Source organism: Bombina bombina, chromosome 4, assembly GCF_027579735.1.
Source record: "Bombina bombina isolate aBomBom1 chromosome 4, aBomBom1.pri, whole genome shotgun sequence".
NCBI lineage: Eukaryota > Metazoa > Chordata > Amphibia > Anura > Bombinatoridae > Bombina > Bombina bombina.
The window spans coordinates 831,586,042-831,658,130 of NC_069502.1; the positions used below are offsets into that span (position 1 = coordinate 831,586,042).

General features: G+C 39.8%; 1 protein-coding gene across 1 annotated transcript; it reads left to right on the top strand.

Annotated features, from left to right (window-relative positions):
- The first annotated feature begins 4,116 nt into the window (after positions 1 to 4,116).
- LOC128657939 (gastrula zinc finger protein XlCGF26.1-like) lies at positions 4,117 to 20,596 on the top strand. Its single transcript, XM_053712364.1, has 3 exons — positions 4,117 to 5,224; positions 17,453 to 17,535; positions 20,588 to 20,596. The coding sequence occupies exons 1-3, from the start codon at positions 4,117 to 4,119 to the stop codon at positions 20,594 to 20,596; spliced, it is 1,200 nt and encodes a 399-aa protein (XP_053568339.1).
- The last annotated feature ends 51,493 nt before the right edge of the window (positions 20,597 to 72,089 follow it).

Here is a 72,089-nt window from a genome sequence, read left to right on the forward strand (position 1 = left end):
AAAAAGAGAACTTTGCCTTTTTGTTTGTTGCAAACCTAATTAAAGGGACAATTTCTTTTACAAACTGCTAAAAAGAACTTTATCTTTGTTTGTTGCAAATCTGCTTAAAAGACATTTACTTTTACAAACTGCTATAAAGATCTTTTGTTTGTTGCAAGCCTGTTTAAAGGGACATTTACTTTTACAAGCTACAAAAAGAGAACTTTGCCTTTTTGTTTGTTGCAAACCTAATTAAAGGGACATTTACTTTTACAAGCTGCTTAAAGAGAACATTATCTTTTATATATTGCAAAACTTGCTTAAAGGGACGTTTACTTCTACAAATTGGTAAGTGAACTTTTATCATTTGTTTGATTCATCTTCTAAAAGGAACGCTAACTCTTTTGTGGCTATTCTGCTTAAAGGAACCATTAATCTGGTTATTATGGTATTTGTTTCCTGAGTGGGTCACGTCCTGGTTATTTCTCAGTGTGCTAGCGTGTGTTTACTTTTCACGCTAGCAGTTGGGTTAAACCCCGGACTGATTCCTAAACGGCTGACAAAGGGTTTGTCTGCAAGTTCCTTGAAAGGACAAATCTCTGCTCTTTCTGTTCTTTTTCACAGAAAGATTGCTAAACTTCCTGATATTCATTGTTTTGTACAAGCTTTGGTTTGTATTAAGCCTGTCATTAAGTCAATCTCTCCTCCTTGGAGTCTTAATTTGGTTCTGAGGGCTTTACAGGGTCCTCCGTTTGAACCTATGCATTCTCTGGATATTAAATTACTTTCTTGGAAAGTTTTGTTCCTTTTGGCCATCTCTTCTGCTAGAAGAGTTTCTGAGTTATCTGCTCTTTCTTGTGAATCTCCTTTTCTGATTTTTCATCAGGATAAGGCGGTGTTGCGGACTTCATTTCAATTTTTACCTAAAGTTGTGAATTCTAACAACATTAGTAGAGAAATTGTTGTCCCTTCATTATGTCCTAAACCTAAGAATTCTCTGGAAAGATCTTTACATTCTTTGGATGTGGTTAGAGCTTTGAAATATTATGTTAAAGCTACTAAAGGTTTCAGAAAGACTTCTAGTCTATTTGTTATCTTTTCTGGTTCCAGGAAAGGTCAGAAGGCTTCTGCCATTTCTTTTGCATCTTGGTTAAAGTCTTTAATTCATCATGCTTATGTGGAGTCGGGTAAGTCCCCTCCTCAAAGGATTAGGGCTCATTCTACTAGGTCAGTTTCTACTTCCTGGGCTTTTAGGAATGAAGCTTCTGTTGATCAGATTTGCAAAGCAGCAACTTGGTCTTCTTTGCATACTTTTACTAAATTCTACCATTTTGATGTTTTTTCTTCTTCAGAAGCAGTTTTTGGTAGAAAAGTACTTCAGGCAGCTGTTTCAGTTTGATTCTTCTGCTTATTATTTCATTTTTTTATTTGGGTTGTGGATCTTTTTCAACGGAATTGGCTGTCTTTATTTTATCCCTCCCTCTCTAGTGACTCTTGCGTGGAAGTTCCACATCTTGGGTATCTGCTATCCCATACATCACTAGATCATGGACTCTTGCTAATTACATGAAAGAAAACATAATTTATGTAAGAACTTACCTGATAAATTAATTTCTTTCATATTAGCAAGAGTCCATGAGGCCCACCCTTTTTTGTGGTGGTTATGATTTTTTTGTATAAAGCACAATTATTCCAATTCCTTATTTTTGATGCTTTTGCTCCTTTCTTATCACCCCACTTCTTGGCTATTCGTTAAACTGAATTGTGGGTGTGGTGAGGGGTGTATTTGTAGGCATTTTGAGGTTTGGGAAACTTTGCCCCTCCTGGTAGGAATGTATATCCCATACGTCACTAGCTCATGGACTCTTGCTAATATGAAAGAAATGAATTTATCAGGTAAGTTCTTACATAAATTATGTTATTTTCATTAACAGACTGACGTTGCGATCACATGATGGCCTCCATCCAAAGAGGGCCAATTCTGCTGATAGGTTGGATTAGTGGGTGTGTAACCACACTCCACTCTGATTGGCCCATAATTTATTTAAAGGCTTGGAGACAAACCCTGATCGGGTTAGCCTTTGAGAAAGCTGGTGAATGGCAAAATGCGCATCAGGCATGTTTAGGAAACCTTAGCCATTATTGCTGTTATTATTGCCTCCTGTTTTAGCCGTTACTAGGCTTATCAGTTTCTACACAGACCGACACTTACTCTCGCTCCTTGCTGCATTACTCAGTGTAATTTGTTTATGAGATCAATCCCTTTTATAGGTAACAATTTTCTGCAGATTTGTGCATTCAGGAGTTTGTGTTGGAACTGTGTGGAGCATTACTATTGAGATTGATAATTTTCTATGGTGGATATTCGTTCCCTATTTTCTATTTTAATCTAAGTTTTAACACATTCATTCACTTGTATATATCTACACTATATGTATATATTAATTCAATTAGAATAAAAGTTAAGTTTTATTTACAACCTGTATCAAGGTGACCCTCCTTACTACTATACATATGCTTTATTGAGAATCACAAGAGTGTTAACATACTGTCACCTTTTTTTCTTGCTACAATTCCTTTGGTCAGAATTAAGCCTGTATTTAAGCCTGTTGCTCCGCCTTGGAGCCTAAACTTAGTCCTTAAAGTTCTTCAAGGGGTTCCGTTTGAACCTATGCATTCCATAGATATTAAGCTTCTATCTTGGAAAGTTTTGTTTTTAGTAGCTATCCCTTCGGCTCGAAGAGTTTCTGAGCTATCTGCTTTACAATGTGATTCCCCTTACCTTGTTTTCCATGCAGATAAGGTGGTTTTGCGTACCAAACCTGGGTTTCTTCCTAAGGTTGTTTCTAATAAGAATATCAATCAAGAGATTGTTGTTCCTTCTTTGTGTCCTAATTCTTCATCAAAGAAGGAATGTCTGTTACACAATCTTGATGTGGTTCGTGCTTTAAAGTTTTATTTACAAGCAACTAAAGATTTCCCTCAAACATCTTCATTGTTTGTTGTTTATTCTGGTAAACGGAGAGGTCAAAGGGCTACGGCTACCTCTCTTTCCTTTTGGCTGAAAAGCATCATCCGTTTGACCTATGAGACTGCTGGACAGCAGCCTCCTGAAAGAATTACTGCTCATTCTAGTAGAGCTGTGGCTTCCACATGGGCTTTTAAAAATGAGGCTTCTGTTGAACAGATTTGTAAGGCGGCGACTTGGTCTTCGCTTCATACTTTTTCCAAATTTTACAAATTCGATACATTTTCTTCTTCGGAGGCTATTTTTGGGAGAAAGGTTCTACAAGCAGTGGTGCCTTCCATTTAAGGTCCCTGTCTTGTCCCTCCCTTCATCCGTGTCCTAAAGCTTTGGTATTGGTATCCCACAAGTAAGAATGAATCCGTGGACTCGATACATCTTACAAGAGAAAACATAATTTATGCTTACTTGATAAATTTATTTCTCTTGTGATGTATCGAGTCCACGGCCCGCCCTGTTTTTTAAGACAGGCATATATATTTTTATTTTAAAACTTTCAGTCACCACTGCACCCTATAGTTTCTCCTTTTTCTTCCTAGCCTTCGGTCGAATGACTGGGGGGTGGAGCTAAGGGAGGAGCTATATAGACAGCTCTGCTGTGGGTGCTCTCTTTGCCACTTCCTGTAGGGATGGAGAATATCCCACAAGTAAGGATGAATCCGTGGACTTGATACATCACAAGAGAAATAAATTTATCAGGTAAGCATAAATTATGTTTTTATTTCTTAATTGCTATATAGCGTTTAGTGTTTTGTTACATCTGTGCAATATCTAAGATCTTCTGAAAATATAATATTTGTTACATGATTTATATTATGTTTGCTATAAAATAAATAAAAAATATTCTTAAATGTCTATTAAACTACCCTTAAGTAATAAGCATGAAGCTAGGGAAAGGTGTAGGGGGTCATAGCCTGTTCCTTAATCTTGTGATAGACACTCATTCATAACAGTTTAAATGTCCTCAAAATATAATTGTCATAAACAGCTAACTAACATCAATTCCATTGTATTTCTTTTCAACAGATGAATTTACTAACTGCAGTAATCATAGTCCTAGCCATGGTGAAAATACAGATACTTGTTTCAATCTTCAAAATCAAAGAAGAAATATGGAAAATTTACGTTCTGAATATGGGAAATGTTTTACCAGAAAAGCAAATGTTTTAAGACATCAGAAAATTCATACAGGAGAGGAAGCATTTTCATGTTCTGGATGTGGGAAGTGTTTTACTGACAAATCAACTCTCATTAACCATCAGAAAATTCATACAGGAGAGAAAGCATTTTCATGTTTTCAATGTGGGAAATGTTTTGGTCAGAAATCCCATCTTATTAGACATCAGAAAATTCATACAGGAGAGAAAGCATTTTCATGTTCTGAATGCGGGAAATGGTTTACTGAAAAATACCATCTTATTACACATCAGAAAATTCATACAGGAGAGAAAGCATTTTCATGTTCTGAATGTGGGAAATGTTTTACTGAAAAATCATCTCTTATTAGACATCAGAAAATTCATACAGGTGAGAAAGCATTTTCATGTTCTGAATGTTGGAAATGTTTTACTGAAAAATCAACTCTTATTACACATCAGAAAATTCATACAGGAGAGAAAGCATTTTCATGTTCTGAATGTGGGAAATGTTTTACTGAAAAATCAAATCTTATTGCACATCAGAAAATTCATACAGGAGAGAAAGCATTTTCATGTTTTCAATGTGGGAAATGTTTTAGTCAGAAATCACATCTTCTTAGACATCAGAAAATTCATACAGGAGAGAAAGCATTTTTATGTTCTGAATGTGGGAAATGTTTTACTGAAAAATCAACTCTTATTACACATCAGAAAATTCATACAGGAGAGATTTCCTGTTCTGAATGTGGGAAGTGTTTTACTGTGAAATCATCTCTCATTAACCATCAGAAAATTCATACAGGAGAGAAACCATTTTCATGTTTACAATGTGGGAAATGTTTTAGACAGAAATCAACTCTTATTACACATCAGAAAATTCATACAGGAGAGAAAGCATTTGCATGTTCTGAATGTGGGGTACGTTTTACCCTAAAATCACATTTTACTACACATAAGAGAATTCATACAGGAGAGAAAGCATTTTCATGTTCTGAATGTGAGAAGTGTTTTACTGACAAATCAACTCTTATTAAACATCAGAGAATTCATACAGGAGAGAAAGATTTTTCATGTCTTGAATGTGGGAAATGTTTTAATCGGAAAGCACATCTTATTGGCCATCTGAAAATTCATACAGGAGAGAAAGCATTTTCATGTTCTGAATGTGAGAAGTGTTTTACTTACAAATCATCTCTTACTAGACATCAGGAAATTCATTCAGGAGAGAAAGCATTTTCTTGTTCTGAATGTGGGAAAAGTTTTAGTCAGAAATTGCATCTTATTGGCCATAAGAAAATTCATACAGGAGAGAATGCATTTATTTCATGCAGGTAGTGAAAGTCTACGATCCATTACTCTCCTCTACCACTAGGGGTATGCAAAGATTCCCAAACCCCAAGAGCCCTATAAAAACCCTCCAACCTCACACATACCTTGGTCTTTACCTCTGATGGAGGTGGTTTAAGAATAAAGATGTGCATTTGATTCTTCAGAAAAAGGGGTTTTCAGTCTATATTGAGGCCTGGTTTCCCCACAGATTCCAGTGCTTGTCAGAGGGATGTATATGGGGATGTATGGTTTGTGATTCTTTTTTCACCACATGGGAAATTTTTTTGGTGGCAGGGGCTTGTATTTCTCTTTCCTTTGTGGATCTGCAATATACTACTATTTGATAACCTTTGCTGATTTCAGTACTGATTTGGCTGTCTGCTGCTTACTTGATGATGGACGAGTGTCTGTTAGTAAGTATTAATATTAGTTAATATACATTTTAGACACTTTATAGCTGTGTTATGGTTAAATTTGTATATATTTGCTATATATGACCCTGGGACAGACAGAATTATTTACACTATTCCCTTGCTGTTTTGAGTACATCAGCTTTTTTAGCGTGCTTAGTTTGAATTTCGCGCCTCAACATTTAGGTTTATGCGTGTCACAGTTGTGCACACCGACTGAACGCTTGTCAGGTGGGTAGTCTTTCTATATTTCTTTCACGTGTAAGCTGGTTTATGCACCTCGGCTTAGCGCACTTTAGTTCTTAGCATGTTTGGTTTTGGCATGCTAAAAGTCCTTTTAGCTGTTTGTTTTTTTATGCTCGTTATTTCTTTCTCATGAGTATTTTCTGCCTTCGGATGTTATGTTAAGTTCTCCTGCTTTATTTCTTTCATGTAATTGGCAAGAGTTCATGAGCTAGTGACGTATGAGATATACATTCCTACCAGGAGGGGCAAAGTTTCCCAAACCTCAAAATGCCTATAAATACACCCCCCACCACACCCACAATTCAGTTTTACAAACTTCCTATGGAGGTGGTGAAGTAAGTTTGTGCTAGATTTCTACATTGATATGCGCTTTGCAGCATGCTGAAGCCCGGTTTTCCTCTCAGAGTGCAGTGAATGACAGAGGGATGTGAAGAGAGTATTGCCTATTGAATGCTATGGTCATCCTATCGGGGATCTATTTCATAGGTTCTCTGTTATCGGTCGTAGAGATCTCTTCTCCTACCTCCCTTTTCAGATCGACAATATACTCTTATATACCATTACCTCTACTGATTCTCATTTCAGTACTGGTTTGGCTATCTACTATATGTAGATGAGTGTCTTTTGGTAAGTATGTCTTATTTTATTTATGACACTCTCAGCTATGGTTTGGCACTTTATATGTAAAGTTCTAATTATATGTTTTATACTTATATTTGCCATGATTCAGGTTAATCAGTATATTTCCTTCATTCAGACTGTCAGTTTCATTTTTTGGGAAATGCATATGAATACATTTTTTTCTTACCTGAAAATTTTTCAAATTCACTTTTCTTTCTAAATTGTGGGCTGTTAGGCTCGCGGGTGCAAAAAATGCTAGAATTTATTGCGTCATTTTTGGTGCAAGACTTTTTTGGCGCGAAAATTACATTTGTTGACGTTTATGACGTCATTTCCGGCGTCGTAGTTGGCGCCAGTTTTTTTTACATTATTTAAGTCTCAGTTTCTTTTTGCTTCTGGTTCCTAGAGGCTTGTTCTGTTTGCATTTTTTCCCATTCCTGAAACTGTCATTTAAGGAATTTGATAATTTTGCTTTATATGTTGTTTTTTCTATTACATATTGCAAGATGTCGCAATCTGACCCTGTATCTACTTCTGGAAAGCTGCTGCCTGATGTCGGTTCTACCAAAGCTAAGTGCATTTGTTGTAAACTTGTGGTAACTGTTCCTCCGGCTGTAGTTTGTGTTAGTTGTCATGATAAACTTTCAAAAGCAGATAATATTTCCATTAGTAGTAGTCCATTACCTGTTGTTGTTGTTGTTCCTTCAACATCTAATGTTCAAGATATTCCTGTTAATGTAAGAGAATTTGTTTCTAATTCTATTCAGAAGGCTCTGTCTGTTATACCACCTTCTAATAAACATAAAAGGTCTTTTAAAACTTCTCATAAATCATATGAATTTTTAAATGACCGCCAACATTCTGATTTATCTATCTCTGATGAGGATCTATCTGGTTCAGAAGATTCTGCCTCAGATATTGACACTGACAAATCTTCATATTTATTTAAGATGGAGTTTATTCTTTCTTTACTAAAAGAGGTGTTGATTGCATTAGATATGGAGGAGTCTAGTCCTCTTGATATTAAAACCAGTAAACGTTTAAATTCGGTTTTTAAACCTCATGTAGTTATTCCAGAGGTTTTTCCAGTTCATGATGCTATTTCAGATGTTATTTCGAGGGAATGGAATAGTTTGGGTACTTCTTTTACTCCTTCTTTAAGGTTTAAGAGACTGTACCCTTTGCCGGCTGATAGATTGGAGTTTTGGGAAAAAATCCCCAAAGTTGATGGGGCTATCTCTACTCTTGATAAACATACTACTATTCCTACGGCAGATAGTACTTCTTTTAAAGATCCTTTAGATAGGAAGCTTGAATCTTTTCTAAGGAAGGCTTATTTATGTTCAGGTAATCTTCTTAGGCCTGCTATTTCTTTGGCTGATGTTGCTGCAGCTTCCACTTTTTGGTTGGCGGCTTTAGTGCAACAAGTACCAGATCATAATGTGTATAGCATTGTTAAGCTTCTTCAACATGCTAATAATTTCATTTGTGATGCCATTTTTTATATCATTAGAATTGATGTCAGGTATATGTCTTTAGCTATTTTAGCTAGAAGAGCTTTATGGCTTAAATCTTGGACTTCTAAGTCAACATTACTATCTCTTTCTTTCCAAGGCAATAAATTATTTGGTTCTCAGTTGGATTCTATTATTTCAACTGTCACTGGGGGGAAGGGAGCTTTTTTGCCTCAAAATCTAAGGGTAAATTTAGGGCTGCTAACCGTTTTCATTCCTTTCGTCAGAATAAGGAACTGAAGCCTGACCCTTCCCCTAAAGGAACAGTTTCCAATTGGAAGCCTTCTCCAGTCTGGAATAAATCCAAGCCTTTTAGAAAATCAAAACCAGCCCCCAAGTCCGCATGAAGGTGCGGCCCTCATTCCAGCACTGCTGGTAGGGGGCAGATTACGATTTTTAAAAGATGTTTGGATCAGTTCAATTCAAAATCATTGGATTCAGAACATTGTTTCTCAAGGGTACAGAATAGGTTTCAAGGTAAGACCGCCTGTGAGAAGGTTCTTTCTCTCACGCATTCCAATAAACCCAGTAAAGGCTCAGGCTTTTCTGAAATGTGTTTCAGACCTGGAGTCATCTGGGGTAATTGTGCCAGTTCCATATCTGGAACGGGGTCTGGGGTTTTATTCAAATCTGTTCATTATACCAAAGAAAGAGAATTCTTTCAGACCAGTTCTGGATCTAAAAAATTTGAATCGTTATGTAAGGATACCAACATTCAAAATGGTGACTATAAGGACTATTCTGCCTTTTGTTCAGCAAGGGCATTATATGTCCACAATAGACTTACAGGATGCATATCTTCATATTCCAATTCATCCAGATCACTATCAGTTCCTGAGATTCTCTTTTCTAGACAAGCATTACCAGTTTGTTGCTCTTCCTTTTGGCCTAGCAACAGCTCCAAGGATCTTCTCAAAGATTCTCGGTGCCCTTCTCTCTGTAATCAGAGAGCGGGGTATTGCAGTGTTTCCTTATTTGGACGATATCTTGGTACTTGCTCAGTCTTTACATTCTGCAGAATCTCACACGAATCAACTCGTGTTGTTTCTTCAAAAACATAGTTGGAGGATCAATTTACCAAAATGTTCCTTGATTCCTCAGACAAGGGTAACCTTTTTGGGATTCCAAATAGTCAGTATCCATGACTTTGTCTCTAACAGACAAAAGACATCTGAAATTGGTTTCAGCTTGTCAGAACCTTCAGTCTCGGTCATTCCCTTCAGTAGCTATGTGCATGGAAGTTTTAGGTCTCATGACTGCAGCATCGGACGCGATCCCCTTTGCTCGTTTTCACATGCGACCTCTTCAGCATTGTATGCTGAACCTTTGGTGCAGGGATTATACAAAGATATCACAATTGATATCCTTAAATCCCAATACTCGACTATCTCTGACTTGGTGGTTAAATTACCACCGTTTAGTTCAAGGGGCCATTTTTTGTTCGTCCATCCTGGACTGTGATTTCAACAGATGCGAGTCTTTCAGGTTGTGGAGCTGTCTGGGGATCTCTGACAGCGCAGGGGGTTTGGAAATCTCAAGAGGCGAGATTACCAATCAATATTTTGGAACTCCGTGCGATTTTCAGAGCTCTTCAGTTCTGGCCTCTTCTGAAGAGAGAATTGTTTATTTGTTTTCAGACAAACAATGTCACAACCGTGGCGTATGTCAATCATCAAGGGGGGACTCACAGTCCTCAGGCTACGAAAGAAGTATCTCGGATACTTGCATGGGCAGAATCCAGCTCCTGTTTAATCTCTGCGGTTCATATCCCACGTATAGACAATTGGGAAGCGGATTATCTTAGTCGCCAGACTTTACATCCGGGAGAATGGTCTCTTCACCCAGAGGTGTTTCTTCAGATTGTTCAGATATGGGGGCTTCCAGAAATAGATCTGATGGCTTCTCATCTAAACAGGAAACTTCCCAGGTATCTGTCCAGATCCAGGGATCCTCAGGCGGAAGCAGTGGATGCTTTGTCACTTCCTTGGAATTATCAACCTGCTTATATCTTTCCGCCTCTAGTTCTTCTTCCAAGAGTGATTTCCAAAATCATAATGCAACGTTCGTTTCTTCTGCTGGTGGCTCCAGCATGGCCACACAGGTTTTGTTATGCGGATCTTGTTCGTATGTCCAGTTGCCAACCTTGGCCACTACCGTTAAGGTCAGACGTTCTATCTCAAGGTCCGTTTTTCCATCAGGATCTCAAATAATTAAATTTGATGGTATGGAGATTGAACGCTTAGTGCTTAGTCATAGAGGTTTCTCTGACTCAGTGATCAAAACTATGTTGCAGGCTCGTAAATCTTTGTCTAGAAAGATTTATTACTGAGTTTGGAAGACTTACATTTCATGGTATTCCTCTCATAAGTTCTCTTGGCATTCTTTTAGAATTCCTAGAATTTTACAGTTTCTTCAGGATGGTTTGGATAAGGGTTTGTCCGCAAGTTCCTTGAAAGGACAAATCTCTGCTCTTTCTGTTCTGTTTCACAGAAAAATTGCTAATCTTCCTGACATTCGTTGTTTTGTACAGGCTTTGGTTCGTATCAAGCCTGTCATTAAGTCAATTTCTCCTCCTTGGAGTCTTAATTTGGTTTTGAGAGCTTTACAGGCTCCTCCGTTTGAGCCTATGCATTCTCTGGATATTAAGTTACTTTCTTGGAAAGTATTGATTCTTTTGGCTATCTCTTCTGCTAGAAGAGTTTCTGACTTATCTGCTCTTTCTTGTGAACCTCCTTTTCTGATTTTTCATCAGGATAAGGCGGTTTTGCGGACTTCATTTAAATTTTTACCTAAGGTTGTGAATTCCAACAACATTAGTAGAGAAATTGTTGTCTCTTCGTTGTGTCCTAATCCTAAGAATTTTTTGGAAAGATCTTTGCATTCTTTGGATGTGGTAAGAGCTTTGAAATATTATGTTGAAGCTACTAAAGATTTCAGAAAGACTTCTAGTCTATTTGTTATCTTTTCTGGTCCTAAGAAATCTTGATAAAGCCCACACACATGGGTGAAACGCATAGAAGCTGAAGTTGCCTGTTACCAGAACCAAACCCACTAGTTACCTAGTATTTGCCCGCGCGTATTAACGCTAAGAGCGGGTGCCTTTTTCACCTCAGTGATTGCACTTACAAAGATCCAGACTGTCTGTCAAAAGCAGGGAGCTGGGAACATTGGAAGCAAAAGATAACAGCTTGCCAGGTACTCACACACAAGGAGCGACGTACCTTTGCCGGTCACCTCCCCACGGAGGGAGGGGTGAATCCTGTACCAAGGAATAGAAGCTGCAGCACACTAAGCGGCTCACACGCAAGGAGCGTGTTTTGACTAAAGACCACAGACTCTGAGATACATTACAGCGACATTTGGACACAGTCGCTGCAACTTTCTGTGAGTTAAAGTTACATACAACCAGCAAAGATACAAAGTATCCTAATTAAGGAACATTTTATCGTTTTTACCCAGCACGTTAATTTCAATCACAGAGATAAGTCTTGTATGTTATATACCATACAAACAAAAGGGATTTTATCTGCTGCAAATATATAAGGACCATAGAGACTGTCCATTATATTCAGGAACAAAATATTTGATTTTAAGGACATAGTAATTGATCAATTCTATTTTTTAAAAGCACTTATTATAAATATTTTTATCAGGGTGGTATTCCAAGTAAAAGTTATATATATCGTAACCAATACTTACTTTATGTGTCTGCAATTGTTCTTACGTATTGTTTTTTAAATTTATGTATTGCATAAGTAGGGATTATTCCCACTAGTAAAGATTTTTAAAATTCACTGTATTTGATTTATTCTTTGTTTTGATATAATCTTAATAATTAGGTGTGTTAAGTATACCCAGCTTTTTAGCGCCCTCTCAATCGCCATATTGTTTGTTCCATTTCTATCTTGAGGAGATAGTGGAGAGTGGCTTAGGTATCCCTTTTTAGATTTTTAGCGCTGATAACTCCTGTGCTATCTTGGTCCTAAGAAAGGTCAGAAGGCTTCTGCTATTTCTTTGGTTTCTTGGTTAAAACTTTTGATTCATCAGGCTTATGTGGAGTCAGGTAAATCCCCGCCTCAGAGGATTACGGCTCATTCTACTAGGTCAGTTTCAACTTCCTGGGCTTTTAAGAATGAAACTTCTGTTGATCAGATTTGCAAAGCAGCAACTGAGTCTTCTTTGCATACTTTTAATAATTCTACCATTTTGATGTTTTCTCTTCTTCAGAAGCAGTTTTTGGTAGAAAATTTCTTCAGGCAGCTGTTTCAGTTTGATTCTTCTGCTTATAATTTCAGTTTTTTTCATTATAAGAATAAAACTTTTTGACTTGGGTTGTGGATTCTTTTTTCAGCGGAATTGGCTGTCTTTATTTTTATCCCTCCCTCTCTAGTGACTCTTGCGTGGAGTTCCACATCTTGGGTATTTGCTATCCCATACGTCACTAGCTCATGGACTCTTGCCAATTACATGAAAGAAAACATAATTTATGTAAGAACTTACCTGATAAATTCATTTATTTCATATTGGCAAGAGTCCATGAGGCCCACCCTTTTTATAGTGGTTATGATTTTTTTGTATAAAGCACAATTATTCCAGTTCCTCGTTGATGCTTTCGCTCCTTTCTTATCACCCCACTTCTTGGCTATTCATTAAACTGAATTGTGGGTGTGGTGGGGGATGTATTTATAGGCATTTTGAGGTTTGGGAAACTTTGCCCCTCCTGGTAGGAATGTATATCCCATACGTCACTAGCTCATGGACTCTTGCCAATATGTAAGAAATGAATTTATCAGGTAAGTTCTTACATAAATTATGTTTTTGCAGTTGGGCTAAGCATGCTTTGTACCTGTGACTTTATTTAAAAAGCTACTTTGGAGGGAGTTAGTAATTTCCTTTCCTCAAGAGCTTTTTAAGGGTTTTAGTGTTTATTGCAGTGCTTTGTCATATGCTATAATGGAGCAGTTGGATTTTGTCCCAAAATCTATCACTGAATACCTTTTAAATCATTATTAGGTTTGCTTTAAACAAGTTGTTGTGCCTTCTCCAGCTCATGTTTAGAATTGTTAATGCAATCAGAGCAACCTAATGCTGTTTTGTTGGCTATTAATTCACCTTCTGTTTGTTCAAACAGGAGAATACTGACATAGTTTCACCTCCTGTGATTTTTTTTTTATCAAGGCTGCGGTTTCTGAAGTACTGGCTGCTCTCTTGCCTTCAAGTAAGCGTAAAAGGTTAGTTCAGATTTTATCTTCTACATGTTATATGTGCCTAATAATCCAGTAAAACAGTTATAGCTTCAGATGATGTAGTTTTCTCTGGTGATGAGGAATCTTCATCAGATGTAGAACCTGATATTTCCTCTTTTTCGTCTAAAGTTAATCATATTCATTCTCTTTTAAAGGAGGTCTTAATTACCTTAGATGTTAAAGATCCTAAAGTTTTTGAGGATAAGCCTTGTAATCATTTTAATTCAGTTGTTAATTTCTCTGAGGTCTTTTCTGTTAATGATGCTGTTTCTGACATGATTTCTAGGGAATGGTGTAAGCCAGATAATTTGTTAGAATATTTTCATAGAAGGGCCTTTTTACATGCATGCTTTATTATCAGGCCAGCTATTTATATTGCTGATGTAGCTGCTGCTTCTACTTACTCATTGTCTTTCAGAACAGTATTCTAATAACTCTGCTAGTGCAAATCTTCAAGAGTGACAATTATGTTATTTGTGATGCTGAATATGAAATTATGAAGAATAATGTCAAAAGCATGTATTTGGCAGCAGAGCCTTATTGCTTAAATCTTGGGCTGCTAATATGGTGTCAAAATCCAGATTATTATCTATTTCCTATCAGGTTAAGAAATTGTTTGGTTCTGATTTAGATTCTATATCTACTGTCACTGGAGTTAACATGGGCTTTTCTTCCTCAGGACAGGAAGTCTAGAGGGAAATCTAAAGCTTCTAATTGTTTTCGTTCCTTTCATCCCAATAGGGAACAAAAGGTTGACTCCTCTGCTCAAAAGCAATGCACCTCTGGTTCAGCCTGGATACCTAGTGCTAACTGGAACAAGTCCAAGCAAGGTAAGAAATATTTCCGTACTACCAAAACTGCATGAAGGTGCGGTCCCCGATCCAGATGTTCCTGTAGGGGGGCAGATTAAGCCACTTTTTGTGGCTTGTTTCAGTCTTTTCCAGATCCTTGGGTTCTGAATATTGTTTCTCAGGGATATCAAATAGGATTCAGAACAAGGCCCCCCAGAGGAAGTTTTATTCTGTCCAATGTTCCAAGGAATCCTGTAAAAGTTCAGTCTTTTTCAAGTCTGTCTCAAATCTGAAACCTATGGGAGTTATTGTTCCAGTTCCTTTGCAGGAACAGTGGATGGAATTGTATTCAAATCTCTTCATTGTTTCAAAGAAAAAAGGTACTTTCAGACCAGTTCTGGATCTGAAAGCCCTAAACAAGTTTGTAAGGATTCCATCTTTCAAGATGGAATCTATTCAGACTATTCTATTTTTCGTTCTTCAAGGTCGGTCCACAATAGTTTTAAAGGATGCTTACTTTCATGTTCCTAGAAAAAAAAACTATTTCCAGTTTCTGAGGTTTGCCTTTCTGGACATGCATTTTCAGTTTGTTGCTCTACCATTTGGTCTAGCTACAGCTTTAAGAATATTCACAAATGTTCTGAGTGCCCTTTTATGTGTGATTAGGTCTCGGGTTTCTAGCTCCATCTTTTCCTTTAGCAGAATCTCACACCAACTGACTCTTGTTGTTTCTTCAACAGCATGGTTGGAAGATCAATTTTCCAAAAAGTTATTTAGTTCTTCAGACAAAGGTACATTTTTGGGTTTTCAAATAGTTTCAGTCTCCAAGAATCTTTCTCTAACAGAGCAGAGAAGGTTAAAATTGGTGTCAGCTTGTCTGAACCTTTAGTCCCTTGGTTGCTCTTTGTATGGCACTCCTAGATCTCATGATTGCAGCTTCAGATTAAATCCCATTTGCAAGTTTTCATGAGGCCTCTTCAGCTTTGTATGCTGCGTCAATGGTGCAGACATTATACTTAGCTGTTTTAAATGATATTTTTGGATCCCAGTACAAGTCAGTCTAGTTTATTATTCAGGGGGCTTCTTTTGCTCATCCTACTTGGATCACTACAGAATATTAAAAAATATTGGGGCTGTGGATTTAATTTCTCAGTGACAAGTTTTTTTTGTTATTTTTTTTTAAATCCCTCCCTTTATGTTATTACTCAAGGACTCCACAGCTTAGGCATAAGTTCCCAGGAGTAATGGATAGTCAGCTGTCATCACCTCTATGAAAGAAAACATAATTTATGCTTACCTGATACATTTATCTCTTTTATGTGGTGAGAATCCATGATCCTTTTATGGCTCTTATTCCTTTTTCTTACTTCACTTTGCTTGACTATACTTGTCAGGATGAGTGTAGCCCCTGGCTGCATAAAATGCATTGTGCAGAAATATAACAAAAAGAGACATTCTTTTTACTTTTGATTTTCGATTGATTATATAAATATAATCTTCTTCATAAATGGAAAGAGCCCACAGCTGCATTCATTACTTTTGGAAAATAAGAACCTGGCCACCAGGAGGAGGCAAAGACACCCCAGCCAAAGGCTTAGCTACTCCTCCCACTTCCCTCATTCCCCAGTCATTATTTGCTTTTGGTCCCAGGAGGTTGGCAGAGAAGTGTCAGAAGTTTTTGTTTTTGTCTCTTATGGAGGGTAGTACTCTTCGACATGGGACAGACGTTTTAAGTAATCCTGTCAGTCTCTCAGTGAGGGCTTGGATGAAAGTTAGAATCCGGAGATACAGGAAGAGGAAACCATCCGGACTCATTTTAACAATTCCACAAGCAATCGCAGTTTTCGAACTTCGCTGCCTGCTTTCTTCTCTCAAGTCCATGGTGGAAGCGAGGCTACTATCCGTCACACTTGAAGGGCCATGTTCCTGTTCCATGGCGTAGATTCCGGGAAGATCGTTTCATTTTACTTTTTCATGATTGTACTGTAACTCATTTGTTCCTGCGATGGAGAATTCTAGTCCGCTGGTGCCTGGTTCATAGGAGGTGGTGAGTGCCCCAGCCATTGTGGGTGTCAGGTGCCATTTAAATTGTTTTATATTTAGTCAATTTTTTGGAATCCTTTATCCAGTTATGGAGGATGCTGATGTTGAGATTGTTCAACTTTCTGATTCAGATTCCTTGTCCTGTGACGAATGTGAATTGGCCCCATTGACTCAGGTCAGTCAGTTATGTTGTTTAGGCCGTTCTAGAACTCCTTGTGTCTCGGGCTTGGGGATTCAAGGGACTGCTAAGCCATCCGCCTCGGGGGGGCCTGTCCTCCAGGAGGCGAGTTCCCTACCGCTCCCTAATACTACACATGCGGGTAACCCAGGTTATGTTTTTTCCTCCTTGGAGGGTGGATTGCTCCCCCCGGAGGTTGTGGCACGTTTTTGCTTTTAAATACTTTTGGTGCTTGCGCGTCTATAAAGTCCAGATGTTTATTTGCGATTGTGTTTGTGCCCAATTGCCCCAGGTCTCTCGGCCACTGGAGGGCATGTGCAGTTCCCTGCGGGTGAAACTGTTCCTAAATGTTGTGCCTTTCGTTACAGGCTGGCTCACCTTTGTGTTCTACTCAGACATGTTTTTGAGCTTTTTGGGGACCATATCCTTCTCGGTTATGGGACTCATCAGTCTCCTCCTTCGAATGGCTCACCTCGTTAGACATGGGGGGATGAAGTAATCTCCTTTAAGTCTTGTATCGAGATCCTTCCAAGTTTTGTTGGAAGAACAGGGTTTCTGTTAGGCTGGTCCTGCGGATCTTTCTGTTCTTCTTGGGCGTTAGCCCTCGGGTTGCCTGAATTTTATTTTTCATACTGTGTTTCCTGTGTTTTCCATTCTCTGGGATCGATACTCGCTGTTTGCTTCTACAGAAGTTGTTCAGGACAAGTTAGTCCCATGTTTGTCTGTTTTTTTCTTCCTCCCTCTCTGAGGGCGGATTTAGCAATCTTGGCAGTTATGACCCTGGTTGCAGGCTGGTCCTGCTTGGGTTCAGACCTTCTGTCTCATGGCTTATTCAGACACGTGGTGCCTATTATTCCTTGCTGGTCAGGTTAGGGTGCTGAGTGCTCTTAATATTATTAATGTTTCTTGTTATTTGTTTTACATGTTTCAGCTAAGCATTCTCAAGAGGATTTGCGGGTCCATGCGGCTCTCAGGATTGTTTCAGTCATAAATAACCGTCTCTCTGGTGACTGGGTTAGTGAATTTTGCTGCGTCACTCTCTGTTGCTTCCGATACCCTCGGAACCTAGAGTATTCCTTCCCACGTGGTGGAAAAATTAGAGGGTTTTGTTCCTCTTTTACGCCGGTCTGTTACTTTAGGAAATTGTCCTTTTGGACTTGTTTCTTTAGTGGTTCTTCTTCATTGAGACCTCTTGGATTTTGTCCATTGCTCTTTGTGGATGGGTCACCTTCAGGGGACTTGGATTCCCTTTGGGAGTTGGTTGTTCCTTTTTCGGGACATTAGACAGTGAGGTCTTTTTGGGCTCCGGGTTAGGGGTCCTTCCCCGGTGTTGGGAATGGTCTGCATCTTATTCTTGGGATAGAAGAGATCCTAGTGGTTTTCTACTCATATGGTTCAGGTATTGCCATCCAGGTGGCATCCAAACCCATGTTTTACTGTCCTCTGACTATAATCTGAGGTGATGTGGAGGCTTGATGTTGCTTTGTTCGGGTGACATATCCTCACTGTTCCCCTTGTGTCTGGAGCTCGTGGCTAGCTGGACAGCTAGCTCAGCATACTAATGCTCTGTGGCTACTCTGTACTGTAGCAAACCGAGGGTTGCTAGTTCGATCCCCGGCGAGGTCTACTCAGCCTTTCCTTCTTTCGAGGTTGATAAAATGAGCATCACCTTTTGTCCCTTAAGGGAAATTAGCCGCACTTTCCAGCAGAATCATGTTAATGTTGCTTGGACGCCTGCTAGCTCTAGTGTCCTTTTATGTCTCTGGCTCTTTGGAGTGTTGGCTCCTGCAAGGGGTGGTCTCTTCCTTTTGGGTCAGGACCCGCAAGGGCTTCTTGCTCTTGTTATCTGGGTTATTCTGGATTATTCCCTGGGAGGTCTGTTTTTTTATATCAGAGGAGGGATTTATGTTCCTGGAAGATTGTTTATTCTAAACATTTCTGGGGCCCAGGCTTCTTGTCCTGATCTTCCGGTTGTCGAGGGTTTTACTCTGCGTTTTCTCTTTGTGGATCCCGCTGTGGGATGTTACTAGACCTTAGGATTCTAGGACTGACCAGGGGGTTCCAGTTTCCAGGGTACTTGGGCTTGGCCCTTGTTCTGGCTGTTCTGCTTTACAACTTGGCCAGATTTACTGAGAGCCGGGGCTTCTTGGGGCTTGTCTTGTGCCAGACGATATGGTTCCCTTGGGACAGCTGACTAACGTGACCTAATGGTGGGCTTTCCTGCCTAGCAAACGGAATGTTTGCGATTGCTCAGCAGTCACTTTTGCATCTGGTATGTGTGCTAGCAAGATGGTGTTTTAAGGGGTTCTTCCGTGTTCTTCAGTGACGTGGCCTTGTGTCCTCTTGGTTCTAACTACGACTTCCTGTCTTATGGGCAGGTGTTTATTGATGCTCTCCTCTTCAGGGGGCTCGTTGTCCTCCTTTCGGAGGTGTGGTTCCTTTTTAGGGGCCTCTCCTGTGTTCGGGAGGTTGGAACAGATGTTTTATGTTGTTCGGGGATTGGTCTGCTCTTTGAGTTGTTCCTTTCCATCTGGGGAGCTGCTGGCTCCGCATTGAGACTTAGTCGGGTGACTTTGCTAGATCCCTTGGGTCTAATGCCTGATTTAGGTTGAAGTGGCTGTGTCTATTCTTCCGCCCTTTTGGGGGCCGGTCTTGGGGTTCCTTTCGGTTCCCTTGCTTTCAGATCTGCCGTTGCTTGGGCTGGTCCGGCTAGGTGTAGGATCTGTGATCTGTTCTTTGCTCCTCAGGTCTTGGGGGTGACAGTGGACTTTTTTTGAGGTTCTGTGTCTCTCCCCATTTGAGATCTGTGAGTAGGCTTGGCAGCCTGGATTGCCTGGAGAGTCTCCTCTGTCTTGGAGGTTGGGCAATCTGCTATTTTGTTTGGCCGCTTTTTCCTTATGGATAGTGTTTTGTCTTCCTACGGATGGCAGTGTGTTATTGGAATCATATTTATTTTCTGAGTTTGCTACTTGTAATTTCTGTTTGCTATGCTCAGTCTCTGAGCTCTGATGTTTTGAGAACTTTGTCTTCAGCTGTCTTTTTTGGTGCTGTTGCACAATGTTTGGGAAATGTTTCTTCTCCTTGATGATGCCCAGTTGCTCCTTGTGGGTTGGGCGTCGTCTCCCCTTGTTCTCGGGATCCATTTGGGTCTCTGTGGACTTGGCCTTCTTTTGAAGGGGGTTTTCCTTTATGGATTTTGCTGTACCTTTCAGTTATTCCTTTGGCTTACCCTTGTCCTCTCCCTTTTGGGGATTTTGGTACTGTACTAGTAAGGGTTGTGTGGGGACTGACTGCTGGGCGATGGTTCTCCTGGAGGAGTGTTGGCTCAGTGAGTCTGCTTGCGGTCTCTAGTTAGGCTTTCGGACTATCTGATGGTCAGTGTCCTTGGGGACTTTTCCTTCTAGTTTTTTTGCCCGGCTCCGACAAAGCGGGGTTTGGTTGGGTTGGGTTTTTTTCAGGCCTGGTGCCCTCAGAATGGGTCGCCTATTGTACCCTACCGTTTTTGCATTCACTGTCCTCTATAGCTTGAGTATTGTTTCCCAAAAGTAATGAATGCCGCTGTGGACTCTTTCCATTTATGAAGAAAAACTTAAATTATGCTTACCTGATCATTTTCTTCAGTTGGAAAGAGTCCGCAGCTCCCCACCCGTATTTTTTCTATGGGGCGTCTTTTATTTTTTATTCTTCTGGCACCTTTTCACCCTGGTATTTCTTCTACTGTTCCTTGTTCCTCAGCAGAATGACTGGGGGATGAGGGAAGTGGGAGGAGCATTTAACCCTTTGGCTGGGGTGTCTTTGCCTCCTCCTGGTGGCCAGGTTTTTATTTCCCAAAAGTAATGAATGCAGCTGTGAACTCTTTCCATCTGAAGAAAAGAAAATTATCAGGTAAGCAAAATTTAAGTTACCTTGTTGTATGAAGTTGTGAACAGCTGAAACAATGCAGTAGAAATGTCATGTTACAATATGATGTCATTTTTGTGTGTTTTTTTGTTACTTATTTGGAAAAAAAAGAATAATAAAAAAAGGAAAATGCTAATTATTCTCCATGTTTTACTTTTTTTGAAAGGTTCCCTAATACAATTATAGATCTACAAAAGTTTTGATTATGAAAAAAACTCACTATTTTGTTTAAGATTTTGTTTTAAAAATACATATTTTTATTACAATTGTAATAAACAGCTTTGCTGTAGTTTTTGCATGTCATAATATATACATAAAATAATGGTACAGTTTGAATCTGCTGAGTCTGCTGAAAACACAATATATAGTTTGTTTAGGTTTCTCCCTTAAAAATACTTCCAGGGGGGGCGGAGCTGGCCGCAGCTAAGATGGCTGTGTAACAGCCTCAATTTTAATAAATAAAAACAGCAAAACATGGGTGTATGAATGCCTTTACCACAAGGAACCTTAAGATTACGACAGAGACGGCCGTGACCTGAATTAATCAACAGCGCTGCCGGGTACATCCGACATTGCAGCCTGTGACGCACTTTGAAATCACCTTACAGGTCGCAGTGCTACGGACAACAGGGGAGCCCGGCTTGAGGTATACAAGGAAAGGCAGCATTACTCCGTTCAAAGAGTAGTGGTAATGTAGGGAGGCGAGCAGGGGACATCCAACATTTACCCTAAGAAAGGCATTAGGTTAATGCGCAACTTGGCCTCAATATACTCAGGCAGGGAAATGCCATTTTGTTATTCCTGGCAGGTGATGCAAAAGACTGTGTAAGATCGCAACAAGCAAAGAGTATATAGAGCCGTAGCTACTGGACTTTATTTAACCGCTTGCTTCAGAGACTCTGAAGGACTTTTGTAAACGGGATATACAGCAGCTGCAGCAGTGTAAGGCTGATACACTCAATGAATATAGGTTGCGCTCTTTGGCAATTATCCTGCGCTATATATAACAGATAGGGCCTGCTCTCTCCCCTTCACTTAAAGACTTAACCATGCATGTTCACTACTGAAAGTAGTCTATTTCAATACGAGCACCCCAAGGTTTTATCTGGGATCAGCTAAGTGACTTTCTGCAAAATTCAAATCAGGCGAGCCTGACTATGTTAAAACAGTAAATACTATCTTTGCTCACCTATCATATTTGGCTTTGGGAGGATAGGGCTGAGCACTTGCCTTGCCTAAGACAGCAATATAACATGAATACCAAACGCTCAGCAAAGCTCAATAAATTGCCGAAAATGACCAGCCAAAAAGACAGCTTGGTAGACCAGTTTTTCTCTCCCTCAAGCTTAAAGATCACAATGAACGAGGAAGTAACCAGGTCGCCCTTGAAAAAGGTGACAACACCACAAAAATACATGGAGGGCTCAGAGGAGAGTACGTCAGTACCAAATGCTATTCTCTCTACGCTAGCGTCCAAACAGGACATCGCAGACATCATTCGTTCGTGTATTAGAGAAGAAATAGCTGAAATAAAACAGGACTTACACTCTATGGGAAACAGAGTAGAGGCATTGGAAGAATTCACTGACCATCTGCAAGAAGAAATCAGCATGGTCCAGGATACCACAAACCATCATACAACAAGTCTGGCTGACTTACACAACAAAATAGAAGACTTCAAAAATCAGAGTCGTCACAAAAATCTTAGAATACGTGGGGTTCCTGAGTCGGTGTTACCTAAAGATTTCCCAACTTATCTTCCTGCCCTCTTTGCACATCTCAAGAATATTCCACCTTCCACAGATATCCCTTGGGTCAGAGCCCACAGGGCCCTTAAACCAAAACCCCCAGACACGGCATGTCCAAGGGATATTATTATGAAGTTTAGGGAGTTCAGAGAGAAAGAGGAACTCTTGAACCTTTCACGCAAAAAATCAACCGGTGAAGTTCCGGGGGGTAGTACTTCAATTTTATCAGGATTTGTCACAGCAGACATTGCAGAGGAGAAGAGATTTGGCACCCTTAACAACACTTTTCCGTCAAAAGAAAATTATTTACAGATGGGGATTCCCTTTCCATCTTTATGTTCTGCACGGAAATAGAAAATTAATCTGCAAGTCTCTAGAGGATATCAGTGACTTCTGCTCAGCACTAGAAATTGAACCCCGGCAGGACTATCCTCAGAAGAACCACTAGAACCTCCTAAGAAGAGATCAGCTAGAGCTGACCCTGGTAACTGGCAACGGGTAATATCCAAGCCGAGGGCCCAATCATTGGCTAGGTCTCTTGGTTCTCTACCTTGGAATACAACTTAGAGAACTTTCTTCCCCACAGGGATCTCTTCGAATTGAGAGTCAAGAGCAGCTACATTGACCGTGCTCACTATAACTGTATTTTGGTAACGTATTGTTTTAGATGAATAAGCCTAAGTACAACTTTGTCATTTCTTTATCTACTTGTTGCTGTTTAGAGCCCATAGTCAGGGCTGAGTAGTAAGAGAAAATGGCTATTAGGCGATAGTTAGATTTAATGGTAAATATTTCTGAAAGGGAGCTGGTTATTATCCCCTCTCGTGTAATTAACGTCGTATGACATTAAGATTATTAAGATATTTTTTGTTAAGATATAAACTATGCTGTTTGTTTCAATTTTGTTTTTTGTTTATGTTGTTAATGTTACGCACCAGAGGCACGGGTTTAGTGACACATTTAAAACTTTACAGGCAAATACAGACCATTAAAGAAGGAACTGATTGCAGTTCCCCACACATTCTAATAGGTATAACCACACAGATAAACCATGGCCGCTAACAATAAAGTTATCACATTGATAAGCCAGAACACTAGGGGCCTGAACTCCGCACAGAAACGCTCCATAGCTATGCAAGACCTCCGTAGGAAAGGGGGCGACATCCTCTTTTTACAGGAGACACACTTTTTAAAATCCAAAGAACCCAAATATTATGGCGGTTATTATACATAATATTTCCATAGCTCATTTGATCACAAACGTAACGGTGTGAGTATCCTTATAAGCAGACATATATCCTTTACTCCTATACAAACTCATACTGACACAGAAGGCAGGTTTACATGCGTGACTGGCCTACTATTTGGTACTCCTGTGACGTTGGTTAACTTGTATGCCCCTAATACTAAGCAGCTTCCCTTCTTTAAAAAGTATTTCTTTCATGTAATTGGCAACAGTCCATGAGCTAGTGACATATGGGATATACAATCCTACCAGGAGGGGCAAAGTTTCCCAAACCTCAAAATGCCTATAAATACACCCCTCACCACACCCACAATTCAGTTTTTACAAACTTTGCCTCCTATGGAGGTGGTGAAGTAAGTTTGTGCTAAGATTTCTACGTTGATATGCGCTTCTCAGCATTGTTGAAGCCTGATTCCTCTCAGAGTACATCGAATGTCAGAGGGATGTGAAGGGAGTATCACCTATTGAATACGATGATTTCTCTAACGAGGTTCTTTTTCATGGGTTCTCTGTTATCGGTCGTAGAGATTCATCTCCTACCTCTCTTTTCAGATCGACAATATACTCTCAATTTACCATTACCTCTACTAATAACTGTTTTAGTACTGGTTTGGCTATCTGCTATATGTGGATGGGTGTCTTTTGGTAAGTATGTTTTCATTACTTAAGACACTCTCAGCTATGGTTTGGCACTTTATTCAAATTATATAAAGTTCTAAATATATGTTTTGTACTTATATTTGCCATGAGTCAGGTTCATGTATTTCCTTCTGCAGACTGTCAGTTTCATATTTGGGAATGTAAACACTTTAAGAAATTTATTTCTTACCTGGGGTTTAGTCTTTTTTCAATTTGACTACTTTTGCAATTACGGGTGTTAGGCCCGTGGATGCGTCAAATGCTAGACTTTATTGCATCCTTTTTGGCGCAAACTTTTTTGGCGCGAAAAGATACGTTTATGACGCAACTTCGTCATTTCCGGCGTCATACGTGATGCCGAGACTTTCACATGGCGGCGTCATTAGTGACGCAGGTGTGTCATTTCCAATCATTTTTGGCGCCAAAAGAAGTTTACGTTACGTTGTGCGTCATACTTGGCGCCAAATTTTTTCATTATTTCAATACCCCATTGGTGTTTGCCTCCTGCTTTCTTCTCTATCAAGAGGCCTATGCTTTTGCATTTTTTCCCATTCCTGAAACTGTCATTTAAGGAAATAGATAATTTTGCTTTATATGTTGTTTTTTCTCTTACATTGAGCAAGATGTCCCAATCTGATCCTGCCTCTGAAGTTTCTGCTGGAACATTGCTGCTTGACATCGGTTCTACCAAAGCTAAGTGCATTTGTTGTAAAATTGTAGAAATTATTCCACCGAATGTCATTTGTAATAGTTGTCATGATAAACTTTTACATGCAGATAGTGTTTCTATCAGTAATAGTACATTGCCAGTTGCAGTTCCTTCAACTTCTAATGTGCATGATATACCTGTCAATTTTAGAGAATTTGTTTCTGATTCTATTATAAAGGCTTTGTCTGCATTTCCCCCTTCTAATAAACGTAAAAGGTCTTTTAAAATGTCTCATTTAGCTGATGAAATTTCAAATGACCAGCAACATAATAATTCATCCTCTTCTGATGAGGATCTATCTGAAACAGTAATTAACACTTCTTTATTAAAAGAAGTGTTAATTACTTTGGATATTGAGGTAACCAGTCCTATTGACGTTCAGTCTAATAAACGTTTAAATTCTGTTTTTAAACCTCCTGTGGTTTCCTCAGGCGTGTTTCCCATTCCTGAGGCTATTTCTGATATGATTTCTAGGGAATGGAATAAGCCAGGTACTTCCTTTATTCCTTCTTCAAGGTTTAAGAGATTGTATCCTTTACCAGCAAAATCTATAGAGTTTTGGGAAAAGATCCCCAAAGTTGATGGGGCTATTTCTACTCTTGCTAAACGTACCACTATTCATATGGAAGATAGCACTTCCTTTAAGGATCCTTTAGATAGGAAACTTGAATCTTATCTAAGGAAGGCCTATTTATATTCAGGTCATCTTCTCAGACCTGCTATTTCTTTGGGTGATGTTGCGGCTGCATCAACTTTCTGGTTGGAAAATTTAGCGCAACATGAATTGGATTTTGACATATCTAGCATTGTTCGCTTATTGCAACATGCTAATCATTTTATTTGTGATGCCATTTTTTATATTATCAAAATTGATGTTAGATCCATGTCTTTAGCTGTATTAGCTAGAAGAGCTTTGTGGCTTAAATCTTGGAATGCTGATATGACATCTAAATCTAGATTACTATCTCTTTCTTTCCAAGGTAATAATTTATTTGGTTCTCAGTTGGATTCTATTATTTCAACTATCACTGGAGGAAAATGAGTTTTCTCCAACATAGGTGTGTCCGGTCCACGGCGTCATCCTTACTTGTGGGACATTCTCCTCCCCAACAGGAAATGGCAAAGAGCCCAGAAAAGCTGGTCACATGATCCCTCCTAGGCTCCGCCTTCCCCAGTCATTCTCTTTGCCGTTGTACAGGCAACATCTCCACGGAGATGGCTTAGAGTTTTTTGGTGTTTAAATGTAGTTTTTATTCTTCAATCAAGAGTTTGTTATTTTAAAATAGTGCTGGTATGTACTATTTACTCTGAAACAGAAAAGAGATGAAGATTTCTGTTTGTAAGAGGAAAATGATTTTAGCAACCGTTACTAAAATCGATGGCTGTTTCCACACAGGACTGTTGAGAGGAATTAACTTCAGTTGGGGGAAACAGTGAGCAGACTTTGGCTGCTTGAGGTATGACACATTTCTAACAAGACTTGGTAATGCTGGAAGCTGTCATTTTCCCTATGGGATCCGGTAAGCCATTTTTATTAAATAAGAATAAAGGGCTTCACAAGGGCTTTAAAGACTGGTAGACATTTTTCTGGGCTAAAACGATTGATTTATAAGCATTTTTAATACTTCATAGCTTTGAGGAGTTATTTTATTCTTGGGAATTATGTAAAATAACCGGCAGGCACTGTATTGGACACCTTTTTCACTGGGGGCCTTCTCTAATCATAGGCAGAGCCTCATTTTCGCGCCTCTATTGCGCAGTTGTTTTTGGGAAGCAAGGCATGCAGATGCATGTGTGAGGAGCTCAGATACATAGAAAAAGCTTACTGAAGGCGTCATTTGGTATCGTATTCCCCTTTGGGCTTGGTTGGGTCTCAGCAAAACAGATACCAGGGACTGTATAGGGGTTAAATATAAAAACGGCTCCGGTTCCGTTATTTTAAGAGTTAAAGCTTTCAAATTTGGTGTGCAATACTTTTAAGGCTTGAAGACACTGTGGTGAAATTTTGGTGAATTTTGAACAATTCCTTCATACTTTTTCACATTTGCAGTAATAAAGTGTGTTCAGTTTAAAATTTAAAGTGACAGTAACGGTTTTATTCTAAAACGTTTTTTGTACTTTGTTATCAAGTTTATGCCTGTTTAACATGTCTGAACTATCAGATAGACTATGTTCTGTATGTGGGGAAGCCAAGGTTCCTTCTCATTTAAATAGATGTGATTTATGTGACACAAAATTTAGAGAAAATGATGCCCAAGATGATTCCTCAAGTGAGGGGAGTAAGCATGGTACTGCATCATCCCCTCCTTCGTCTACGCCAGTCTTGCCCACACAGGAGGCCCCTAGTACATCTAGTGCGCCAATACTCCTTACTATGCAACAATTAACGGCTGTAATGGATAATTCTATCAAAAACATTTTAGCCAAAATGCCCACTTATCAGCGAAAGCGCGACTGCTCTGTTTTAGAAAATACTGAAGAGCATGAGGACGCTGATGATAATGGTTCTGAAATGCCCCTACACCAGTCTGAGGGGGCCAGGGAGGTTTTGTCTGAGGGAGAAATTTCAGATTCAGGGAAAATTTCTCAACAAGCTGAACCTGATGTGATTACATTCAAATTTAAATTGGAACATCTCAGCGCTCTGCTTAAGGAGGTGTTATCTACTCTGGATGATTGTGAGAATTTGGTCATTCCAGAGAAATTATGTAAGATGGACAAGTTCCTAGAGGTCCCGGGGCCCCCCGAAGCTTTTCCTATACCCAAGCGGGTGGCGGACATTGTAAACAAAGAATGGGAAAGGCCCGGCATACCTTTTGTCCCTCCCCCTATATTTAAGAAATTGTTTCCTATGGTCGACCCCAGAAAGGACTTATGGCAGACAGTCCCCAAGGTCGAGGGGGCGGTTTCTACTCTAAACAAACGCACTACTATCCCTATAGAAGATAGTTGTGCTTTCAAAGATCCTATGGATAAAAAATTAGAGGGTTTACTTAAAAAGATGTTTGTTCAGCAAGGTTACCTTCTACAACCAATTTCATGCAGCGTGTTTCTGGTTCGATGAACTAGAAAAGTCGCTCAATAAAGATTCTTCTTATGAGGAGATTATGGACAGAATTCATGCTCTCAAATTGGCTAACTCTTTTACTTTAGACGCCACTTTGCAATTGGCTAGATTAGCGGCGAAAAATTCAGGGTTTGCTATTGTGGCGCGCAGAGCGCTTTGGCTAAAATCTTGGTCAGCGGATGCGTCTTCCAAGAACAAATTGCTTAACATACCTTTCAAGGGGAAAACGCTGTTTGGCCCTGACTTGAAAGAGATTATTTCTGATATCACTGGGGGTAAGGGCCACGCCCTTCCTCAGGATAGGTCTTTCAAGGCTAAAAATAAACCAAATTTTCGTCCCTTTCGCAGAAACGGACCAGCCCCAAGTGCTACATCCTCTAAGCAAGAGGGTAATACTTCTCAAACCAAGCCAGCCTGGAGGCCAATGCAAGGCTGGAACAAAGGTAAGCAGGCCAAGAAACCTGCCACTGCTACCAAGACAGCATGAGATGTTGGCCCCCGATCCGGGACCGGATCTGGTGGGGGGCAGACTTTCTCTCTTCGCTCAGGCTTGGGCAAGAGATGTTCTGGATCCTTGGGCGCTAGAAATAGTCTCCCAGGGTTATCTTCTGGAATTCAAGGAGCTTCCCCCAAGGGGGAGGTTTCACAGGTCTCAATTGTCTTCAGACCACATAAAAAGACAGGCATTCTTACATTGTGTAGAAGACCTGTTAAAAATGGGAGTGATTCATCCTGTTCCATTAGGAGAACAAGGGATGGGATTCTACTCCAATCTGTTCATAGTTCCCAAAAAAGAGGGAACATTCAGACCAATCTTAGATCTCAAGATCCTAAACAAGTTTCTCAAGGTTCCATCGTTCAAAATGGAAACCATTCGGACAATTCTTCCTTCCATCCAGGAAGGTCAATTCATGACCACGGTGGATTTAAAGGATGCGTATCTACATATTCCTATCCACAAGGAACATCATCGGTTCCTAAGGTTCGCCTTTCTGGACAAGCATTACCAGTTTGTGGCACTTCCATTCGGATTAGCCACTGCTCCAAGAATTTTCACAAAGGTACTAGGGTCCCTTCTAGCGGTGCTACGACCAAGGGGCATTGCAGTAGTACCTTACTTGGACGACATACTGATTCAAGCGTCGTCCCTACCACAAGCAAAGGCTCATACGGACATTGTCCTGGCCTTTCTCAGATCTCACGGGTGGAAAGTGAACGTAGAAAAAAGTTCTCTATCTCCGTCAACAAGAGTTCCCTTCTTGGGAACAATAATAGACTCCTTAGAAATGAGGATTTTTCTGACAGAGGCCAGAAAATCAAAACTTCTAAGCTCTTGTCAAGTACTTCATTCTGTTCTTCTTCCTTCCATAGCACAGTGCATGGAAGTAATAGGTTTGATGGTCGCGGCAATGGACATAGTTCCTTTTGCGCGAATTCATCTGAGACCATTACAACTGTGCATGCTCAGTCAGTGGAATGGGGATTATACAGACTTGTCTCCGACGATACAAGTAGATCAGAGGACCAGAGATTCACTCCGTTGGTGGCTGACCCTGGACAACCTGTCACAGGGGATGAGCTTCCGCAGACCAGAGTGGGTCATTGTCACGACCGACGCCAGTCTGGTAGGCTGGGGCGCGGTCTGGGAACCCCTGAAAGCTCAGGGTCTTTGGTCTCGGGAAGAATCTCTTCTCCCGATAAACATTCTGGAACTGAGAGCGATATTCAATGCTCTCAAGGCTTGGCCTCAGCTAGCAAAGGCCAAATTCATACGGTTTCAATCAGACAACATGACGACTGTTGCGTATATCAACCATCAGGGGGGAACAAGGAGTTCCCTGGCGATGGAAGAAGTGACCAAAATCATTCAATGGGCGGAGACTCACTCCTGCCACTTGTCTGCAATCCACATCCCAGGCGTGGAAAATTGGGAAGCGGATTTTCTGAGTCATCAGACATTTCATCCGGGGGAGTGGGAACTCCATCCGGAAATCTTTGCCCAAATAACTCAATTGTGGGGCATTCCAGACATGGATCTGATGGCCTCTCGTCAGAACTTCAAGGTTCCTTGCTACGGGTCCAGATCCAGGGATCCCAAGGCGACTCTAGTAGATGCACTAGTAGCACCTTGGACCTTCAACCTAGCTTATGTATTCCCACCGTTTCCTCTCATCCCCAGGCTGGTAGCCAGGATCAATCAGGAGAGGGCATCGGTGATCTTGATAGCTCCTGCGTGGCCACGCAGGACTTGGTATGCAGACCTGGTGAATATGTCATCGGCTCCACCATGGAAGCTACCTTTGAGACAGGACCTTCTTGTTCAAGGTCCGTTCGAACATCCGAATCTGGTTTCACTCCAACTGACTGCTTGGAGATTGAACGCTTGATTTTATCAAAGCGAGGGTTCTCAGATTCTGTCATTGATACTCTTGTTCAGGCCAGAAAGCCTGTAACTAGAAAAATCTACCACAAAATATGGAAAAAATATATCTGTTGGTGTGAATCTAAAGGATTACCATGGAACAAGATAACAATTCCTAAGATTCTATCCTTTCTTCAAGAAGGTTTGGAGAAAGGATTATCTGCAAGTTCTTTGAAGGGACAGATTTCTGCTTTATCTGTTTTACTTCACAAAAAGCTGGCGGCTGTGCCAGATGTTCAGGCTTTTGTTCAGGCTCTGGTTAGAATCAAGCCTGTTTACAAACCTTTGACTCCTCCTTGGAGTCTCAATTTAGTTCTTTCAGTTCTTCAGGGGGTTCCGTTTGAGCCCCTACATTCCGTTGATATCAAGTTATTATCTTGGAAAGTTTTGTTTTTGGTTGCAATTTCTTCTGCTAGAAGAGTTTCAGAGTTATCTGCTCTGCAGTGTTCTCCTCCTTATCTGGTGTTCCATGCAGATAAGGTGGTTTTGCGTACTAAACCTGGTTTTCTTCCGAAAGTTGTTTCTAACAAAAATATTAACCAGGAGATAGTCGTGCCTTCTTTGTGTCCGAATCCAGTTTCAAAGAAGGAACGTTTGTTGCACAATTTGGATGTAGTTCGTGCTCTAAAATTCTATTTAGAGGCTACAAAGGATTTCAGACAAACATCTTCCTTGTTTGTTGTTTATTCTGGTAAAAGGAGAGGTCAAAAAGCAACTTCTACCTCTCTCTCTTTTTGGCTTAAAAGTATCATCAGATTGGCTTATGAGACTGCCGGACGGCAGCCTCCTGAAAGAATCACAGCTCATTCCACTAGGGCCGTGGCTTCCACATGGGCCTTCAAGAACGAGGCTTCTGTTGATCAGATATGTAAGGCAGCGACTTGGTCTTCACTGCACACTTTTACTAAATTTTACAAATTTGATACTTTTGCTTCTTCTGAGGCTATTTTTGGGAGAAAGGTTTTGCAAGCCGTGGTGCCTTCCATCTAGGTGACCTGATTTGCTCCCTCCCATCATCCGTGTCCTAAAGCTTTGGTATTGGTTCCCACAAGTAAGGATGACGCCGTGGACCGGACACACCTATGTTGGAGAAAACAGAATTTATGTTTACCTGATAAATTACTTTCTCCAACGGTGTGTCCGGTCCACGGCCCGCCCTGGTTTTTTAATCAGGTCTGATGATTTATTTTCTTTAACTACAGTCACCACGGTATCATATGATTTCTCCTATGCAAATATTCCTCCTTTACGTCGGTCGAATGACTGGGGAAGGCGGAGCCTAGGAGGGATCATGTGACCAGCTTTGCTGGGCTCTTTGCCATTTCCTGTTGGGGAGGAGAATGTCCCACAAGTAAGGATGACGCCGTGGACCGGACACACCGTTGGAGAAAGTAATTTATCAGGTAAACATAAATTCTGTTTTTTTGCCTCAGGATAAAAAACCTAAGGGTAAATCTAAGGCTTCTAACCGTTTTCGTTCCTTTCGTCAGAATAAAGAACAAAAACTCAATCCTCCTCCCAAGGATTCTGCTTCCAGTTGGAAGCCTTCCTCAAATTGGAATAAATCCAAGCCATTTACGAAACCAAAGTCTGCCCCTAAATCCGCATGAAGGTGCGGCCCTCATTCCAGCTCAGGTGTTTCAAGGATTTTTGGATAAAATCTGTCCAAAATCATTGGATTCAGAGCATTGTCTCTCAAGGGTATCGAATAGGATTCAAAGTAAGACCTCCTGTGAGAAGATTTTTTCTCTCACGCATCCCTGTAAATCCAGTAAAAGCTCAGGCTTTTCTGAAGTGTGTTTCAGACCTGGAGTCTTCAGGGATAATCATGCCAGTTCCTCCTCAGGAACAAGGTTTGGGGTTTTATTCAAACCTATTCATTGTACCAAAGAAGGAAAATTTGTTCAGACCAGTTATGGATCTGAAAATTTTGAATCGTTATGTAAGAGTACCAACTTTCAAGATGGTCACTATAAGGACTATTCTGCCTTTTGTTCAGCAAGGACATTATATGTCCACAATAGACTTGCAGGATGCATACCGTCATATTCCGATTCATCCAGAACACTATCACTTTCTGAGATTTTCTTTTCTAGAAGAGCATTACCAATTTGTTGCTCTTCCATTTGGCCTAGCAACAGCTCCAAGAATCTTTTCAAAGGTTCTGGGTGCCCTACTATCTGTAATCAGAGAACAGGGTATTGCGGTGTTTCCTTATTTGGACGATATCTTGGTACTAGCTCAGTCTTTACTGCAGAATCTCACACGAAACAACTAGTGTTGTTTCTTCGGAAACATGGTTGGAGGATCAATTTACCAAAAAGTTTCTTGATTCCTCAGACAAGGGTCACCTTTTTAGGTTTTCAGATAGATTCAGTGTCCATGACTCTGTCTCTAACAGACAAGAGACGTTTAAAATTGGTCGTAGCATGCGGGCACCTTCAGTCTCAGTCATTCCCTTCAGTGGCTTTGTGCATGGAAGTTTTAGGTCTCATGACTGCAGCATCGGACGCGATCCCCTTTGCTCGTTTTCACATGAGACCTCTACAGCTTTGCATGCTGAATCAATGGTGCAGGGTTTATACAAAGATATCACAATTAATATCCTTGAATCCCAATGTACGACACTCTCTGACATGGTGGATAGATCACCATCGTTTAGTTCAAGGGGCCTCTTTTGTTCGGCCAATCTGGACTGTGATCTCAACAGATGCAAGTCTTTCAGGTTGGGGAGCTGTTTGGGGATCTCTGACAGCACAAGGGGTTTGGAAATCTCAAGAGGCGAGATTACCAATAAATATTTTAGAACTCCGTGCAATTTTCAGGGCTCTTCAGTTTTGGCCTCTGCTAAAGAGAGAACCATTCATTTGTTTTCAGACAGACAATATCACAACTGTGGCTTATGTCAATCATCAGGGTGGGACTCACAGTCCCCAAGCTATGAAAGAAGTATCACGGATACTTGCTTGGGCGGAATCCAGCTCCTGTCTAATCTCTGTGGTGCATATCCCAGGTGTAGACAATTGGGAGGCGGATTATCTCAGCCGCCAGACTTTACATCCAGGGGAGTGGTCTCTCCATACAGATGTGTTTTCTCATATTGTTCGGATGTGGGGTCTTCCAGAGATAGATCTCATGGCCTCTCATCTAAACAAGAAACTTCCCAGATACCTGTCCAGGTTCAGGGATCTTCAGGCGGAAGCAGTGGATGCACTGACACTTCCTTGGTGTTATCATCCTGCTTACATCTTCCCGCCTCTAGTTCTCCTTCCAAGAGTGATCTCCAAAATCATCATGGAACAGTCTTTTGTGTTGCTGGTGGCTCCAGCTTGGCCACACAGGTTTTGGTATGCGGATCTGGTGCGGATGTCCAGTTGCCTGCCTTGGCCACTTCCGTTACGGCCGGACCTACTATCTCAAGGTCCGTTTTTCCATCAGGCTCTCAAATCATTAAATTTGAAGGTGTGGAAATTGAACGCTTAGTTCTAAGTCATAGAGGTTTCTCTGACTCAGTGATTAATATTATGTTACAAGCTTGTAAATCTGTCTCTAGAAAGATTTATTATAGAGTTTGGAAGACTTACATTTCATGGTGTTCTTTTCATAAATTCTCCTGGCATTCTTTTAGAATTCCTAGAATTTTACAGTTCCTTCAGGATGGTTTGGATAAGGGTTTGTCTGCAAGTTCCTTGAAAGGTCAAATCTCCGCTCTTTCTGTTTTATTTCACAGAAAGATTGCTATACTTCCTGATATTCACTGTTTTGTACAGGCTTTAGTTCATATTAAGCCTGTCATTAAATCAATTTCTCCTCCTTGGAGTCTTAATTTGGTTCTGAAGGCGCTACAGGCTCCTCCATTTGAGCCTATGCATTCTTTAGACATTAAACTACTTTCTTGGAAAGTGTTGTTCCTTTTGGCTATCTCTTCAGCTAGAAGAGTTTCTGAGCTATCTGCTCTTTCTTGTGAGTCTCCTTTTCTGATTTTTCATCAGGATAAGGCAGTTTTGCGGACCTCTTTTCAATTTTTACCTAAGGTTGTGAATTCTAACAACATTAGCAGAGAAATTGTTGTCCCTTCCTTATGTCCTAATCCTAAGAATTCTTTGGAGAGATCCTTACATTCTTTGGATGTGGTAAGAGCTTTGAAATATTATGTGGAAGCTACTAAAGATTTCAGGAAGACTTCTAGTCTATTTGTTTTATTTTCTGGTCCTAGGAAAGGTCAGAAGGCTTCTGCTAGTTCCTTGGCTTCTTGATTGAAACTTTTGATTCATCAAGCTTATTTGGAGTCGGGTCAGGCCCCGCCTCAGAGAATTACAGCTCATTCTACTAGATCAGTTTCCACTTCATGGGCTTTTAAGAATGATGCTTCGGTTGATCAGATTTGCAAAGCGGCGACTTGGTCCTCTTTGCATACATTTACTAAATTCTACCGTTTTTATGTATTTGCTTCTTCGGAAGCAGTTTTTGGTAGAAAAGTTCTTCAGGTAGCTGTTTCAGTTTTTTTTCTTTCAAAGATGAAATAAACTTATTTTTGTTTTCGGTTGTGGATTAATTTTTCAGCGGAATATGGCTGTTTTTATTTTTTCCCTCCCTCTCTAGTGACACTTGAGTGGAAGACTCCACATCTTGGGTATTGATATCCCATATGTCACTAGCTCATGGACTCTTGCCAATTACATGAAAGAAAACATCATTTATGTAAGAACTTACCTGATAAATTCATTTCTTTCATATTGGCAAGAGTCCATGAGGCCCACCCTTTTTATGGTGGTTATGATTTTTTGTATAAAGCACAATTATTTCCAAATTTCCTTTGTTGATGCTTTCTACTCCTTTCTTTATCACCCCACTGCTTGGCTATTCGTTAAACTGAATTGTGGGTGTGGTGAGGGGTGTATTTATAGGCATTTTGAGGTTTGGGAAACTTTGCCCCTCCTGGTAGGATTGTATATCCCATATGTCGCTAGCTCATGGACTCTTGCCAATATGAAAGAAATTAATTTATCAGGTAAGTTCTTACATAAATTATGTTTTTGCACAGTTTGTAGATCACGTGATAGGAGCACTTTATATAGGAAGGGATTTTAATATCCCTATCCAACCGAACCTAGACACCACAAACCCTTAACCCACAGTATCTAAACACATGGTTAAACAATTGTGGAAGCTTATGTATGAGCAGACATTGTTCGATATTTTGAGATTCAAACACCCTGAGCAGAGGGACTATACCTTTTTTTCATCCCCACATCGCTCTTATAACAGAATTGACTATCAACTCACAAACCAAAAAGGCCTCACTAATGTCTTGTCCTCTAGACTCTCACACACAGTTTGGTCAGACCACTCTGCAGTACTCACGCAACTTAATTGGCCCTCGGCACCAAAAAGCACTTATCAGTGGAAACTAGAGGAAAACTTACTAAATTTCCCTGATTTTAAAAGCAAGATAGAGAAACTCCTCCCAGGGTTCTTCCAATTTAATTCTTTGCCCGAAACAGACCCCTTTGTTGTATGGGAGGCCCATAAGTGCTTTATTAGAGGGGAATTTATAAAATACCAGGCGCACGTTAGGCAGAAAGCACGGTTACTTTATAAATCATCCACTGATCTACTATCAAAATTAGAATATGAACACAAGCGAAACCCTACTTCCCCTCTTATCCTAGCAGAGCTTGAAAATGCTAGGAAAGTGGTCCATGAGCAATTACTAAAAGAAGCTAATACATTGCCTTTAAAAACTAAACAAAAATTCAATTTTGAAAGTAACAGAGCGGGAAAGCTTCTTGCGCGTTCCCTTAAGCTTAAAAAACTTAAAACTTTTATCCACGAAATAAAAACCCCTACAAACAAGAAGGTAAATACCACCCCAGAGATCCTCTCTCAATTCCTAGCATATTATTCTAAACTTTATGACATCCCAAAAAATAACCCCCCACAGACACAGAAAATACTATCAAAGCATACCTGTCAGATACTCCTCTACCTCAATTAATAGACACACAGGCAGCAGAATTAGAAGTACCTTTCACAACAATAGAAGTCTTAGCTGCCCTTAAACAATTACCTACAGGTAAGAGCCCAGGCCCAGACGGGTTTACCGCCTCTTTTTACAAGAAGTTTGCACCTATTTTACTTCCCCATTTATGCTCAATGTTTAACATAGCAGATCAGAAACATCCTTTTCTCTCTTCCATGTTGGAGGCCCACATTACAGTAATCCCCAAACCCGGTAAGTCAACAGATACCCCTTCTAACTTCCGCCCTATCTCGTTATTAAACGTAGATATCAAACTTTATGCAAAACTCATAGCCTCTAGACTTAATAAATTTCTGCCACAACCAATCCACTTAAATAAGGTGGGTTTTGTACCCCACAGAGAGGCGAGAGACAATACCATTAAGATTTTAAATTTACTCGAGTATTCCCAAACTTGCGATATCCCCTCAATTTTCCTGGCCATCGATGCCGAAAAGGCTTTTGATAGGTTAGATTGGCTGTTTTTAAAATCTACACTAGCTCGATTCGGCATAGGAGAGAAACTTATAGGGAAAATGTTTGCTCTCTACCATATGCCAAAAACTTGCATCAAATTAAACGACTCCATATCAGACCCCTTCCCCATCCTGAACGGAACAAGGCAGGGCTGCCCCCTTTCCCCTTTACTGTTTATTATGGCCATGGAGGTTTTAGCCTCCAATGTCAGGGAAAATAAAGAAATACATGGGATCCAAATAGATGACACTCAATACAAAACAACGTTATATGCAGATGACATTTTATTCTCACTAGCCTCTCCCCTACAGTCCCTTTCTACATTATTACCGGTAATAGAGACATACAGTACCCTTTCTAACTTTAAAATAAATATGCTAAAAGCAGAGTTTCTGGGAGTTGGGATCACAGATCACACGGCTAACCAGATCACTGCACAATACCAATTCATGCAAAAACACAATTCCATAAAATATTTAGGAATACAAATAACAAAATCAAGGGAATCCCTATATCAGCTGAATTATCAGAACCTCTTAGAATTAAAGGCCTGGCGGAGCAAATGTCTTTCATGGCTGGGCAGGATACAAGCTTTCAAGATGAGTATTCTGCTTCGTTTTCTTTATTTGTTTCAGACAGTGCCTACTCAGCTTCCCACGCAATATATTAACACTGCACAAGCATTGGTGAATACCTTTATTTGGGCACATAAAAGCCCTAGAATAGCAAAGACTACACTTTACAGAAATCGGGAAAGAGGGGGACTTGGAGTGCCCAATCTCTTATTTTATCAACAAGCGGCACAATTAACTAGAGTGATTGATTGGTGCAAAAATACGCACAACAAGGAATGGGTGAAACTGGAACATGATTTAGCTGGCTCAAAAAGCTTGGGGGCATTATACTGGAAATATAGACAATATAGAAACATACTACCACTTACTTCTTCATTAGTGATCAACACACTTTCAACCTGGGATCGCCTCACTAGACCTCAGAGGGGTATATCTACAATCCCCTTGCCATTAACTCCCTTGTTTCATAATAACGATTTCCCTCCACACAAGCATCTGTGGGCGGGAGGTTTATATACTATCGCAGCAGGCTTGCCTTGTTATTTAGTGACAGAAAAAGGGACTATCTTGCCCAAAGCATCTTTAACTGACAAAAATATCTTTTACTTTAACAGATGGTTTGAGTACCTCCAACTATCACACTTCCTTTTGCACCATAGAGATAAGTCCAACTTAGTTAGGAGCCTAAACCCTTTTGAGCTATTATGTCAGTCTACACAGACAGTGAAAGGCACACTTTTAGCGATATACAAAATATTAATAGCTATACACTCTAAAAACCTCCCATCATACACCAGAGTTTGGGAATCAGAACTAGGCTTCAGTGATCCTTCTGAAACTTGGGACACTATCTTTCAACAAATGGGTAAAGCACCTTCCTCAATGAGCATCACAGAGACAAATATGAAACTTTTGGGAAGATGGTATCTACATTCAAGTAGGCTAGCTAAGATTTATGAACACTCCGACCCCCTCTGTTGGAGAGATTGCAGGTCGGTACACTTTACCACATTTGGTGGGATTGCCCCATACTCCAACCCTATTGGCAAGATATACATAAGGAGATTCAGAAAGTTCTCTCACAGGAAATTCCTTTTGATCCCCTAACAATAATATTCAACAAGCCACCTAAGATTAAGTGCAAATACAAGTCTACTTTATTATACATCATGCTTAGCAGTGCAAAGCAACTGGTCCCAAGACTATGGAAACAACGAAGAATCCCATCCAAAACAGAATGGACACAAAATGTCACGCTCCTTCTGTCCCTAGAAAGATATCACTATCTCAACACTAATAGGATGGATTTTTACTGTGCAATGTCTCTATATTGGGAAACATATATCCATACAGATGATAGGATCCCTCCCCAAATAAATAACCCTAACACAACTTTTTCACATTAAAATCATCCACCAGAGAAATAGGACTTTCCTGGCTCCGATCTGAACCTGTGCCTCATATAATATAATATAATGCGTTATAGTACGATATAATATATTTTGTTACTGTTTAAAATGGTGTGAAATGATATAATATAATATAGTGCCTTGTTATACTGTGTATCTTATTACGATTTTCACCTTGTATACTTTATTCTGTAAATTGTCACCACTTGTGTTTGAGAAGCGTAACGAAGTTTATATGTTCTGAAGTTTACTGTTCTGTTTTGAAAAAAAAGGAAAAACTTACAAGCTTTTGTTCTCAAGAAAAGCTTTTCTTATTTATGATATCATGGACCATAGTGCCTTAATACTTGGACAGCTTTGGTCCCATTTTTATTTTATTCTGTCCTCATGATTCATATGTACTATTACTTATGCCAGTTTGGCTTCATTGTAAATTTAAAAACTTTTTCTTTTATCAATAAAGCTTGTTTGTAAAAAAAAAAAAATACTTCCAGTAGTGCTTCAATGTGAGCAGCATCTAAATTTGTTTAGTTGCATGTATTAAAACTACTTTACAATATGCTCTAATTGTTTATTTTGTCCCCTCTTTCTGTGGTGTCAATGAAAATGTTTAGCTTTCCAATTCTCAGTTTCTATAAAGTATTGTAAGTTGTCCTGAGCAGATGAGATTAGATAAAGGGAATTTAGAGAGTACCTGAAATTATTCCTTAGGATAAATGTGTGTTTTCTGAACTTGAACTAAACCATGAATGACAGGAAGATTAGTAATCTTCTATGGAACATAACTAAAAAGGGCAGAAAACTGACCCATCACAGAACTGGCAGATAAACACATATCCATCCCATCCTGTAAAAACAGAAATTAGGAATTCTAAAACAATGCTAAGAAAAAAAAATTATTTGAACACTAAGAAATAAAGGCCTTCCAGATCTTTAATTAAAAATTCCCCTACTCACAGACTCACAAGCCTGTATAAGAAACTCAGTAACTGAACAAATAGTTCAAAGACAGAGACTTTCTGGGGGGGACTTCCTGGCATTGGCCATCTTAGGTTGCATAATCCAGCACTGCTCTAGTCCGTCAGACAATCTTTTAAAAATCTCTGGCATCTAGATTCAACTTAGGCTGTAACCTATAGATACTAACCTACAAAATATGTCTGTACTGTTTAAGCCGAGTAGTTTGCTGAATCATAACCTGACTGCTCTGGGGATTACCGGTAGTGGTCTCCTTGCAAGGCCCCCAGTGAGTGTCTATAGATGCCTACTGTTTTGGATATAAGATATACTACTTAAAACTTTATCTTCCTAGTGAGTATATAGTGATCACAGAGAAGCTGGACGCTATATTTATGGAGCTTATGGCAGATTTTAAAAAGGAAATTTTGTGAGAAAATTAATAAATCTATCACTGATGTGCAATGGGGAGTTAATGCGATCCGAAATTTATTGCACTGCTGAGCGGTGGAAGGAGTGACTACAGCAGTCAGCGACACCCTCAGAAATTCCTAGTTGTCTCCCTTAACTCACTTGAAGATGCGAGCGGAGGGCTTTGTCTTTCCCACCTAAGTAGAAGCGAAATTATGTGCCTGCAGATGGGAAAACCGAATGAAGATTGGGTGATGGTGTCGGGGGGAGAGAGACCAACCCCCATGTGCACGTTGCTAGTGCTTCAAACATCTCACCGCAGCTTCCTCAACAGATGACTACCCTCCCTGCGCCTACATTAAGATACATGCTATTCTGGCGTAGATGATTATGTAATTATTTATCGAACAAATGAAAAGATAAAAAAAAAATTATGTTTTTGGACTAGCATGGTATACTACTAATAACGAGTGACAATGAATCGATTCGAATTCATTCGTTTATTAAAATGAGTGTAGTGTCGCATATCTTCTTGTCCAATCAGATCATTCCTTTTGTTTTGGGGGTTGGATTACTGTTACAGTGATAGTTTTCTGGTCCAATAATTATATTGTTTAAATTTTGTGGGTTGGATTACTGTCACACGCAGTTCAATGTGCTATAGCTTTTCCTCAAGGGCTGTGCTTATCTGTGCTGTTGTGTTAATCAGAAGGCAGGCATTATCAGACTTGCATTCTGTCAGCATTGCAGCAGAAGACAATCCCTGAACTTGTTGTGAAGTTGAACAGTTACAGAAGAAGAGAAGAAGGCACAGTGTCCTAGAGATTTACTGGTCTGCGTATTTTGGTTATTATATTATTATTATTATTATTATTATTTTATTAAATCTTTATTAAGATATGTAAACAGACAATAAGGTTACATGTTTTGACAATCAAAAAGTAGAACATATGATATAACTGCAACAATGAATGTAGAAATAGTAGGCTTTAAATACCATATTTTATGCCTTACAGACCAAAATTGTCCATTCCTTTGAAGATAAATTGAACACGAGAAAATGTTAACACAATTTCAAAAGTTAAGGTAATAATTAAGAACTTTTCTCATGATGGTTTTAAAGTTTTTACCATTTTTCAGAAGTTTAGTAGTGGAAATTACAGGCAGACATGGAAATTTACAAAGAAAGAGAAGGAAAGGGAGGAAAGATCAGTATGCATAAGAGGAGGAAGAGGAAGAGAGGGGAACAAAAAAAAAAGGGGGGGGGGTGCAGAGTAAAAAGTAACCATTTTTTGGTTATATCTTTCTCTGCCAGCATGCTAACATCGTCTCATGAATCTCTAGTTGGTGTATTTTTAGGTAGTGATATCTCTCCAAGGAGAGAAGGTCGGAGACCGATAGCCTCCATTCCACTAGGGAGGGCATTGTTTGGGATTTCTAGTGTTTTGGTATGAGTTTTTAAGCTGTGGTGATCATGATTAGGAAAAGGGGTTGTTTGCCCATCCCAACAAGTTTGGGAAGGTCGAGGAACAAAATAATGTTTGGATTGTGAGGGATCCGGATCCCAAGGATCTCTGAGATCTCAGACAAGACATCTGGCCAGAACTTCTGTAACATGGGGCAGGACCACCAAATGTGGAGGAGAGAACCCTCTCCTCCGCATCCCCTCCAGCATGTGTTGCTTAGTGTGGGGAAGATCCTATGAAGGCGTGACGGGGTCAAGTACCACCTGTACTATATTATTATTTTTGGCTGAAATTGTGACTCAAGGGAGAGGAGAAAGTTTTACAACAGTCAAATATATATTTCTTTATCTTATAGTTCTTGCATTAATAATTGTTATTATTTTGAACTTCTCACTAGAGTACTAGTTAGTAGTTAGTTAAAAAAAAATATATAATTGTGTACTATTGTATTGATTGTCTTGTGTGACTTTTTTGGAGTTCTCTCTGTATGAGCTGAGCTTAGCTCACTCCATTTTTTGTTTTTGTTTAAGAGATTTAGTTATTGCTGTGTGTGCTGTCTTAAACTTAGATAACAGGCACACAGATTGGTGAATGATGATAGGATTTTTTTGATTTTTGAACACATCAGCAAAAGACACAGACATCACCATATATTATTATTTACTCTTTGTGGATAAATCTAATTATTATTTGTTGTGTGTGTGTGTGTGTGTGTATGTATACTATTCATCATTGTAGATAGATATCCCCACACAGAATTTAATTACATTTTTTTTGTTTGTTTAACAGAGTATTATTTATTTGCTGTGCCGTAAACCTATTTTACATTACAGGCAGACTTGTCCTTTAGCATAGGATTTTTTTGTGTGTGTGTGTATGTATACTATTCATCATTTTTGATAGATATCCACACACAATTTAATTACATTTTTTTTTTGTTTATTAGAGTTATTTTTGCTGTGCTATCTTCCTATATTACATTACAGGCACACTTGCCCTTTAGCATAGGAATTTTTTTTTGTGTGTGTGTGTGTATCTATACTATTCATCATTGTAGATATATATCCACACAAAATTTAATTACATTTTTTTTTTTTTTGTTTAAGACAGTTACTAACTGTGCTGTCTTAAACGTATATTACATTACAGGCACACTTGTCCTTTTTGGAACACATCAGCATCATCAGAAGACACATTATCCAATCTCTATTATTGGCTAAATCTATAGTAATAATTAGCATTATTTAATTTTTAAATTTTTATTTTTAAAATTTATATAATTAGTAGACAACTACCTAACTATTTGTAATGGATAGTCATCCCCCACCTCATGTTCCTCAAACAACCAGCAGCAGTGACACAGTAACCACCAGTGACACCACATGTGTACCGTTACTGTCTGTGTCAAATCCTTCCACAGAATCCACATCTTCATTGCCAGGCACAGACATTTGTCATCCACCCTCCACATGTGAAACATCATTTAGGTATCACAATAGACCTGATACTACAAAGGAGAAGCAAATGAAGCAGCAGAAACTGCTGCCCTGTCCAGTTTCTGTGCCTCAGGTAAAGTTTATTGGTTCAAGCAGAGCTAGCAGCAGCAGTAGTCAAAGCACTCGTAGACTCACTAGCAGTAGTACTAGTAGTCATCTGAGTCCACCCTCTAAATTTCAAAGGTCTGTAAGTAAAAATTCATGTTCACAATCCTCTAGCAGGGTTGATAGGTCCTCCTCTGAGACCAGGAAGCAGTCCGCATTTCGGCGGCGTCTTAATTTTCCGGATCTTACCCCAAAACAACTAGTACATTCACTAATGTCAGTTGTGTCACCACCTCTGCTATGTCCAGTTCTAGTACCATGTTGCCAACTAAAATGTTTTACAGTAGAAGCCAAACAGTACCAATGCAGGCTTTTTCCAGTGAACATTCATTTAAGCAGCCCAAACGTGAAGTATTTGAGTATGAGGAATAAAAAATTTCTCATGCTGATACTGCCGCCACCACCACTGCTACTGCCAGTGCCAACATTAATGATAGCCCATCTGCTATTGATATACGTGAAGAGGGCACCAGTAGTCACCAAGGAGAAGAGCGCTCCCCAACATATGTCGCTAGTGATAAATCTATGTTTACTGACATGGACGAATCAGCGTCATCTTATAATTTAGAACCAGATGATCAAATTCACTATTCACCTACCCATAATTCACAGTATTCTATAGATTTGTATTCCTCTCCATCTCCAACATCGTCACCACGAGTGTCACAGAGCTCTCCAAGAGCTTGTGTTGAGTCTCCCAGCCAGATTGTAGTTAGTGCACCCGCCACTACTGGTAGGCCACTAACCTCCTCCATTCCCACCATCCCTTCGATGTTTAGGCCTCCTCCTGTTACGTCACAGAGAGAAGGCCATGAAATAACAAAAACAAAAGATGTTGCTACAGCATGTGTGGCCAAAGAAACTGTCACAAAAGATTCTTCACTGCACAGTGGCAAAGGTATCCGTCGTGCACAAGTGTGGGAGCATTTTGAGGCTATTGGCGATGGTCGCCAAGCCAAATGCAAATTGTGTGGTAGTGAAGTCAGCCGGGGTAGAGTGTTGGGGCATCTGACCAATTCAGGAATGAACCAACACCTTTGCACCCATCACAAGCCAGTGGTGTTAAGGGAAGAAAGTGGTGTCTCTGCTCCAGCCAGCACTACTAGGGGAACTACTACTAGCAGTGTCACAGTCACCACCAGTAGGGATCACAAGGGGCAGGGTCATCATGCCTCTTCTGATGCAGCTGCTATCAGTGTCAGCCAACATCCCATGAAATCCACCCAGCCCACAATGGAGCAATTTGATGTATTTCATTCCAGTCGGATGTCAAGACAGCAGGTGCAAAAAATTACACGCCTCATTGGCCAGCTCATAGCGGTTGGAGGGGCTCCTTTTAATATGGTGGAAGGGGACCCCTTTAAACAACTTATGGAGGCAGTTGCATCCCATTATAAAGTTCCTGCTCGTACCACATTCAGTAGATCTGTAATTCCCTCACTTTACCGATCATGCATTGTTGTTTTGAAGGAGGAGCTGGTAAAGGCTGCTGGACAGTCAGTGCACTTCACCACTGACCTATGGAGTGCTCCTAGTGGCCAACATGCCTTCCTGTCTTTGACGGCACATTGGTGGCTGCCAAATGTGTCACCACCAGTTATATCACCCAAAAGTTCAGGCTCAAAAACCTCAGATTCAGTGACTGGTGCAGTAGCCAAGGGGTACCGCTCCTTTCTCCTGTATGCTGAGGTGATGGATCATCAGCACACCTCACAGAACATCCTACATGCACTGAATAATATGGTGGCTCAGTGGCTAGGAGAGCAGGCAGGAACAAAGGCACAAATGGGTTTTGTTGTCACCGATGGGGCAGCCAATATGCTAAAGGCGCTACGGGATGACGGGTTTGTGGGTATACGCTGTTCGGCACATGTACTGCATCTTGTTGTTAAGGCTGCCCTCGATCACGACACCGGAAGGTTGGCAACACTTTTTGAGTGTTGCCGAAAAATAGCTGGCCACTTCCATCATAGTGTCAAAGATAGCCATCTCCTTACGCAAGAACAGAGAAATTTTGGACTTGCAGAGCACCGGCTCAAACAAGATGTGAGTACTAGATGTAACTCCACATTAGATATGCTGGAGCGTATATTAGAACAGCAAAAGGCAATCCATGCAATGGCATACAAACATTCCATTGGCATTAACAGACCACTGGGCAGGGATGACTGGGCCATGATTGAACAGGTAGTGGCAGTCCTCACACCTTTTCGGGCGGTGACAGAAAATTTAAGCCAAGAGAACGCTAGCCTGGCACAAGTCATTCCCCTCTTCACTCACCTCTCGAACCTATTAGATAATTTCCTTACTAATAGGGAAGTATTGCCTGGTGGTAATCTTGATGATGTTGCTGCCCTTATAAGGAGGTTGAAGGAGCAACTGACTCGGCGCGTAAAAAAGTGCATCGACATTAGCCCTCACTACATGCTAGCCACACTTTGTGATCCTAGAGTAAAGGGAAAGATAGCACTCTGTACAAATAGCTTGACCTCATGGAGGGACAAATTGATACAGAGGGTGCGTGATAGACAAAAAAAAGTAAAAAAAATAAAAGGAAGATGAAGAGATGACAGAGTCTGATAGTGATACTCTGTCACCTAAAACCAAAAGCTCTAGCACTGCTGCTTGTCCTCGTCCCACCACAGCAGCTACTCTTTGGGCTGATACACTGGGCACATTGGTTGGAGACATTATAGATCCCCCAATGAAAGAGAGCAATGCTGCCGACATGGTTAAGCTTTACCTATCTCAACCTCCCCTGCCCCCCAGTACAGATCCCTTGACATTTTGGGATGAAAAGAGGTATTTGTGGCCTGTCCTGTCTGTGGTAGCCCAAGAGCTAGTTTTCTGTCCCCCAACCAGCGTCCACAGTGAATGTGTATTTTCAATCACAGGAAATACACTTTCACCTCATCGTTCACAGTTGTCCCCCCAGCTCCTGGAGCAGATGACATTTTTAAAAATAAATCTACCAAAGCTGGGTTACCCAGCTCTCAGCTTTGATTCTGATTAAAAATTGGATATAATCTCCTGCTGATGCTGACCCACTTGTGCAGTGTGCCAGTCAGTACTGGACTGGGAATTAAAATCATCCCTGGAAAATTGGGCGAACAGCCCTATTTTCCGTTCACTCAGTATAATGCACACATTAAATTTTTCTCAAAGGTGATATTACTGGGATACTCCTTCCCCCCAATATTTAGTTTCAGAATTATAGTATATTATTTTTTAATTACATTTTTTTCCCCATATTCTTGCTATATGCACTGTAAAGCCCAATTACATCCATTAATCAGCACTTTAAATTGTAGCTTTTCTAGCCATAGCTGCTGCCGTCCACCAATACATTTCCTGGTATCCCGTTAGGCTAATGGCTTTGCTGGCTGTCATTACATGACAAATCATCATGGCTCCTAAACCAAAAGATCTCTTATTTTGATGATATTTTGTAGTTAGCTAGAGGTCATCAATCAAGTAACTTCCCAAATTCAACATTTTCTACCCCTCTTTGAGACATAATATATTTTATTCCCACTACAGCAGGGTATCCATCCAAAAATGTAAAACAAATTCCAAATAATTTAAACTTAAAAGCTAAGGCCAAAAAATACAATTATTTTGATTTATATTAGTAATTTGAAGGTAACGTCATGTGACCTTCAACCTTAAATATTTCATAATAAACATTGAAATGTTATGTGATGATTTGTCATTGAATGGCGACCAAAAAATTACTTTCTATCTCACAGCGATTTTACTTCCCAAGGGTGTGATGGTTGATTTTATTACAATTTCAACTTTGTATTGACTTTCTTTATAATTTTTGTTATAATTTTTTTTATATCTTGATTTAGCCTAAACAAGCTTGCTCAAGCATTTGTATTAGTGTATACAAATTTTTTCAATCGTTTATAATTAAAAAGTGCACCTTAATCATAATTTCTCCAACATTGGTGTGTCCGGTCCACGGCGTCATCCTTACTTGTGGGAATATCTCTTCCCCAACACGAAATTTCAAAGAGTCCCAGCAAAGCTGGCCATATAGTCCCTCCTAGGCTCCGCCCACCCCAGTCATTCTCTTTGCCGTTGCACAGGCAACATCTCCACGGAGATGGTTAAGAGTTTTTTGGTGTTTAAATGTAGTTTTTATTCTTCTATCAAGTGTTTGTTATAGTGCTGGTATGTACTATTTACTCTGAAACAGAAAAGGATGAAGATTTCTGTTTGTGAGAGGAAGATGATTTTAGCAGACAGTAACTAAAATCGATTGCTGTTTCCACATAGGACTGTTGAGATGAAGTAACTTCAGTTGGGGGAAACAGTTAGCAGACTTTTCTGCTTAAGGTATGACTAGCCATATTTCTAACAAGACTATGTAATGCTGGAAGGCTGTCATTTCCCCTCATGGGGACCGGTAAGCCATTTTCTTAGTCTCAAACAGAATAAAGGGCTTAATATGGGCTATAAAACTGGTAGACACTTTTATGGGCTAAATCGATTGCTTTATTTGGACATTTTATACATGTTTATGCTGATAATTCACATTTATAAACTTGGGGAACATTTTTTAACGGCAGGCACTATGTTAGACACCTTTTCCAGTCAGGGAGGGCCTTCCCAGTTGTAGGCTGAGCCTCATTTTCGCGCCATTACTGCGCAGTTGTTTTTGAGAGCAAGACATGCAGATGCATGTGTGAGGATCTGAAAGTAGCTGGAAAAGTTTCTAGAAGGCGTCATTTGGTATCGTATTCCCCTCTGGGCTTGGTTAGGTCACAGCAAAGGCTGTAGCTGGGACTGTATAGGGGTTAAATTTGTAAACGGCTCCGGTTCCGTTATTTTAAGGGTTAAAGCTCTGAAAATTGGTGTGCAATACTCTTAATGCTTTAAGACACTGTGGTGAAATTTTGGTAATTTTTGAACAATTCCTTCATACTTTTTCACATATTCAGTAATAAAGTGTTTCTGTTTAAAATTTAAAGAGACAGTAACGGTTTTGTTTTAAAACGTTTTTTGTGCTTTATTGACAAGTTTAAGCCTGTTTAACATGTCTGTGCCTTCGGATAAGCTATGTTCTATATGTATGAAAGCCAATGTGTCTCCCCATTTAAATTTGTGTGATAATTGTGCCATAGCGTCCAAACAAAGTAAGGACAGTACTGCCACAGATAATGAAATTGCCCAAGATGATTCCTCAGATGAGGGGAGTAGACATGATACTACATCATCTCCTACTGTGTCTACACCAGTTTTGCCCACGCAGGAGGCCCCTAGTACATCTAGCGTGCCAATGCTTATTACCATGCAACAATTGACGGCTGTAAAGGATAACTCCATAGCAAATATTTTATCCAAAATGCCTACATATCAGAGAAAGCGCGATTGCTCTGTTTTAAACACTGAAGAGCAGGAGGGCGCTGATGATAATTGTTCTGTCATACCCTCACACCAATCTGAAGTGGCCATGAGGGAGGTTTTGTCAGATGGGGAAATTTCAGATTCAGGAAAAATTTCTCAACAAGCTGAACCTGATGTTGTGACATTTAAATTTAAATTAGAACATCTCCGCGCACTGCTTAAGGAGGTGTTATCTACTCTGGATGATTGTGACAACTTGGTAATTCCAGAGAAATTATGCAAGATGGACAAGTTTCTAGAGGTTCCGGTGCACCCCGACGCTTTTCCTATACCCAAGCGGGTGGCGGACATAGTGAATAAGGAGTGGGAGAAGCCCGGCATACCTTTTGTTCCCCCCCTATATTTAAGAAATTATTTCCTATGGCCGACCCCAGAAAGGACTTATGGCAGACAGTCCCTAAGGTCGAGGGGGCAGTTTCTACTCTAAACAAGCGCACTACTATTCTTATCGAGGATAGTTGTGCTTTCAAAGATCCTATGGATAAAAAATTGGAAGGGTTGCTTAAAAAGATTTTTGTACAGCAAGGTTACCTTCTACAACCCATTTCGTGCATTGTTCCTGTCACTACAGCAGCGTGGTTCTGGTTCGAGGAACTAGAAAAGTCGCTCAGTAGAGAGACTCCATATGAGGAGGTTATGGACAGAGTTCACGCACTTAAGTTGGCTAACTCTTTTATTTTAGATGCCGCTGTGCAATTAGCTAGATTAGTGGCGAAAAATTCAGGGTTTGCAATTGTGGCGCGCAGAGCGCTTTGGCTAAAGTCTTGGTCAGCGGATGTATCATCCAAGACAAAATTGCTTTACATCCATTTCAAAGGTAAAACTCTCTTTGGACCAGAATTGAAAGAGATTATCTCAGACATCACTGGGGGAAAGGGCCACGCCCTTCCACAAGATAGGCCTTTCAAGGCCAAGAATAAGTCTAATTATTTTTCGTTCCTTTCGCAATTTCAGGAACGGACCGGCCTCTAATTCTGCATCCTCTAAGCAAGAGGGTAATGCCTCACAGCCCAAACCAGCCTGGAAACCTATGCAAGGCTGGAACAAGGGTAAGCAGGCCAAGAAGCCTGCTGCTGCTAACAAAACAGCATGAAGGAGTAGCCCCCGATCCGGGACCGGATCTAGTAGGGGGCAGACTCTCTCTCTTTGCTCAGGCTTGGGCAAGAGATGTTCAGGATCCCTGGGCACTAGAAATAGTTTCTCAGGGTTATCTTTTGGAATTCAGGGAACTACCCCCAAGGGGAAGGTTCCACATGTCTCACTTATCCTTAAACCAAATAAAGAGTCAGGCATTCTTACATTGTGTAGAAGACCTGTTAAAGATGGGAGTGATACACCCAGTTCCAATAAAGGAACAAGGAATGGGATTTTATTCAAATCTGTTCGTAGTTCCCAAAAAAGAGGGAACCTTCAGACCAATTTTGGATTTGAAGATCCTAAACAAATTTCTCAGGGTACCATCGTTCAAGATGGAAACCATTCGAACGATTCTACCCACTATCCAGGAAGGTCAATTTATGACTACCGTGGATCTAAAGGATGCGTACCTACATATTCCTATCCACAAAGAACATCATCAGTTCCTAAGGTTCGCCTTTCTGGACAAACATTACCAGTTTGTGGCCCTCCCATTCGGGTTAGCCACTGCTCCAAGGATTTTCACAAAGGTACTCGGGTCCCTTCTAGCGGTTCTAAGACCGAGGGGCATTGCAGTAGTACCATACTTGGACGACATTCTAATACAAGCGTCGTCCCTGTCAAGAGCAAAGGCTCATACGGACATCGTTCTGGCCTTTCTCAGATCACACGGATGGAAGGTGAACATAGAAAAAAGTTCTCTGTCTCCGTCAACAAGGGTTGCCTTCTTGGGAACAATAATAGATTCCTTAGAAATGAGGATTTTTCTGAAAGAGGTCAGAAAGTCAAAACTTCTAAACACTTGTCAAGTTCTTCATTCTGTTCCACGTCCTTCCATAGCGCAGTGAATGGAAGTAGTAGGGTTGATGGTTGCAGCAATGGACATAGTTCCTTTTGCACGAATTCATCTAAGACCATTACAACTGTGCATGCTCAAACAGTGGAATGGGGACTATACAGACTTGTCTCCAATGATTCAAGTAGATCAGAAGACCAGAGATTCACTCCATTGGTGGCTGACCCTGGACCATCTATCCCAGGGAATGAGCTTCCGCAGACCAGAGTGGGTCATTGTCACGACCAACGCCAGTCTAGTGGGCTGGGGCGCGGTCTGGGAATCCCTGAAAACTCAGGGACTATGGTCTCGGGAAGAGTCTCTTCTCCCGATAAACATCCTGGAACTAAGAGCGATCTTCAATGCTCTCAGGGCTTGGCCTCAGCTAGCAAAGGCCAGATTCATAAGATTCCAATCAGACAACATGACGACCGTTGCGTATATCAATCATCAGGGGGGAACAAGGAGTTCCCTGGCGATGAAAGAAGTGACCAAGATAATACAATGGGCGGAGGATCACTCCTGCCATCTATCTGCGATCCACATCCCAGGTGTGGAAAACTGGGAAGCGGATTATCTGAGTCGTCAGACATTCCATCCGGGGGAGTGGGAACTCCACCCGGAGATTTTTGCCCATCAAACTCAATTATGGGGCATTCCAGACATGGATCTGATGGCGTCTCGTCAGAACTTCAAGGTTCCTTGCTACGGGTCCAGATCCAGGGATCCCAAGGCGACTCTAGTAGATGCACTAGTAGCACCTTGGACCTTCAACCTAGCTTATGTATTTCCACCGTTTCCTCTCATTCCCAGGCTGGTAGCCAGGATCAAACAGGAGAGGGCCTCTGTGATCTTGATAGCTCCTGTGTGGCCACGCAGGACTTGGTATGCAGACCTGGTGAATATGTCATTGGTTCCACCATGGAAGCTACCTTTGAGACAGGACCTTCTTGTTCAGGGTCCATTCGAACATCCAAATCTGGTCTCCCTCCAGCTGACGGCTTGGAGATTGAACGCTTGATTCTATCAAAGCGTGGGTTTTCAGATTCTGTGATAGATACTCTGGTTCAGGCCAGAAAACCGGTAACTAGAAAAATTTACCATAAAATGTGGAAAAGATATATCTGTTGGTGTGAATCCAAAGGATTCCCATGGAATAAGATAAAAATTCCTAAGATTCTCTCCTTTCTACAAGAAGGTTTGGAGAAAGGATTATCTGCAAGTTCTCTAAAGGGACAGATTTCTGCTTTATCTGTCTTACTACACAAAAGACTGGCAGCTGTGCCAGATGTTCAAGCATTTGTTCAGGCTCTGGTTAGGATCAAGCCTGTTTACAGACCTTTGACTCCTCCCTGGAGTCTAAATCTAGTTCTTTCAGTTCTTCAAGGGGTTCCGTTTGAACCTTTACATTCCATAGATATTAAGTTACTATCTTGGAAAGTTTTGTTTTTGGTTGCTATTTCTTCTGCTAGAAGAGTTTCAGAGTTATCTGCTTTGCAGTGTTCTCCGCCTTATCTGGTGTTCCATGCAGATAAGGTGGTTTTGCGTACTAAGCCTGGTTTCCTTCCAAAGGTTGTTTCTAACAAGAATATTAACCAGGAGATAGTTGTACCTTCTTTATGTCCGAATCCAGTTTCAAAGAAGGAACGTTTGTTACACAATTTGGACGTAGTCCGTGCTCTAAAATTCTATTTAGAGGCTACAAAAGATTTCAGACAAACATCTTCTTTGTTTGTCGTCTATTCTGGTAAAAGGAGAGGTCAAAAAGTGACTTCTACATCTCTTTCCTTTTGGCTTAAAAGCATCATCCGATTGGCTTACGAGACTGCCGGACGGCAGCCTCCTGAAAGAATCACAGCTCACTCCACTAGGGCTGTGGCTTCCACATGGGCCTTCAAGAACGAGGCTTCTGTTGACCAGATATGTAAGGCAGCGACTTGGTCTTCACTGCACACTTTTGCCAAATTTTACAAATTTGATACTTTTGCTTCTTCGGAGGCTATTTTTGGGAGAAAGTTTTTGCAAGCCGTGGTGCCTTCCGTTTAGGTAATCTGATTTGCTCCCTCCCTTCATCCGTGTCCTAAAGCTTTGGTATTGGTTCCCACAAGTAAGGATGACGCCGTGGACCGGACACACCAATGTTGGAGAAAACAGAATTTATGCTTACCTGATAAATTACTTTCTCCAACGGTGTGTCCAGTCCACGGCCCGCCCTGGTTTTTTAATCAGGTCTGATATATTATTTTCTCTAACTACAGTCACCACGGTACCATATGGTTTCTCCTATATTTTTCCTCCTGTCCGTCGGTCGAATGACTGGGGTGGGCAAAGCCTAGGAGGGACTATATGGCCAGCTTTGCTGGGACTCTTTGCCATTTCCTGTTGGGGAAGAGATATTCCCACAAGTAAGGATGACGCCGTGGACCGGACACACCGTTGGAGAAAGTAATTTATCAGGTAAGCATAAATTCTGTTTTTACAATTTTAAACACATATTTACACGTTACACGAAAAGTTTCTGTTGTAAGCATTGTCACACATTATTTAAGGAAGGGATTTTGAACCTTTATTTTTTAAGTTTGAATTGTCTGCCTAAGTGTTTTGTTTCTTATCTTTACTTTTTGCTTTAAATAATGCAATTATAAGAGTTATATCTGAACACTTAAGGAGCAGTGCATAAGCATATGAAATACTGAATTCAAAAAAATAGACTATACAGGCTAAATAAACCTGATAGTCTTAAAGAAATGCTTTTATTGCACTGTGAAAAGTGAATTATAGAAATTACTTCGGTAGATTACTGGAACTTGTGATTGAAAAGGAATTTGTGTCATCAACTTAAAATATAACCTTTATTAGTTTTATTTATAAAAAAGACAGCATAAGTTGTGTGTGTATGCTACCCTGGAGAGAGTTAAAAACACACTCTCTGATGATTGTATGATACTTAGCTTTTATGATATTACTAATATAGAATACTAGGTAACCTAGTTGTGAAACCAAGTTTTGTTCTGTATCTGTCTATTTATCTATCTAAGGACTGTATGGCCTAATCTCTGGCCAGTCCCTTAGATTTAACCCGGTGGGTTTACTTATATAATATACTTATTGTGCTTTAACTTTATGGTCTTTATAGATAGATAGGCTTTTAAGGCATTATGGACATCAATGTTAAGCTATGTAACCAGTATACCGTGGGCTTATACCAATGTTTATACTTGCAATGAAATATCTGTGGTGACTGGGAAGTCTGGAGGATTACCTATATGTCAGTCTATATATTGTATCACCAACGCTGGATTTTTAAGTTAAATTAGCAAATATGACTGATATAGATTGAATTCAATATAATTGTGCACATACTATTGCATTAAGGAATAGGCTCAGATTACAGCTAGTGGTAATTTAAGGCAGTCTGAGTCTTATGGTACTTGACTTTATGTTGTCAAAATAAATGTTGTTATAGCATCTTAATAGATTCTGGGAATTTTCATCCAGTCTGGAGCTATGTTTCAAATGACTATTCAGACTAAGCCTTCATATTTGTGCTTGCAACCACTTGCAGACATTTATTATCTGTCACACTGTTATTGTAGTTTGGTAATGCTGCCTGTAAGCTTTACTACTTATAAGATCGTCTAAGATATTATTAAGACAATATTGTCTTGGAATCTACTCCTTAAGTTTTATATTACCTTCACATTACCGTGTTGTATTATGCAGGTGCAGCGGTTAGCCCTTAATTAAACATAGAGTAAATAGTAATAGCTACTGCTTAGGCCTGTGAGAATCAGACTTGTGTTTGCTATCACTCTGTTTTGACTACAGTAGGATTGCAGCGTTGATAAATTAGAGCTTGTAATAGTATGACACTATGTATCTAATTGTGTACGATATTTTGGAGATAATTATTGTCTTAGAACTAATCCCCCAGATATTATATTACCCACACGTTATCATATTATGTTATGCAAGTGCAGCGGTTACCCATTTTTGTATATACTGGGATGAAATGCTAATAGTTTCTGCTAAAGCCTATAAAAAGCCACAGGTTACTTAGTACGAATTAACTATGGAAAGTTTTTTTTAAAACTAAGATATTCTATCTATTAATACAACATGAGAGGCAGTTAAAAAATAGCGAGGACCCCTGACGCAGCGTTTCACTAACGCATCCTCAGAGGGGTTACCCGGGCCGGCACACTTCCGGAAGTATATAGTCTTCTAATGTCCCACCTCTGAAGTCTGATTGGGCAGGGACTATTGTTGCTATTAGTGGAGCTTATGTCAATCATAGAATTAGTTCTGTCCCGGAGGTTGCTATGGAGACGGCGTGTAACCACCATGGTTACTGGATAACACCACCATATTTTTTGGGATAATAAATACAGCAGCGTTTAACAGTGCCTTATTCACTTCGTCCTGATTTTCATTTATCTTTATTAAGGTATATGTTCATATAGTTACTTATAGGGAGAAAAAACGAAAGTGTTTGTTTAAATGTAACACCTTAAATGTATGCGTATATAGATACTTTTTAAGATTTGTAATATTCTTATTTCATTGTTTAATAATGCAGTGATATACGAGTGAGAGGTGAAATGAAAATAAATATAAAACTTAAGAACTAAAAACACGTGTTGAATTGTGAATGGTGCTTAATATGAAAAGATAAAATTAAAATTAGGATGATTTAAAAATCAATAAAACGGATGAGGGTTTCAAGTTGATTTAGTGATAAGAGTCTAAGATCCAGCTCAAGTGGGGATTCTTTTTATTTGTGCATGATGAGCAGTTGGCTGAATATAAAACCAACTGTTGAGTCGTGTTGTGATAACTCAATATTTGAATGTGATATATTGAGGTGTTAAAATTACTCTTGGACGAAGAAATTATTTGCTTAGAAATCAAATTACAGTGCTACACAGTGAAGAAATTTGGTGATACCAATTTTTTTTTTTTTTTTTTTAAATGGAACCATGACGGTGATTAAGTGTGAATAGATGTTACAATCTCAATTTTAATTATTGTTTCCCATTGATTGTAAAGAATCATACATGTTCAAGGTATGACATTCTGTAAATGTTATCTCTCAGACCATTTAGTGTTGTTTGATCACTATATTCATTTTTATATTTTATTATTCCAGATAGACATGATAGTTGTTGTTATCGTTGAGTCCATGAGGTTTGACACTGTTCAATAGGTGTATCCATCTACACTCCATTTTAAGTAGTATTTGCTCTAGGTTACCTCCTCTAATGCCTAGAGTTGCTTTCTGTAATACTGAAAATTTAAGCAAGGACTCATTGCTGTTATGTTTGTGATAAAAGTGCCTAGCTACACTTGTTATTTGTTTGTTTTTCTCCATGTCCTTATGAGCATTTTTAATATTCCTGCTATGTTCCATTATCCTTGTCCTCACTTGACGTGTCATCATTCCGACATAGAACAGCTTGCATGGACATTGAAGGACATATATAACACCTGTTGTGGTGCAAGAGAAGTGATCAGCTAGTATATGTTTATTTTCATATTTGTCGACAATGTCCTTGATTTTCAGTACCTTGGGACATGTACTGCATGTCCCACATGGGAACATGCCTTTTGATTGACTTGCTTTTTTGGGCATGTGGATATAATGACTTTTAACCAGTGTGTCTTTTAGGTTTTTAGGTCTTTTATATCCTATTGAAACTTTATCCCCGATCTGAGTTGATAGTAGGGGGTCATTCTGTAAGATATGCCAGTGATCATTTATTATCGTTGTTATCTGTTTTATTTGAGGGTTGTAGGTCGTAATTAGTCTTGGTTTATTGTCCTGTTTTTTCTGACGTGGTTGTAAAAGCTTTCGTCTGTCTTGCTGCAATGCCTCAGTTTTAGCTTTTTTTATTGACCTTTTACTATAGCCTCTTTCTTGTAGCCTGTTAGATAATTTAGAGGCTTCTTGCCTAAATGTACTCAAATCGGAACAATTCCTCCTCAGCCTTGTGAATTCCCCTTTAGGGATAGCCTTGAGAGTACAGGGGGCATGGGCACTGGTATGGTACAGTAGTGTATTGGTTGCTGTTTGTTTTCTGTATATATTTGTGCTCACCCTTCCTTCTTGGTTAACTTGTATTTGTAGATCCAGGAAGTTAACTGATTGCTGACTGTACTCGTATGTGAGTTTGATGTTCAATTTGTTATTGTTCAAGATTTCCATGAACTCACATAATATTGGTTCGGGGCCTTCCCAGATGAATAGTATATCATCTATATACCGAATCCAACAAGGGATGTACTGCACAAATCTATCATTATCTCCAGTGAATACCGTTAGGTTCTCCCATCAACCTAAGAACAAATTTGCGTACGTGGGTGCGCAGGCAGTACCCATTGCGGTACCCTGTGTTTGTAAGTAGAAGCGATCTTTGAATGTAAAGTAATTATGATGAAGTACAAAATGTAATAGGTCTTTAATGAAATGATTATGATCTTGATTATCATTCACATTTGTACTTAAATAATAAGAAATTGCCTGTTCACCCAAATGGTGTTTTATGTTGGTGTACAATGATTCCACATCTGCCGTTATAATAAACGAGTTGGGGGATAGTGTCATGTTATTCAGTTTTTGCAGCACCTCCATAGTGTCCTTAACATACGATGGTAATGTGTATAGATATTCTCTGAGTCGTTGATCTATGTATTGACTTGGTTTTTCAGTTAGACTACCGTTGCCTGACACTATAGGCCGGCCTGGAGGTTTATGGATGTCTTTATGTATCTTGGGAATCATATAGAATGTGGCTGTGGTAGGATGTTGTTGTGATAAGAATTGTTTTTCCGTACTGTTGATAATTTTATCCTTATATGCCTTATCTATGATTTTACTGTACTTTTCACTGTACATAGCTGTTGGATTGCCAAATAATTTCTTATAGCAATGTTTATTGTCCAGTTGTTTAATAGCTTCATCAAGATACATATTCTTGTCCCATAGGACTATGTTGCCCCCCTTATCCGATGGCTTGATGATGGTATCATGCCATGTGTGGATTTCTTTTAATGCTTTTTGTTCTTGTTTAGTAAGATTAGTACTTGTCTTGAAATCAGGTAGTTTTTCTATTTTCTCACATACGATTTCATTAAACACTTGGATCTGAGGTGATAAGTGGCTGGGAGGAATATATTTAGATTTATTTCTGATTTTTTGTCTCCAGTCAGTTTCTGGGGATATGTTTTCTGAGTTATCATTCAGTAGGTCTTGCAGATCTTGTAAGGCTAGTTGATCTGTCATAGTCCAATCATCTCCGAGTTCTTTCTTGGCATATAATTTTTTCAAAAGTAGCTTTCTAGTGTACAGATTTATGTCTTTGACAACTTCAAATTTATTTAATTTGTTTGTTGGACAAAAACTAAGACCTTTGGACAGAACAGAGATGTGGGTTTGGTCTAGAACATGGCTAGTTAGATTCACAATTTTTAAGTTCCCATCCTGATCTTGGAGAATGGGCTTGGTTGTCTCCTTCTTGTCTCTCTTTGGGGGGTGGTTGCTGGTTTGCGCTTGTTGGGCCTCGATTCTTGCACCTGATTGCTGCCCGTTGTAGTGCGCTGCCTGCCCGTTGTAATGCCTAAAAAAGAGGGCGCGCTAGTAGATGTAGAGGGAGCAGATGGGTCATTAGGTGTTAAGACTTGTGTTTGTAACCTGGTATATACTCTGGGTTGAATACTCATTTCACTGTTGATGCTTTCTATAGAAGTATCTGAGTCTGAGATATCAGTTTCACTGTCAGGCTGCTGTGTTGAGTTTTGGTACTGATTATTATTTCGTGAGCGGGTGTTGTACCTTTTTTGCCACTTATATACCCTTTTATTTGAGTAGTCAGTCTGATCTCTCTGATATTTCTGTTTTTTTGTTTGAATGAGTTCATTTTCAAGTTTATCCAGCTCTGATTGATATTGAGTATATAAATCAGTGAATTTTTCTAAGTTTTCAAAATTCTTTAGGTTGTCATTGTAAGTTTTTATTTCTGCTTCTAAGGAGGCTATTTCATCTTCATCAGCTTCTATTAATATCTGCATTAATGTGAATGAGCAGGTTGTCAGAGCCTTTTCCCATCTTTCTATGTGTTCTTGTTTTTTAAGATCAAATCCTCTAGGGATCATTTTGTCTTGTAAATACTTTTGAAAAAAGTGTAAGTTCCACCATCTCTTTGTGTGTTTGTATAATGTCTTATGTGACTGGCAGAGTAAATCATTGATCTGATCCTCCCCTACATTTTGAGGTGGTTCATTTGATGTATTAAAAATTGAAGGTAATATAAAACTTAAGGAGTAGATTCCAAGACAATATTGTCTTAATAATATCTTAGACAATCTTATAAGTAGTAAAGCTTACAGGCAGCATTACCAAACTACAATAACAGTGTGACAGATAATAAATGTCTGCAAGTGGTTGCAAGCACAAATATGAAGGCTTAGTCTGAATAGTCATTTGAAACATAGCTCCAGACTGGATGAAAATTCCCAGAATCTATTAAGATGCTATAACAACATTTATTTTGACAACATAAAGTCAAGTACCATAAGACTCAGACTGCCTTAAATTACCACTAGCTGTAATCTGAGCCTATTCCTTAATGCAATAGTATGTGCACAATTATATTGAATTCAATCTATATCAGTCATATTTGCTAATTTAACTTAAAAATCCAGCGTTGGTGATACAATATATAGACTGACATATAGGTAATCCTCCAGACTTCCCAGTCACCACAGATATTTCATTGCAAGTATAAACATTGGTATAAGCCCACGGTATACTGGTTACATAGCTTAACATTGATGTCCATAATGCCTTAAAAGCCTATCTATCTATAAAGACCATAAAGTTAAAGCACAATAAGCATATTATATAAGTAAACCCACCGGGTTAAATCTAAGGGACTGGCCAGAGATTAGGCCATACAGTCCTTAGATAGATAAATAGACAGATACAGAACAAAACTTGGTTTCACAACTAGGTTACCTAGTATTCTATATTAGTAATATCATAAAAGCTAAGTATCATACAATCAACAGAGAGTGTGTTTTTAACTCTCTCCAGGGTAGCATACACACACAACTTATGCTGTCTTTTTTATAAATAAAACTAATAAAGGTTATATTTTAAGTTGATGACACAAATTCCTTTTCAATCACAAGTTCCAGTAATCTACCGAAGTAATTTCTATAATTCACTTTTCACAGTGCAATAAAAGCATTTCTTTAAGACTATCAGGTTTATTTAGCCTGTATAGTCTATTTTTTTGAATTGTCACACATTAGTTACCGTTCGAGTTAAGCCACAAATTTTTTTATTATTTAGTGGGAGTTTTGGAGACTGTTATCCAAAATTGTCTTCATTTTTAATAAAAAAAACTTTGAATTACAACTATGAATAATATTTTTGGGCACTAAGATAAAATATTAGTGCTACAAACAAATATAGATTTAACAATCAGCCAGCTGCTACCATACGCAGAAAAATACGGTTAATCTCTAAGACAGTGTTGTCATTCTGGAAGTCCGCTCCTCATAAGAAAAAAATACAATAATATTAATGCTTTGCACAGAGGCACAAACAAGTGAGTGACTTTTAAATTTACAACTTAATCCACATTCCATCATTTATTTCCATTTATTAATAAAATATTCTCTGTTTCTTTCTAATATTTTTAAGAGAATACTAAAGATACTTACGGGTAAGTATTATCAATACATGTGTACTTCTAAATATTTTTTATAAAACCGGCATGGAGTGCTGCTCATATATGTCTAAAGAAGGTTTTAATTTAACTTTCAATTGAAACCTCTGTAAAATAATAAGTATCAGAGCTAGTAATTGTGAGACATAAACTTAAGTAATATAATAAACTTTTATCTATGTTTCATGTGATGAAACATTGTGTTGATGTAGATAAATTGCATCCAAAATGGATTCATGTATGTGATCTATTGCCTGCCTCTGTTCTTTGTTGACACAGGCTAATGCCCTGTCTATGTGTCGATGTAAATCCTTTCTCATATTTTTGACCGCTTTTGTCAATTTTTTTGTTGCTAGTAAATTTTCAAGAAGTAATTCTTCCGTCCGGCTATACCGATGTTGTGTTTCCGGTTCTGTTGGCTTGTCTTGTTCCGGTTGAGGTGGTTGATTCTGGGCTGTCTGCTCATCCACAATGGGGGCATGATGTTGTGTTGATGGTTGGACAACGCTGACAGATGATAATGGTGAGAAGCATGTTTGTCCAATATTTACTCCAGGACTTTCCTCTACACTAATAACTGGTGAATGCAGTTGACTGATATGGCTTCCACCTGCAGGCATGCCTCGTAGTTCTGAAATAGATAAAACAGTAATCAAATGTTATTATTTTGTTGTATGAAAACCAATGTATTTGTGGACATGTTGTACAGACATAGAAAGACTCTCGCTAAAAGTTTTCTTTCATAATATCTAAGAAAAAGACAGCATCAGACTATCCACAAACTTTTATTATACATTATTCGCTCAAATATATTTTAATATCCAGGATGGACAGATTTTATCTCTCTGTCAAATCTAAATAAAAGTTATATTCAATTAACACATTTATTTGTAGAAAAATTGCGTAATAAATCATTTGTAGCTGATGTTTTTTGCTATAGTAAAGGCTTTATTACATAAAATGTCCAGATAATTATTGCCTGTCCTGTTTGTTTATATTTTCAGTTTGTTATAATTTACGTGGAGGAGTAGTGGGCATCTCTCCAATTCCAGAGGCTGCTACTGGTGGGATCCGAATCTGAGTTACTAACACTGTTAAATATAGAATAAAATCAGCACAAGCCAAGGTATACTAAATTATAGATAATAAGTTTGTGTGAAGACATCAATATTTATTTTGAATATTACATTTTTTTTTTTTAAATGGTAAAGCATAGCAAAAAAAAAAAATGATTTAATGAAAAGGTGAATAGTGTGCCATACATTTGGCTGAGAATGGTCAGCTGATAGTCGTAACAAGTGGATGGACGGCAGAATCATTATCAGGCTGATGAAAGTCATTATATGAAAATCGTGATACAATGGATAATAAAACAAATATTTGACTTTCAATATTTTGAAAGAGCAGGAAATATAAAGCAGCTTTATAAATTTATAGTCCTATCATAACATTTGTTTTGTTGTCTTCTTCTTATTGTTATTTTATAAATCAAGAATGTAAGCAAGCACTATGCCGCTATGCATGGTTTGGAAAGAAGAAAAATACCCGGGGACCAGGCTTACATTATTGGTTTGTAAAATAAAGATAATAATAGAACAAAGAAAAATTGAGTATCAAATAATTGAGTGGATTAATTTGCTGTTCTAGCAGATTCTAGTATGAAATCATGAAAGAAAAATGTTTGGTTCATTAAATCTTTAAGCACAACACTTGATCATGGAAAGTAACTTGCCAAGAAAAAGGTAACAGGGCTAGGGAACTGGGACAGGATACTATTTGAATGTAATACTCTGGGAGTAAAAATCTAATCTTCAATCCATTTTTTTTTTCTAAAACCTATGTTTGTATTTCTTATTTAGGTACTTACCACCAGAACTAGGCTGAGACGTGCTTGGGGCTGATCACCCTGCAGAGTATTTTTGGTGATCTGGAAAACATCAAGGATAAGAGACAGGTAAGTCTAACACGTGTATTAGTGAACAATAGTTATTAGTGATGGGCTAGGGAACTGGGACAGGGTACTATTTGAATGTAATACTCTGGGAGTAGAAATCTAATCTTCAATCCATTTTTTTTTCTAAAACCTATGTTTGTATTCCTTATTTAAGTACTTACCAGAACTAGGCAGAGACGTGCTTGGGGCTGATCGCCCTGTAGAGTATTTTTGTTATCTGGAAAACATCAAGGATAAGAGACAGGTAAGTCTAACACGTGTATTAGTGAACAATAGTTATTAGTGATGAATCATAATTTAAACAGCCCATAATAGGCATTTAAATGTGATGGTCAATTTTTTATATTTTAAATATTTGAAGTCACATTACAGAAAAAAGGATGCAAAGGCCACAGCGTCTAAAATTCAGGTATTGGTGAGGTAGGGAAAGACAAAAAAAGGGCCTTGGGAGGGAAAGAGAAGAAAGGTGAGATGAGGAAAAAGGATATAGAGGAACAACAAATGAAGGGGCATAGGGGAGTGAGGGGAACACAACAGAAGGGCCATGGTGAGGGAGAAGGACGATATATATATAATAACTAGTATTTATATAGCGCCTTTCTCACAGTGGGACTCAAACTCTTGAAGTGCATTTTCAGCGCTCGCTCTCAAAATTAAAAAAAATCGGCAGATGAATAGTTACAGTTGTTATTATTAATAAATTTAATGGTACTCATTTGAGCGACATCAGAAGGATTAAGGGCTGAGTTGGCCCTGCTGGGATTTGAACCTTTGTATCTTTGAACAGGCTTTTGTAGTCAGGGCATTTTGACAATCGAGCTACCTCACCGGCCTTATATAAAGTGTGATTTTGATTCTGTCATATACAACTATGCCAGATGCATATTCCATCTTTCACATACACAATTCACATACACAAGAAATGTATGTGGATGATGGAAGTTGAGTGATGACATATGTGTATGTAACTATGGCCTAGATTTAGAGTTGGGCGGTAGCCGTCAAAAAAAGCGTTAGAGGCTCCTAACGCTGGTTTTGGGCTACCGCTGGTATTTAGAGCCAGTCATTAAAGGGTCTAACGCTCACTTTTCAGCCATGACTTTTCCATACCACAGATCCCCTTACGTTAATTGCGTATCCTATCTTTTCAATGGGATCTTTCTAACGCTGGTATTTAGAGTCGTGGCTGAGGTGAGCGTTAGAAATCTAACGACAAAACTCCAGCCGCAGAAAAAAGTCAGTACTTAAGAGTTTTCTGGCAGTAACGTGCAGTGAGGTCAGAGACTGGTGAGGCACTAGATATGATACGCCGGAGAAACACATGTACAGAGGGCCGCAAGTACCCCCAACAGGGCAGGTTTAAATGATAGCTGAACCAGTGCACAGGTGACATAATCAGGTGATGGGTGAGAGCAAGTTAGTAACCACTGAGTCACTGATCAGCTGATTACTTCACCTGTGCACTGATTCAGCTATAATGAAAACCTGGCCTGTTGGGGGTACTTGAGGACCATTGTTGAGAAACACTGCACTAAAGCACCAGCTAATCGGAAATGTATTGATTACATGGAGAATAAAGCACACATACTCTGCTCACTGACACCCACACACACTCTGCTCACATACACAGTCACACAATTCTGTGACACAGTGCCAGTTACTAAACAATTAGAATGATACACAGTCTCTTCTCTACTCACTACTGTATTGTAAAAATAGAAATAATTTACCATACAAGTTTTACACAAAGGACAAGTTATCAATACTGCCAACACAGCTGCTGCAATATGGTGTTCAAGAAACGCACGTGCACATCCCACTTAGGTATGCTCTTCAACAAAGGACACCAAAGGATACCAAAAGAATGAAGTACATAATAATAAAAGTAAAATAGAAAGTTTATTTATTTATTGTTTTGTGCAATTTCTATCTGAATGATGGAAATGTAATTATGACTTTCATGTTCCTTTCAAAAACTAATTTGATTTGCTGACATGGGGCCAGTAACAGTTGATGCTAATTCTCAAAATATAAATAACTAGAAAAGTCTATTAAAATAGCATGCGCTACCTCAATCATGAAAACAGAATTTATGTTTACCTGATAAATTACTTTCTCCAACGGTGTGTCCGGTCCACGGCGTCATCCTTACTTGTGGGATATTCTCTTCCCCAACAGGAAATGGCAAAGAGCCCAGCAAAGCTGGTCACATGATCCCTCCTAGGCTCCGCCTACCCCAGTCATTCGACCGACGTTAAGGAGGAATATTTGCATAGGAGAAACCATATGTTACCGTGGTGACTGTAGTTAAAGAAAATAAATGATCAGACCTGATTAAAAAAACCAGGGCGGGCCGTGGACCGGACACACCGTTGGAGAAAGTAATTTATCAGGTAAACATAAATTCTGTTTTCTCCAACATAGGTGTGTCCGGTCCACGGCGTCATCCTTACTTGTGGGAACCAATACCAAAGCTTTAGGACACGGATGAAGGGAGGGAACAAATCAGGTCACCTAAATGGAAGGCACCACGGCTTGCAAAACCTTTCTCCCAAAAATAGCCTCAGAAGAAGCAAAAGTATCAAATTTGTAAAATTTAGAAAAAGTGTGCAGTGAAGACCAAGTCGCTGCCTTACATATCTGATCAACAGAAGCCTCGTTCTTGAAGGCCCATGTGGAAGCCACAGCCCTAGTGGAGTGAGCTGTGATTCTTTCAGGAGGCTGCCGTCCGGCAGTCTCATAAGCCAATCGGATAATGCTTTTAATCCAGAAGGAGAGAGAGGTAGAAGTTGCTTTTTGACCTCTCCGTTTACCAGAATAAACAACAAACAAAGACAAGTTTGTCTGAAATCCTTAGTAGCTGCTAAGTAAAATTTGAGAGCACGAACTACATCCAAGTTGTGCAACAAACGTTCCTTCTGTGAAACTGGATTAGGACACAAAGAAGGCACAACTATCTCCTGGTTAATGTTTTTGTTAGAAACAACTTTTGGAAGAAAACCAGGTTTAGTACGCAAAACCACCTTATCTGCATGGAACACCAGATAAGGAGAAGAACACTGCAGAGCAGATAATTCTGAAACTCTTCTAGCAGAAGAAATTGCAACCAAAAACAAAACTTTCCAAGATAATAACTTAATATCAACGGAATGTAAGGGTTCAAACGGAACCCCCTGAAGAACTGAAAGAACTAGGTTGAGACTCCAAGGAGGAGTCAAAATTTTGTAAACAGGCTTGATTCTAACCAGAGCCTGAACAAAGGCTAGAACATCTGGCACAGCTGCCAGCTTTTTGTGAAGTAACACAGACAAGGCAGAAATCTGTCCCATCAAGGAACTTGCAGATAATCCTTTTTCCAATCCTTCTCGAAGGAAGGATAGACTCTTAGGAATCTTAACCTTGTCCCAAGGGAATCCTGCAGATTCACACCAACAGATATACCAAATTATGTGGTAATTTTTCTGGTTACAGGCTTTCAGGCCTGAACAAGAGTATTAATAACAGAATCTGAGAACCCTCGCTTTGATAAGATCAAGCGTTCAATCTCCAAGCAGTCAGCTGGAGTGGGTCGAACGGACCTAGAACAAGAAGGTCTCTCAAAGGTAGCTTCCATGGTGGAGCCGATGACATATTCACCAGATCTGCATACCAAGTCCTGCGTGGCCACGCAGGAGCTATCAAAATCACCGACGCCCTCTCCTGATTGATCCTGGCTACCAGCCTGGGGATGAGAGGAAACGGCGGGAACACATAAGCTAGTTTGAAGGTCCAAGGTGCTACTAGTGCATCCACTAGAGCCGCCTTAGGATCCCTGGATCTGTACCCGTAGTAAGGAACTCTGAAGTTCTGACGAGAGGCCATCAGATCCATGTCTGGAATGCCCCACGGTTGAGTGACTTGGGCAAAGATTTCCGGATGGAGTTCCCACTCCCCCGGATGCAATGTCTGACGACTCAGAAAATCCGCTTCCCAATTTTCCACTCCTGGGATGTGGATAGCAGACAGGTGGCAGGAGTGAGACTCCGCCCATAGAATGATTTTGGTCACTTCTTCCATCGTTAGGGAACTCCTTGTTCCCCCCTGATGGTTGATGTATGAACTTGGCCCTCGCTAGCTGAGGCCAAGCTTTGAGAGCATTGAATATCGCTCTCAGTTCCAGAATATTTATCGGTAGAAGAGATTCTACCCGAGACCAAAGACCCTGAGCTTTCAGGGATCCCCAGACCGCGCCCCAGCCCATCAGACTGGCGTCGGTCGTGACAATGACCCACTCTGGTCTGCGGAAGGTCATCCCTTGTGACAGGATGTCCAGGGACAGCCACCAACGGAATGAGTCTCTGGTCCTCTGATTTACTTGTATCTTCGGAGACAAGTCTGAATAGTCCCCATTCCACTGACTGAGCATGAACAGTTGTAATGGTCTTAGATGAATGCGCACAAAAGGAACTATGTCCATTGCCGCTACCATCAAACCTATCACTTCCATGCACTGCGCTATGGAAGGAAGAGGAACGGAATGAAGTATCCGACAAGAGTCTAGAAGTTTTGTTTTTCTGGCTTCTGTCAGAAAAATCCTCATTTCTAAGGAGTCTATTATAGTTCCCAAGAAGGGAACCCTCGTTGACGGAGATAGAGAACTCTTTTCCACGTTCACTTTCCATCCGTGAGATCTGAGAAAGGCCAGGACAATGTCCGTGTGAGCCTTTACTTGAGGAAGGGACGACGCTCGAATCAGAATGTCGTCCAAGTAAGGTACTACAGCAATGCCCCTTGGTCTTAGCACCGCCAGAAGGGACCCTAGTACCTATGAGAAAATCCTAGGAGCAGTGGCTAATCCGAAAGAAAACGCCACGAACTGGAAATGCTTGTCCAGGAATGCAAACCTTAGGAACCGATGATGTTCCTTGTGGATAGGAATATGTAGATACGCATCCTTAAAATCCACCTTGGTCATGAATTGACCTTCCTGGATGGAAGGAAGAAGTGTTCGAATGGTTTCCATCTTGAACGATGGAACCTTGAGAAACTTGTTCAAGATCTTGAGATCTAAGATTGGTCTGAACGTTCCCTCTTTTTTGGGAACTATGAACAGATTGGAGTAGAACCCCATCCCTTGTTCTCCTAATGGAACAGGATGAATCACTCCCATTTTTAGCAGGTCTTCTACCCAATGTAAGAATGCCTGTCTTCTTATGTGGTCTGAAGACAACTGAGACCCGTGGAACCTCCCCCTTGGAGGAAGCCCCTTGAACTCCAGAGAATAACCTTGGGAGACTATTTCTAGCGCCCAAGGATCCAGAACATCTCTTGCCCAAGCCTGAGCGAAGAGAGAGAGTCTGCCCCCCACCAGATCCGGTCCCGGATCGGGGGCCCGCATTTCATGCTGTCTTGGTAGCGGTGGCAGGTTTCCTGGCCTGCTTTCCTTTGTTCCAGCCTTGCATAGGTCTCCAGGCTGGATTGGCTTGAGAAGTATTACCTTCCTGCTTAGAGGACGTAGCCCTTGGGGCTGATCCGTTTCTGCGAAAGGGACGAAACTTAGGTTTATTTTTGGTCTTGAAAAGACCTATCCTGAGGAAGGGCGTGGCCCTTGCCCCCAGTGATATCAGAGATAATCTCTTTCAAGTCAGGGCCAAAGAGTGTTTTCCCCTTGAAAGGAATGTCAAGCAATTTGTTCTTGGAAGACGCATCCGCTGCCCAAGATTTTAACCAAAGCGCTCTGCGCCACAATAGCAAACCCAGAATTTTTTCGCCGCTAACCTAGCCAATTGCAAGGTGGCGTCTAGGGTGAAAGAATTAGCCAATTTAAGAGCACGAATTCTGTCCATAATCTCCTCATAAAAAGAAGAATTACTAATAATCGCCTTTCCTAGCTCATCAAACTAGAAACACGCGGCTGCAGTGACAGGGACAATGCATGCAATTGGTTGTAGAAGGGAACCTTGCTGAACAAAACATCTTTAGCAGACCTTCTAATTTTTTATCCATAGGATCTTGGAAAGCACAACTATCTTCTATGGGTATAGTGGCGCGCTTGTGTAGAGTAGAAACCGCCCCCTCGACCTTGGGGACTGTCTGCCATCAGTCCTTTCTGGGGTCGACTATAGGAAAACAATTTTATAAATATGGGGGGAGGTACTAAAGGTATACCGGGCCTGTCCCATTCTTTACTAACAATGTACGCCACCCGCTTGGATATAGGAAAAGCTTCGGGGGGCCCCGGGGCCTCTAAGAACTTTTCCATTTTACATAGTGGTTCTGGAATGACCAGATAATCACAATCATCCAAATTGGATAACACCTCCTTAAGCAGAGCGCGGAGATGTTCCAACTTAAATTTAAAAGTAATCACATCAGGTTCAGCTTGTTGAGAAATGTTTCCTGAATCTGAAATTTCTCCCTCAGACAAAACCTCCCTGGCCCCCTCAGACTGGTGTAGGGGCCCTTCAGAAACCATATCATCAGCGTTCTCATGCTCTACAGAATTTTCTAAAACAGAGCAGTCGCGCTTTCGCTGATAAGTGGGCATATTGGCTAAAATGTTTTTGATAGAATTATCCATTACAGCCGTTAAATGTTGCATAGTAAGGAGTATTGGCGCACTAGATGTACTAGGGGCCTCCTGTATGGGCAAGACTGGTGTAGACGAAGGAGGGGATGATGCAGTACCATGCTTACTCCCCTCACTTGAGGAATCATCTTGGGCATCATTTTTACTAAAATTTTTTATGACATAAAATACATATAGTTAAATGAGAAGGAACCTTGGTTTCCCCACAGTCAGAACACAATCTATCTGGTAGTTCAGACATGTTAAACAGGCATAAACTTGATAACAAAGCACAAAAAACGTTTTAAAATAAAACCGTTACTGTCACTTTAAATTTTAAACTAAACACACTTTATTACTGCAATTGCGAAAAAGTATGAAGGAATTGTTCAAAATTCACCAAAATTTCACCACAGTGTCTTAAAGCCTTAAAAGTATTGCACACCAAATTTGGAAGCTTTAACCCTTAAAATAACGGAACCGGAGCCGTTTTTATATTTAACCCCTTTACAGTCCCTGGAATCTGCTTTGCTGAGACCCAACCAAGCCCAAAGGGGAATACGATACCAAATGATGCCTTCAGAAAGACTTTTCTATGTATCAGAGCTCCACACACATGCAGCTGCATGCCATGCTGTCCTCAAAAACAAGTGCGCCATACCGGCGCGAAAATGAGGCTCTGACTATGATTAGGGAAAGCCCCTAAAGAATAAGGTGTCTAAAACAGTGCCTGCCGATATAATCATATCAAAATACCCAGAATAAATGATTCCTCAAGGCTAAATATGTGTTAATAATGAATCGATTTAGCCCAGAAAAAGTCTACAGTCTTAATAAGCCCTTGTGAAGCCCTTATTTACTATCTTAATAAACATGGCTTACCGGATCCCATAGGGAAAATGACAGCTTCCAGCATTACATCGTCTTGTTAGAATGTGTCATACCTCAAGCAGTAAGAGACTGCACACTGTTCCCCCAACTGAAGTTAATTGCTCTCAACAGTCCTGTGTGGAACAGCCATGGATTTTAGTTACGGTGCTAAAATCATTTTCCTCATACAAACAGAAATCTTCATCTCTTTTCTGTTTCTGAGTAAATAGTACATACCAGCACTATTTTAAAATAACAAACTCTTGATTGAATAATAAAAACTACAGTTAAACACTAAAAAACTCTAAGCCATCTCCGTGGAGATGTTGCCTGTACAACGGCAAAGAGAATGACTGGGGTAGGCGGAGCCTAGGAGGGATCATGTGACCAGCTTTGCTGGGCTCTTTGCCATTTCCTGTTGGGGAAGAGAATATCCCACAAGTAAGGATGACGCCGTGGACCGGACAGACCTATGTTGGAGAAAGTTTAATTTTAAATGTCTCCCTTTGACTATGTGTTTAACCAGTTACTTTACAGTGGCATTATTTCTAAAAACATTTAACTGCAATAATTACATATATTTTTTAAATGACTCATTATCTCCTTTTTGTTAATATAAACTTGTATAAAAGCAGCACATATTAAAAACAATGCAACAGCTTTCAATTGATTTGTGAATTACAAGTTAACAGCAGTCTTTAAATAAATGGAGACACAGAGAAAAATAAAAATAGATACTGCATCCTCTGACTGAACAGACATAACATATATGGAGTTTGTACCTAATTAAATAAAATAACCATGAAAAAGGGAGGCTTAGCAATATTCAATGTCAAACACTTTAATTTAAATAATGTGGACACTGCACACTTAACTTCAAACTCTGGGTTTTAAATGATGGATTTAAATTTGAATTGACCCTTTGACTTCCCGTCAGTATTGGGCTATGCTCACTTACTGTCCCCCTGTTAATGAGCTGCATCTGAACACAATTTGTGAATCACAAGAGATGTAGAATACTACTTTACTCTTCTGTTTGGTGTCATCTGTTCTTAGGTTACCTCAGCTTCCAGTTGTGTCACATGACCCTGCTCACTGCATCCTCCTTCTGATTAATCTATATATCCTTCACTTGCTAGGAGGCATCAAGAGGGGTGCCTCCTATTGGTACCAATTTCTGCTGCTAATATATTGACAGAACACAGGTGGCGCTGCAGCACAGCTTTTCCTTTGACCCATGTACTGCAATGGAGAGAAGCATTCCTGTATCTGCCTCTCCATAGCATTACATGGGGGAAAAATATTTTTTTTGGACTTTTTTTTGTTTTAATTAAAATTAAATTAAGCTTTGGCCACATATGGCAGGGTATGCACTGCCTCCCCTGCCTCCTATGAGTGCACGTCCCTGCTTTCTGGGCTAACGCCGGTTCATAAAGCTCTTAACTACTGTGCTCTAAAGTACACTCATAAACTACCTATGTACCCCTAAACCGAGGTCCCCCCACATCGCCGCCACTCTAATACATTTTTTAACCCCTAATCTGCCGCTCCGTACGCCGCCGCCAACTACATTATCCCTATGTACCCCTAATCTGCTGCCCCTAGCACCGCCGACCCCTATATTATATTTATTAACCCCTAATATGCCGCCCCCAACGTCGCCGACACCTAACTACACTTATTAACCCCTAATCTGCCGACCGCACCTCACCGCTACTATAATAAATGTATTAACCCCTAATCCGCCTCACTCCCGCCTCAATAACCCTATAATAAATAGTATTAACCCCTAATCTGCCCTCCCTAACATCGCCGACAGCTAACTTCAAGTATTAACCCCTAATCTGCTGACCGGAGCTCACCACTACTCTAATAAATGGATTAACCCCTAAAGCTAAGTCTAACCCTAACACCCCCCTAAGTTAAATATAATTTAAATCTAACGAAATAATTAACTCTTATTAAATAAATTATTCCTATTTAAATCTAAATACTTACCTGTAAAATAAATCCTAATATAGCTACAATATAAATTATAATTATATCTTAGCTATTTTAGGATTAATATTTATTTTACAGGCAACTTTGTAATTATTTTAACCAGGTACAATAGCTATTAAATAGTTAATAACTATTTAATAGCTACCTAGTTAAAATAATTACAAAATTACCTGTAAAATAAATCCTAACCTAAGTTACAATTAAACCTAACACTACACTAGCAATAAATAAATTAAATAAACTACCTACAATTATCTACAATTAAACCTAACACTACACTATCAATAAATTAATTAAATACAATTCCTACAAATAAATACAATTAAATAAACTAACTAAAGTACAAAAAATAAAAAAGAACTAAGTTAAAAAAAATAAAAAATATTTACAAACATTAGAAAATATATTACACCTACTCTAAGCCCCCTA

Coding starts and splice junctions, on each gene's coding strand:
- LOC128657939 (XM_053712364.1), top strand. CDS start 4,117: ATGGAAAATTTACGTTCTGAATATGGGAAATGTTTTACCAGAAAAGCA. Junction 5,225..17,452: donor AGATTTTTCATGTCTTGAAT/GTGGGAAATGTT, acceptor TACATGTTTCAG/CTAAGCATTCTCAAGAGGAT.